Raw genomic sequence first — 72,089 nt, 5'->3', positions numbered from 1 at the left:
ATATGTAGTCACAATTGCTATAAATAAATTGCACTCTTAGTGCCATACAAAAGTATATGTAGTGTAAAACATAACATCACTATACTAATCAAATGTCATATATGATAATTCATAACATCAAAACATCATGAATTTCATAATGCACATATAGTGCCAGTAAAATGTACACAAATGTACCAATTCAGTAATCAATATTCACTCCACCTCATGGCATGCCAATTGCACCAATAACTCTCAATACACATACAATGGGCTTTTATCAATTTCATAAACCATCTCTATGTCAAAGTATCCATAGACACGAATATATCAAAATCTCATATAACAATGCATTGAGCAGTTCATACCTAAAATCATTCAAATACCATATAAAAATGCATTGGGCAAATCATGCCCAAAATCATATGAATACTATTTTGTAAAACAATTTGAAAATAAATCAAAATGCGATTTAAATATTTTTCTTTCCAAATTATTCAAGGATGGCTCATCGCAAGCCGTCCTTATATCATATATAATAATATAAGTATAGTAATTCACTCACTTGACATGTCGTACTATCAAACCTTTACTTCAATATAAGCCTCATTCTATTACTTTTTCATTAGCTTTTAGCTTGTCTTGATCTCAATTTTGATCACGATCTTCATTAGCTTAAAATTATTTAAAATCTCTTTGATATTTATTCAATACAAATTCCATTTCATACGATTAAAGTCAACTTAAGACTTCAAAATAACTCTTCAAATCCTTTACTATTCATATCCTTCACTAGTTCACATGACATTCCTAATCTCACAATTCCACCAATAAAATGAATTCTTTTAGAATTCATCTCAACAATTTCTAATTTGTTCAAAATGGTCCTTGCCATTTAACTTCAATTCAAGTTTCAAATAACATAATCAAGCATTCTGATATTTCAACTCAAGCACAGTACATCAACTTTTAAACAATTTCCACTTAAAGCCTCTATTTTCTAAAATATATGAATAGGTCCCTAAAGTTATACAATCTTCCAAATTGGTCCAAAAAATATTCTAAATCTTGTATAATCATTCATACATCATTGATATCCTTAAGGAAAATTTTCCATATTTTTCTCTAATTTTCTCACATTGTTTGAATATATAGGTTTCATATGCACGAGATTTCCAAGTTGGTTCAAGAATGAATTCAACCTCTAAACATCATTTTCAAACATTTGCAATTAATCTCATATCAGTTTCAAGTTAAATTCAAATTTCCATAAAAACCCTAAACGCCAAACCTTGATTTAACCAATTCTAATTGTTTTCAATCATGTTTCAAGCATGAAAATGATTCTACAACATCAATTTCATCATATCCAACCTTAGAACATGAAAACCTGACCTCTCCTTCATCCATCCAATTCAAGAACTTAGGTTTTCAACCATGGAAAGCATGAAAAATGGTACCAAATGATAGAGAATTTCATGTAGAACAATTTTCTCTATTTCATGCTTTCATCCAAAAACCTAGGAATTTACTTGAAAATGAAAAATAAAATATTTTCCTTACCAAAATTCAGCTCACAAAATGGTGGTTTGGAGAAGATCAAGTCTTGAAATTTCCTTAAAAATATCCTAAGACACATGATTAAAAACTAATTAAAATGAATTAAAAATTCACTTTAATGTCTAATGACCAATTTTCCCTTAAAATATCATGTTAATAACCATGCACATGTTCATTTTATCCATTTCATGTTCAAAAATAAACCAACACTTTGATATCTTCCAACTTTGCCCTTGTCCTTTTCAAAAATTATAATCTTGCCAATTTTCATCAAACGATCTCGATTTAACATTAAGAATAAAGGTTAAATCCAATTATCAATGTTAAATCCTTCCATATTAAGTCATGTAAATGAAAATATTAAACTTCCTTTATTATCCTTTCAAATATCTAAAAAATTTGGATCGATCCAATTATCCGAATTTTTAACGGACTTTATCACTTTATAGTTTTTAATACAAATTCCGGATAAAAAATCTAAAACCCACAAAAATATCATTCTTGGGGGTGAACTATTCATTTACGGGGCCAAAATACATAACTTTAGAAAAGTACACATTGGTCTCTAAACTTTTCCAAAATTTATACTTTAGCCAGTAAACTTCCAAAAATTACATTTTGGTCACTATTCAAAATTTTGGGATATTACAATTTTATTGAACTACTTTCTTAAATTTACCAGTATGTTTTATAATGAACTTATTAGAACACACTGATATTTCTAGTTCACTCCTTCAAATTCCCCTTCCAGATACTTTTAGATATGCACCTTAGACTTGGCACTTAGATGATCAACACATTAGTACCGATTTTTTGGTGTACTATTTACATCTTCTAGATTGTCTTTATTTTGGGTGACATGTTTTAATATTTTAGATGTACTTGTTTTATGTCGTATTTTATTTTACTACTAATGTATGAGTTATTTAGATACTTGATGTTACCTGTTACTTCAAGGTACCCAACGAAACTACTTCGCAACAATTAATCATTTTCATGTTCTTTTTTCATTGTTTTAATTTTTTTTTCAATTTCTTCTTGTTAGTTTGATATTTTATATCAAAAAGAAAGGAAAAAAAATAAAATCCAGAAAAAGATAAAATAAACAAAAAAATACATAAAACACAAATAAAGCAATTTTGAGCTCATGTTTTAAAAGTGCATTCTTCATCCCAATAATAATCTTCAGTAAAAAATTCAGGTCAATCAAACATCAAAATAACTCTTAAAAGTGTTGTTCAAATATGTTTGGTAGATTTAGGATTCTTCGTTGAAAAATTACTAGAAAATTCTACTGAAGAAATTTTTATTTGAAATTTTAAAGGTTTATTCATCATCACAAGATTGAATTCCATTAAAAACATTAGTTCATTAGGACACCAATAACCCACTCATACATGTTGATCAAAATAATTGATAGAAATAGGGTTCATCCATTCAAGAATTTTTTACAAGATACTACTAAAGGTATTTTGGGCTTTCTACACTTGAAGAAAAACCTCCACATAAATATTTAGGTCATTTGAACATCGAAAACCCCTTCAAAAACATTTCTCAAGTTGATCGTGTGTTTTTAGGTTTTCCGGGTTTGATTTTCCTATTTTTTTTATTCTTATTACTTTAGATTCTTTTGTTTTCCCTTTTAATTCCTTTACATCATCTAATACATTCTTGTTCTTTTTTTAGTAGGATTAAAAGAGTTTACATACTTCTTTTTCCTTTCATACTCATTCAATTAGAGTTGTAACTTGTGTTTGACTTTTAAAGCATTCTAAGTTGTTTTTTGTCTTTGTTAAAGATTGAACTCTAAAATGAACATTGTGAGACTTCTTGGTAAGAGAGTTTTAAAGAGTAAAAGAGTGGCTAAATTTCTCTCAATGTATTACTTCCTTGGAGTGAATTGTGAGGTTTCTTTTTTTCACTTTACATTGTTCTTTTGAGTGTTGTGATGGTAAAATATGATGAATTTTTTAAGGCAATGTGAGGCTTATGGCTACTATTAATCAACAAATGGATATGTTTACTGCAATTCAACAACAACAAAAGACTGAACTACCAACTCAAACAACAACCTGAAGATAGAAAGATGACAATAAGAAAATCACCATGCTGACATTCAATCAACAAAAGCTCGACAAAACCTAATGCAACCAAGATGTGGAAAAATTTTAAAGCTAGAACTCTTTGCTAAACCAAAGTTCACAATCCCATAATTCAAAGTAAACTATGATCCAAACGGTTACATCGATTGGGAAAGTAAAGATGGCCTTATGTTTTCATACCACAATTGTCCTCTAGAAGACCAAGTACATCTCATAACCATGGAATTTTCAGATTATGCACTCACATGATGGATGCACTTCGAGTAACCTTAAGAAAGTGTTTTCTTCCAACACACTACATCCGTAAAGCTAAATAAATGCTTTGAAGACTACGAAAAGGTAAAAGTTTTGTAGAAGAATGCTACAAGGAGATGCAATCCTTACTAAATAGTGCAAACATCAATGAAGAAGAAGAAGAAGAAGAAGATACAGTGAGTAGATTTATCATCGGTTTGAATCAGAACATCATTGATCTTCTTAACTTACATAAGTATGAAGACCTTGAAAACATATTAAAGAAAGAAATCACAACCGAAGCACAACTTCAAATGAATTTTTGGTTAGAGACAATTATCAAGGTACTTCAAATCTTTTCATTTCTTCGTCTACTCCACCTTTACCATGAATAATGAATCGGGCACTGATAAAGACGAATACGATGTTGAAGGTATTATCGATTTTCAACAAAACATTTTTAGTCTCTTACACCATTGGAAACAAAAGATGCACTTGAAATTCAAGTGATGTCAGTTTGTAATAAGGGTGGGAAAACAAAAAAAAAAGAAAAAAAGACAAAAAAAAAAGGTCATTAGTTACAAAAGCCAAAATAATAATGAACCACGGGTGGTGAGTGAACCTAATTGTGAGAAGAAAAGAGTGATTCAAAAAACATATGTGAGCATAAAAGAATTGAGAGAGAACATTCTTCACAAAAAGTCTTGCATCCTTGTTCGCTTTAGGAAAAAATTGTTTCGATTTCTAACAGTAACGAAGGTTTGCCTAGTGTAGTTATTTCTTTCTTACATGATTTTTGAGAAGTGTTAGGAGATCCACATGATGAATTACCACCAAAAAGAGGGACATAACAACAAACAGTATAATTCAAGGTTTTTTATACCTTATCAGACAAACGATCCCAAAGAACCAAAGATTTAGATTTGTTGTAAAAAGGCTACACCCATAAAAGCCTCAATTATTAGAGGTGAACATTCGATCAAGTTGAGTCGAGTCAAGTCAAAAACTTTCGAGTTATTTGAGTTGATGAGTTATTTTGCAACTAGAACTTAACTTGAATTTTTTTCCGACTCGAGTCGAGTTTAAAAAATTCGATTTGAGTTATTCGAGTCAAGTTATTCGAGCTTCTATACTTATTTTATTATAATTATTTATAGTATTATGGCAAGGATTTGTTCTAGTTTTTTTACTTTCTCTAACCATATAAGATATATATATATATTATTCTTTTCACATTATAATGTTATTTAATATATCAAATACAATCTAAAATTATAAAAATATATTCATAATATTATATTTTAAAGAAATTATTTTTAGGGTAAAATATTGATGAGAGTATAAAGGATTCAAGGAATTGATGAGAAGAAAGAATTTGATAATAATTGTATACAAAAGACCATATTGAGTAAAATGCAAAGTTAAGGGACTAAATAAGAGAGAGAGTACATTTTTGGTAAAAAAAATTAAGAATTAAAGTTAAATAGATATTCTTTTGTGGTATATGAGCATGTGGTTCAAATTTGGTAAAAATGGACTTAAAATAAAAGATGAATTGAAGAAATAAAGAAATTATGAAAAATTAGGGGACTAAATTGAAAAATAGAAAATTTGTAGTCAAAAAGAGGGATTGAAAGTACATATGTATTCTATGATAGTTTAGGAGCATGTGGATCAAATCTGGTAAAAATGGACTTAAAATGAAGGAATTGAAGGAATGATTAAATCAATGACTAAATAGTAAAACTATCAAATACTTAGTCAAATTTTCGATTTTTCAAGTAAATCAAATTTCAACCCGACTCGAACTCAAAAACCAAATTGCTAATTCAAGTTGACTCAAATAACTCGAAATTGAAAAAAAAAGTTGATTTTTCAAGTCAAGTTTTGCTCACCCCTATTAATCATTATACCATCTCAGTGTTGATTCACGATTTAAACCGTTTCACACGTAAGTTTGTTGTTATATATTTTGATGATATTCTTATCTACTCATTTTTTATAAGAATCAAACACTTGAAGTTTGGCAACACAACATACTTATGAAAAAGGTTATCATCCATAATAATCATTAATTTTTTAAGTGGTTAAAAGACTGAGGTAAGAAAAACATAGTAGAAGATGCATTATCCCAACGGTATACCTTTACCTCTCAATGACATACTACTATTTCGAGAATTAAACTATCAAAGATGTATATCATGATGACTCAAAAAAATATTTATACTCATTATTTTGAAAGAGCTTTTAACAAGTTCTATTTTATATATGGATTTCATTTTCAAAGAACATGTTATGTATTCCAAAATGCTCCTCACAAAATTCTTAGTTCATGAACATCACTTAGGAGACTTAATGAATTACTTTAATAAATCACTTGACATGGTTTTTAAACAATTATTTTGGTCACACACGAGTAAAATCATTGGAGAATATATAAAGCCAACAGTGGTCGACGCCATGTTGAATTTAAATATAGAGAATGGTTTACAAGACATGTGTATGAGGAATTCAAGAAAGAGAGAAATTAGTTCTGACAAAGAAGAAATCTCTACTAAAACGCATAAAGACACATCACATTGATTCGAGTAAGTGTTTCACAAGAAATCTTTTCAACACATCTAACCACTTTCTTTTGGAATTGCATATTCATGGACGAATTCTTTTGAGGAGAGGGGGAATAATACATGCTTCAGAATCCATAATAATGAAAATGCATGTTTCTTTAGTTTAATGTTTCTACTCGAACCTATTAGAACAACAAAATCTCAAAGATTCAAAGTATATATATTCGGTAAGTATGATGTGAGTGAATTATTAAAAGGTTCTAAAGTTTCTCCCTTTGATGTTTCAGATTCAAGGTTGAATATTTTTAAGAGAGGGAAGATTATACATGCACCACAATGCTCACATTAAAGGAAGATGAACTATCTCTTCAATTGATCCACACAACCAAGCCTTGAAAAACAAAACCAGAACAGTAGTAGATTTGCGACAACTTTTTGAATGAGATCTATGTGTTATTTTGTTGACATGTCTTTTGGAGATACGATTGGCTATCTCTTAGCTTTCCAGCATTACTTGAAACGTGTCAATTTGATTTCTGGAATTCAAGATACGCTCATTTTAGTGAAGAAATCACATGTAGAAATTCCAATACGTGATTAAAACGTGATTTTATAAATATTATGAATTATCAATATTTTATTGATTATTTATTAAATGATTTAATATAGGATGGTGCATTATCTTTTAGGATTAGATTTATTATTTTTTTAGGAATTAAGATAGAGTTAAAACATTAATTTTAGTTTATTATTATTTTTAGTAATTAGGATAGAATCTAAACAATTATCTTTAGTTTATTATTATTTTATTCAGTAGTTACTTAGATTCATGAAACTCCTCGCCTAATATAAAGGAGATTTCATTCACCATTGTAAATCAAATTTCTTTAATTAATAATACAACAAGAGTTTGTTTTTGTACGTGATGATTGTCTTGTAGCTTTGAAGCATTCTTTATCATTAAGTTCTTTCAATTTCTTTGTGAGGGAGATCTTCACACTCTAATTTGCCTCTCAATGAGATTAGGAGGGATGGTCAGAGCCGATTATCGAGTTTGCCTAGTTAATTGTGATTAGGAGAGATCGTAGGACAACTATCTATCAATCACCATCATCATCATCATCAAATTACCATTCTCGTCCATCATCACCAAAATCCTAAGTTTAGCTAAGTTATCATATATTTATCTTCTTTGTCTTTGTTGTCTTATTGTCTTAATCTTCATTATCTTCATATTGATCTTTTATTTTTATGTTAATTGTTTAGTAACTTTCTTTCTCATTCAAAACCCTAGATTGTGACAACAATCTAATCCATATTCCATCTCGTTCTTTGATTGAGTCTAGACTCCAAGACTTGATTCTTCAACTACGAGCAACGCTGATCTCTTAACTACCATCCCCTATCCTTTCTTAAGAAATCAAATGAGAAACCTTTGACAAGTTTGGAATCTATACGTCAAAGCTTAAAAATTAAGAGAAAATCTTATAAACAACGATAAAGTATGTGTAGACTCTAATTTTTCCATTTTAAAATTATTATTATTATTATTATAAATATTATCATTATTATATTATGATTATTATATTATTATTATTAATAAATAATTAAAAATACATAGGAGGCCCATTTACAAACCCGACCCAAATTTACAAGAACCCTGGAAGCCCTAGGGTTTCATGACCCTAGGTTATCATCTCGCGGCCGCTGCTTCTAGATTCATCCACGCTGCCGCTGCCTTAGCCAGCTACTACCGACGCTCCAGTGCCACGATGCCAGCCTGGCCAGAAGACTCCAGAAGCCAGTTGCCCCTCCACGTTGTATGCTCTAGGGTGAGTCACCACCATAGTTCGGTGACTCACCGAAAAGCACCCTTATTACCCGATCTGAAGGCATATTCGTGGTGGCCTATAAATATGGCCATCGAACCTACAAAATAGATGGGACAATCGGCGACAAAGAGCAAAATGAACCCAACAGCAAGCAAAAAAAACCGAGCGGTGAGCAGAACCAAACATCAACAAAGAGCCATTCGAAAGCAAGGAAGAAAAGAGAGAAGAAATATACCTTGTCAGAGCCTCCAAACCGCCGTGGAATTACCAAAACAACCGAAGGTAAAAACCTAGATCTACTAAGATTAAGGGGTTTTTAGGAGAAATAAAGGCCATATTCGGCTTTAGCTTGGGAAGATCTATATTTTGGGGGTAATAATATAATTTTCGACCACCATTTACAATGGTCGGCGGCGACAATCGATGCCAGAGCAAGGCGGTCGGCCAGTGTCTGGTTTCCCTCCGATGAGGAAAACCTAGAGAGAATGCAAAGTGTTCTCTCTTTAGAGAGAGAACCAAAAAAAAGAAAAATGAGAAAATGACCCTTTAGGGCCAGTTAAAAGGGTTTTTAAATCCCTCCCCAAACGACGACGTATTAGGGAGGGGTGCTTGTGTAATTTCCCTCATGGGAAATCCCCTTCCGTGGTCACTGCAAGTTTTGTATCTTTGCAATTTAGTCACTGGAATTACATTTCTGCTCGTATTAATTTTGACTTCAAGTTTTATTTTATTATATTTTAGTCATTAACATTATATATAATAATTAAGGTAAATACCCTATTTAGTCCCTTATAATTTTAATTAATTTTATTTTAATCCCAAATAATTAATTAGGTTAAATTATACTAATAACCATTATCACTCATAATATTTAGAATTAGTATCTCTAATTTCAATATTTTATATTTTAATCCTATTATTTTAATTTAATTTGTTTTATTCATTATTTAATTACAATTTAATTTTTATTATTACCATTTTAATTTCAATATGCTTAAATTATTAATTTAATTATTTTATTATTTTTTCATTTTAGTCGTATAAATATATATATTTTAAATATTTATTTATTTTTAAATATTAAGAAAGGGCTATCTTAAATTAACTAGAGGTCCTATTTCGATATTTTTAAATAAATAAATACCTTACTTATAAAAACAAAAATATATATAGTTGTTTTAGTTTCATTCAAATTATATTTCTTAAATATTTATTTTTTTTTAATATTAAAGAAAGGGGATGTCTTAAAGTAACTAGATGTCCTTTTGTAACCCCTAACCGTATCCGACCCGAATATGAGTCCGAGGTGTCACATTGACTTTTCAAACTTTGACACTTAAAGAAGACAGAGAAATTTTAAACTCCCATTAAAACCAAATACCTTAATTTACATAAAAGAAACCATAAAATACTAAATCAATCAGAGCATTCGTAACAGATACTTTTCTTACATGCCAACACTATACACAACAAAAGACATACTTTATCTGTTACTTCTGATCTGATCTTCTAGCAGTGCTGCTGTTCTTACCATCCTATTTCCTCTCTTAATGATTCTTGGTACCTACGTGTAAATCACTTACACGTTAAGTCATAGACTTAGTGAGACATGTAAATATAATAATAATGCATTCCGTATGAATATGAACATGCAATTTATCCATTCAATCATGTCATATACAATATAATATAAACAATAATAATATGGTAACATATAACTATAACAATGCAATTACCTTTGATAACCTTTTATAGGCCCATGTACATTTTTGAGAACTCAAGGTATTCGAGTACATTGAGGTTGTGCACTATGTTGTCACCACAATTCGTATGGGTCCCACTAGAGGCTATGAAATTTGTCCCGAAGGACCTATGTACTGTATTTTTCCCGAAAGACCACTCTTTAAGAACCATATACATATTCCAGTGGATCAAATCTGCCTCAAAAGACCCTCTAAATGTTCCAAATGATACATATATGTCCCGAAGGACCACGTAGAACCCTCGACTCTTGGCATGCCAACTATACCTATAGCTCTCATATCGTATACCATGGGCATTATTCTTATGTTTCATATGTTCATGTATTCATGTCATTTTTCTTGTGATCACATAACTCATATCACTTACCATGTCACATGTGCATTTGAATCTATTCACATATATCATTTATCAAATCATAATAACATATATATATTTTATGCTGTATCATAATTATCATGTATGCATGTTAATAACTATGGTGCTATGAAAATCAACATAGGAATTAGACTTATCACAAGTCTTATTCCATTGTACCATACTTATAATATGTACTCACCTTAGCCTTGCTTTGACTCGATTCTAATCCTTCAATTGTTCTGAAACGAGATTATTATAAATCTACATAGTAATACATTGATACATATCAGTATACTAATTGATATATTCTAAACTATCACTCCTTAGGCTAAAAAAAGCTATTTTTATCTTTTAATGAAGGTATGCATCGATGCACTACACCATGTATCGATGCATCCCTTGACGGGTGCATCGATGCACTATCTATGCATCGGTACATAAATCCCATTAGATGTTTTTATTTTAAGCAGGTGCATCGATGCACTCCTTATGCATCGATGCACTAATTGCATTCGATATTCATTTATTTGAGAGTGCATCGATACACACAGCCCATATATTATATTTTAAGCCCGAAAATCATCAATTCTTCTCTTTTAAACCCCTATCATGTCATTAAACCCAATCATAATTACTTAAACCAACTTATATCCATGAAAATCATATTTAACCTCAAAATCTATCCCTCATATGTAATTCAAGAATCATACTCAATTCCAATATGTTATAAATACAATTCTAACACTTCATATTCCTTAATTAGCATGATGACAAGTCAAATTTAACTTCAAATTCAACTTATCAACTCTTTTCCATAAATTCATTTAAAAACCCATTTTCTTAAATCTCTTATAACTTCTTCATCGTTTGATTAAAAGACAACTTAATCAGAAAACTCACCTTTGCTCTAGCTTGGTTCACGATGGAGAGAAAAGAGAATGATGAAGAGAACTCTGGAAACTTTGTTTTCTCTCCCCCTCATTTCTCACGTGTATATATCTCATCCTTATCATCTTTTACTTTATTTATTGGTCAAATGACCATTTTGCCCTTCAATTCACTTAATAATTACTAATAATCCTTCCAGATATATCATTAAACTATTCAATCATCCTACTTTAATCACCAAATTCTGAAGTTTTACAATTTAGTCACTAACCCGTATTTTGGGATGTTACACCTTTTCTGATATTTTTAAATAAATAAATGCTTATAAAACACCAAAAATATATATTTACTTTAGTGTTATAAAAATTATTTTAATATATTTGTCTTTATAATTATATGATTGAATATGGAATAAGATAATCATAAATTAAATATTCGAATTCTTAAATTCTATTATTAGAGACAATTTATATTCGACAGGTACCAATTTTGGGCGTTGTGGGGGTGTTAATCCTTCCCCAAACGTAACCGACCACGAATCCCTTTTTATTACTAAAAAGAACAAATTTTTGGTTATACGCATACCAGTTTATCTTTTAAATAGTTTTTTATTAAAAACTATTTTAAAAGATGATTTTTAGGTATTCGACCTACCTTACCCAAAAAGGTCGATGGCGACTCCAAAACATTTCATTAAAAACCATTTATTTATTCACATTACTTTTCTACCAAGGAAAATTCGTGCCTAGATGAAAACCGGTTACGACGGCTTGGCGACTCCACTGGGGACTCTGGTCAAACCTTAGTCGATTATACATTGTCTCTATAGTTAGAAATTAATAATTCAGTTTTATTTAATTTATGATTCTTTTGATTTCTTTCAATTTATTTTATATCTTTGTATATTTATGTTTGTATTTAATCGCTTATTAGATATTAATTTTTGTGTGAACATTTCTCCTCACACACAATACATACATTGCATAAACACAAGCTCTATATTTGAGCTCTTTACCCTTTTAAGTGGTAGTGAAAGCGACGTCTTCGTGAGAATTTATTCTCCGTGTCAGACCTAGCAAGTAACTTTCGGGATTCATATGCTCTATGTCTTCATGAGAATTTATTCTCTGTGTCAGGCATAGAGAAATGTGTCCCCTCGAATTGAACTCGATCCGCTTAAGTCTGTAATGAACCAAGATTAAGGTTTGGCAGCCCCAGGGGGCACCAAAAAGGATAATTCGAGTACCTTTACTCCTAGAACTGAAACCCTTCATATAATAAATATTAGAAATTCTCTTGATGTAAGACAATGCTAAACCCCTGTCCGTAGGTGTACACAAAGGAGAAATAAGCTCTAGCTTTAAATTTATTTAATTTATTATTTTTTCTCTGAATAAATATATGCGAACTAGAAATCATGCGGTTAGGTTAATTTTTCCCAACAAAGCATGGAACTAGAAAGCATGAGGTTAGGATTTATACCATGATAGATAACATCTTTTCTTTCCATTAATTGGTACTAACCATTTTATTTTTTCTTATTGTTATCTATTTTGTAGATACATTTTATTTGTCTCTAATTTGTTTATATTGATTTCTTTTCTTGCATACATGATCATGGAATAATCAGAAAGGTGTTGATTCGATGGAGTGTTCATGAAATTGAAAAGTTTTCATAAATGGACAAAAAGTTTTATGATCAAGGAAACTATGACGTAACCATGGAATGGATTCTGAGGGAACTCCAAGGATGGAGAAGAACTATGCACCCAAAGATAGTATGCCCATTGAAGAGAAAAAGGAGATACGAGAAATAAGAGAGAATATGTCCAAGATGATGGTTAGAATATCTGTTTTGGCCATAGGAAAAGAGATTCCTACACAAAAAGAGAGAGAGCTCAATAAATATAATTATGCAATTTCATATATGCAAGGGACTTTTGATCCTAACCAATTTGAGAAATCATGTAATCTGAAATCGTCAAGGTTTAGTCTTCTCCCGACGTTTGAAACTAAATTCAATCCAGAATAAAAGGTGGTTCTCATTTCAATATTATCCTTATATCATATGAGAAGTTGTACGAGAATCTACTTGAAACATGAGAAGCGTCTCCTCATTATGTGAAACCGTTGCAACCTCCGTATCCAAATTGGTATGACATCAACGTTTATTGTGAATATCATGTCGGAGCTCAAGGACATGCCATTGAGAATTGTCTTGTCTTCAAACATCGAGTCCAAAGTCTTTTGGATCATGGAATCTTAGAATTTGTGATAAATGATCTACCTAGTTTGGTACTTGAAGGTCCTGCTAGATTAATACCAAAAGTGGTCAAAGGTAAGAATATCAGTAGGGGCGTCCAAAAGAAAGAAGATTTACTGATATATGAGGCTCAAATAAGTCATTTAAAGATTGAAAACGATAAATTGAGCACAGAAATAGAAACCATGCATGAGGATTTCCAAAAGGTCAGTCAAGCCTTTAAAAATGTTGGTATAGGAAACACCCCAGAAGAGTGGATAACAGGGGTCACCAAATTGAAAAAGAACTGAAACATACATGAAAGGCGAGCCAAGAAGTTTTCTCAATATTTACGAGTTGCAGAAGAAAGACACAATACAACTGTCATTGAATTTGGAAAATGTCAAGCCAAAAATCAAATGTTGAATAGTTTTATGACTAACATGGAAGCATCATATCAGATCCATCAGCATGGGATCAATACTGAATTAAAAGCCACTAGAGCCAAGAACAATACATTGAAGAAATGTTTAGATGATTATGGAGATCTTGTACGAGAACTTCTCGAACACAAAGATTCTCTCACAAGAAAAAGTGAACAACATTGTTTACAACTCCGAGAATTAACATAGAAAATAAAGGAAAAAGACAACATCATGAAGGAAGTTGCTGCTCAAGCAAACAATATGGCTCATAAGCTGGTAGACTTAGTTGGCTTCACAAGAGAATTAAAGCAGATTGACAACTCCACACCTGAGCATGAGTAGAAGTTAATTTGGATTTTAAGGGAAATAGAGAAGTTAGGAGTGAAAGTTATCCCCTACATGTAAAAGTTTTGTTTGATGTATCGAAACTTTTGTGTTCAATGAAATCTGTTTTAAGATGATCACTCTTGAGTAACACCTTTTTCATACATGCATTTGCATTTTGCATCTTTGCATTTTCATTTTGCATTCGTACTTTTATGTTTGTTGTTGTATTACACAATTTGCATTCCCATTTTTACATTTTCGCATTTACATTACATTATTTTTAAGCATTATTATATGCATTGGTTATAAAACATGTAAATAATTCATGAAAGGTTTTATAACAGTAAAATCAAGATCATTCATTCATATTATTATACCATCATCATGAAAACAATGGAGCAATCTTATAAAGGACTACAAGATCAGTGGCCAGAACAATTGACAGTGTTACATCAAGATACAAGGAAAGAATCATCAAATTCTCCACAAAGTGGATCGAATCAAATTATTCAAGGAATGACATCTGATAAAACAGAGATAACTGCTAAAGAGCAACAGTGCTATCATATTAATGAGTCAAGAAAGATAACATACCCTGGGGTATCCCAATCGAACCCAAAGAATAACCTCATTAATTATTCACAATATAAGGAGAGACTCAAGAGGGTGGATGAAGTAATCAGAAATATGAAAGGTTTTAATGCCTCTCACTATGAATTAGAAGCATGAGAGCTCAGCTTGGTTCCAGATTTGGTTATTCCTCATGAATTCAAAAAGCCTGATTTTGAGAAATATGATGGCACCAGTTGTCCCTTAATCCAGTTGTCCCTTAATCCAAGAGCTCGATGGTTCAAAAAGTGAAAGCTGATGATGTGAATGAATGTCGCATCCAGAATCCTTGCCACTGCAAAAGAAAAAGAGCAAGTAGTTGTTTGGATCGACCAAACAAAGTCATGCGATCAAGAAATACTTTGGAGGTATTCCAAACTTCCATTTCAAACTTGTACCCTCATTTGATTAAAGTTCAAAACATTACTCCAAGACCAATAAAATGCCACCAAACCCTTATGCTCATAGCTATGATCAATGTAGTGTTTGTGATTTCCACTTGGGGGTATTTGGGCATTCTACGTGCAATTATAGGCTACTGTTAAAAGAAATATAAATGCTCGTTGACAATAGAGTCTTGACACAAGAAATGATCAAGAAATGGGGGGCAAATAAGGATGAAAATCCTAGGCCAAGTACACTCCCAACATTCAAGGAATGATAGAGCAAGCTAAATAAACAAGTGGAAGTTGTTATCTATCACTGTAGTACTTTCTATTTTTAGCATATTGTTTGAACATATTTTTGTTCCTTTCTCCTCCTTTTGTGCAATAAATAAATTTGTGTTGCTTGTAAGGTTATGAGCATTGAATCAATTTTGCAATCTTGCAGTTCTTTGAATATCAACTGGATTAAAAAACTTTTTAAATGATTAGAGTTATAATCTTTGACAAAATATCAGGATTGAAAACCAGAAAAAAAAAGGACCCTTGACCTTACCTCAGATGAAATATACCCAAACAATATCCTATTACAAATATGAGATAGCGTTCTCCTATTGAAAGGAATTACAAAAAGGCGTGGTATTTATATATAGGAGCGTACAACATGGGGCATTGTTGGAGTATTACATTACAAAACCGACTAGAGTGTTTTTCTATTGATGACGTTCGATGATGAACATATTTTTTACAAATAGGTAAATCTAGTTTAAGTTAGTTGCTTGGGAATTGAACTCTAACGAAGAGATTTTTTCTGATTTCCACCAAAACACCTAGACTATAACAGGTTCTCCTTAACAAGCTGGTGCCTTATACTCATATTATATTATATATACAATAAAGCTTGAGTTATCCCCCTAAAGTAATTGGTTTATAGCCCCGGCTTTATGGATAATATTCAGCTAACCTGTTATTCTTGATTTGTCCCCCTAAAGCAATTGGTTAATCGCCCCAGCTTTATGGATAATATTCAGCCATCCTGTTATACTATTATATGCAATAAAATTGTCCCTCTAGAGCAATTGGTTAATCACCCCGGCTTTATGGATAAGTTTCAACTAGCCTGATAAAGGTGATTATATTATTATATACAATAAAGTTGAATTCAGCTAGCCAAAATGGCAAAAGGTTACTATATAAGGATGGACAAAGGGGGTTAAGGAACACCTGTTATAGTTAACCTCACACGAGCACTCAGAAACTTCACTTTTTAGATTGATATTTTCACACTGCTTCTACTAAAGTTTACAAAGCTTACACAAATGGAAAATTTCATACAATTGAAATAGAAGTATTCTAGTAATTGGTTATACAAGTTGCGCATCTGGTTAAAATACCAAGTCCTTAAAGTGAGGCGTGTGGCAAAGTTCACAAAGAGAGAGAGAAGTGACATCTTAAATAGATGTAACCATAGAAAATATGAAAGCCATCCTGAAACCAAACAAAATCTTGATACTTGTCAAAGAACTATACTTCTCAAGCATTAAAGAGCTATTAATGTATTTGATATTCTTTGAACTCATGCTTATGATTTGATTCTATTGTGAACCTTTAATGGGAAATACTTTACAAAATTCTTTCATTCTTCGATAAAGAAAAGAAGAAAAACATTTTCAAACAGGACAGTCTCAAATGAGGAAGGTCCTTGAAGCAAATTGTTACCTATTCTACCTCTATTGTAGAAAAAGAATAAGCAAGGCCAGAATGATGAAGTATTCTTGAAAGAAGGTGGTCCAAGAAGCTAGAAAGTCTAGAGAATTGAACATGTAATGATCTCTTGTGACATTATTAGCAACTCATCAAGAAAGATTATCCTATTTAACAGGGACACTTATCTCATACTGATGGCGATAAGCATCACCAGACAAATTACTTTCCTAGCCACCAATCCATGTCCCCTAAAAGATCCTCCAATCACAGAGCTATAAGTCTCATTAGATGTATTATAGGAATGAACAAGTCCATCACATGCACTATGGTTATACTGTGATACTAGCTCAAGTCTTGGTACATCATTGTTGCCTCTTCCATGCCGATCATTTTCTTTGTCAGGATTATGTCCGTTATGTCCTTCAGAAGATTGCTGAACTTGAGAACTTATAGGCACATCATAAGATATTAGAACAGATTCTACACTTATATACCTTTCATATTGGGTAACATTGGTTACATGATTCCAAAAGTAAAGATAACCAGTTTTATCATCAACTAAACATTTCCATGGTTCGGGAAGAGTGGGATATGGCAGTGTGTATTTGGAGAAACAAAAAAGGTAGTCGTTGTAGCAGCCATTGCAAGAAAAGGCACCAACAAAAATCTTCGAGTTTATCCCGATAATGTTTATTTCTTCCGGTAACGTTGTTACATGGGATGACACCGACAACAATGTCGAATCCACCAAATCTACTCATCAATTACTCCAATTGATCATCATTCATTTCTTGTACATCTACTTTCAAAGGTATGTCGAGCCGGTAGAGGGAAACCTCTGCACTACCGATCCCAGAGAAAAGAGACAGGACATTGATACCCTTGGGGACCATGTCTCTTAAGACCGAAAGATGATAAGTCATTGTGTTGATCTGGAATATATTACCAAGCGATTTATACCACTCTTTCCGACTAGATCCCTCCAGATCCAAAAAATGGGCACTCATTCAGAAGAGGCAAATATCTCAGACATTTCTGTCAGAATGATTAATCACTTCTTAAGTTTGTGACAACATGAAGAGAATTCCTCAAATTACTTGACAACACTGCTATTTAGTGACACCAGAATGAGAGTATTCAAGATTAACAGATTTGTTCAAGAATAGAGCCACAAGTACCCTCAATAGGGCATTAGCAAAATTGGACCTCGTGGGGATCATGAGATTCAAATCAAACAAACATTGAGAGTAAGCCTTACAGTTTATAATGTTGGGGCATTTTGAATGCCTAATTCAGACATATCCATGTGGGATATCTCGAAGGCCCATCTAAACCATAAACAAAATATTGGGGCATTTTAAAAGCCACTTCAGACAGATCCATGTGGGGCATTTTGAAGGCTCACATCAGTATGAAAAAATGTTGGGGCATTTTGAAAGCTCACATCAACAAGAAGCAAATGATGGGGCATGCTGAAAGCCCATTTCAATCAGAAATACGAATGTTGACGCATTTTGAATGTTTGTATAAGCAAATATTAGGGCATGCTGAAAGCCCATTTCAATCAGAATCAAGAATGTTGATGTGTTTTGAACGTTTGTATCAGCAAATGTTGGGGCATGCTGAAAGACCATTTCAATCAGAAATAGGAATGTTGATGTGTTTTGAACGTCTGTATCAGCAAATGATGGGGCATGTTGAAAGCCCATTTCAATCAGAATCAGGAATGTTGACGCATTTTGAACGTGCGTATCAGCAATTGTTGGGGCATGCTGAGGGCCCATATCATCTTATAGAAAGATCATTGAATTGAGCAAATATTTCCAAAGAGATAGAAAGATATGAAGAATGAAAATGATAAAACAGTGACAGTCGATATGATTATACATAACTACTTTGTTCATCATACAGTTACATTATTCTGGTGATCCGATGCTAGCAAGTCAAAGTATCAAACTTATGGTCTCACTGAGCTTTGTTCTTAAGTGACGTCCTACAAAAGTTCCAAACACTATTCAAAGAACTTCACTGATGAACATTGGGGCAGAAGCCACAGGAAATGAGGAATGTGTTGTCAAATCTTTTACGAACCAGTAATTATGGTGTTGAACCAATGTTGCAATCATATGTCATTTTCATTTATGATTCAAGATAAAGTTTGTCTTCTTCAACACCAAGATTAGAAGTGAGATATGATAAAGATTTCTTTCCACAAAAGGGAAGCTGAAATTTTAACAACAAAAAACTAGTGAAGCGAACTAAGATTGAACAATAGGTTGTTGTTAAACATCTCAACATGATATGGTTCAAGTTACCTTGTTCGAGATCTGATTAGATGTGGAGACATGAAAGGAATTAGGATAAATCTTCCTTGTGATGTGTTTTAAGAGTCAAATTAGAACAGGCGTTGCTCTCCTAATTAATCTCTGCTGAGTTTAGCATATCTACATCTACATTCTTCAAAGATGATAGATTCTCTTTTCAAATATGAAAGCTTTATTGGATTTCTACACAATTCCAGGTGAATAAAGCTGGTTTTATACAAGACAAAATGGGCCATCAAGGTCATAATTCTGATTACGGCAAGAGTTCCATAAATAAAACATTTTCTTCTGAGACTTAAATGAAAATGAAGCAAAGAAGACACAAAGATTGCTCTCCCAAAAAAAGAGAATGCCAGCTTGGAATGATATTTTGATTAAGTGAAGGAAGACCGAGTTCGCCACTTTGAAGTCAAATGAAGGGCTCAACATTCATGCATTCATAAGAACATCATTTGTATAATAGAAAATGCATTACATTGCTACATTTAATTGCATTCAAACATAAGGTTTTTACAGATCTTCGTATGAAAAAGAAGATTCATGATGCAAAATATTTTACAAGAAGAATGTAGAATTCAAAACCTCAAATGCAAGAATCACGTAAACATCTGAAGAATAAATGGTCGCAATCCACAGAAGAAACATTATTTTGAAATTGGGCATGTTACTCAATCAACAAGTTATTTTGAAAAATGAGAAAATGATTTCCAAAGTTTCTCATTTAATCTTTTCTGAAAATGAAATTGTTGAATAGTAAGAAAACGATTTCCAAAGTTTCTTACTTAGTAAACTATTTCCCACATCTGTAAGACCTACAGTGCAGGATGTTTCCAAAAAGCCTTCGGGAGCTTTTTTATATTTAAAGCCTCCGGGTCATATGTAAGGCCTACAGTGCATGATGATAAGACCTCAGGGCTATCCATAAGACCTACAGTGCATGATGTTTTCAAAAAGCCTTCGGGAGATTTTTTATATTTAAAGCCTCCGGGTCATCTATAAGACCTACACTGCAAGATGATAAGACCTCAGAGCCATTCATAAGACCTACAGTGCAGGATGTTTTCAAAAAGCCTTCGGGAGCTTTTTGATATTTAAAGCCTTCGGGTCATCTGTAAGACCTACAGTGCAAAATGATAAGACCTCAAGGTCATCCATAAGACCTACAGTGCAGGATGTTTTCAAAAAGCCTTCGGGAGCTTTTTGATATTTAAAAGCCTCTGGGTCGTCTGTAAGACCTACAGTGCAAGATGATAAGACCTCAGGGACATCCATAATACCTACAGTGCAGGATGTTTTCAAAAAGCCTTCGGGAGCTTTTTGATATTTAAAGCCTTCGGGTCATCTGTAAGACCTACAGTGCAAGATGATAAGACCTCAGGGCCATCCATAAGACCTACATTGCATGATATTTTCAAAAAAAGCCTTTAAAATCTTTTTGATATTTAAGACCTTCGGGTCATCTGTAAGACCTCTAATGCAGGATGTTTCCAAATAAGATTTTAAGAAACTGATTTTCAAAGATTTCTTGATCTTAAATCCTTCGGGTCATCTGTAAGACCTACAGTGCAAGATGATAAGATCTCAGGGTCATCCATAAGACCTCCAGTGCAAGATGTTTTCAAATGAGATTTTAAGAAATTGATTTTTTCGTCTTTGCTCTATTCTTGTTAACACAAGAATGAGCAAAGAGGGGCAGTTGTAGACACTAATTTTTCCATTTTAAAATTATTATTATTATTATAAATATTATCATTATTATATTATTATATTATTATTAATAAATAATTACAAATACATCAGGCCCAGATCCCTGAGGCCCATTTATAAACCCGGCCCAAATTTACAAGAACCCTGGAAGCCCTAGGGTTTCATGTTATCATCTCGTCGCTGCCACTTTTAGATTCATCCACGCTGCCGCCGGCCTCAGCCAGCTATTACCGACGCTCCAGTGCCACGACGCCAGTCTCGCCAGAAGACTCCAGAAGCCAGCTGCCCCTCCACGTTGTATGTTCTAGGGTGAGTCGCCACCATAGTTCGGTGACTCACCGAAAAGCACCCTTATTACCCGTTCCGAAGGCAGGTTCATGGTGGCCTATAAATATGACCATCGAACCTGCAAAATAGAAGGAACAATTGGTGATAGAGAGCAGAACGAACCCAACAGCAAGCAAAAAAACTGAGCGGTGAGCAGAACCAAACATCAACAAAGAGGCATTTGAAAGCAAGGAAGAAAAGAGAAAAGAAATATACCTTGTCGGAGCCTCCAAACCACCGTGAGAATCACCAAAAACACCGAAGGTAAAAACCTATAAGGGGTTTTTAGGAGAAATAAAGGCCATATTCGGCTTTAGCTTGGAAAGATCTACATTTTGGGGTTAATATTGTAATTTTTGCAATTTAGTCATTGGAATTACATTTCTGTGCATATTAATTTTGTCTTTAAGTTTTATTTTATTATATTTTAGTCATTAACATTATATATAATAATTAAGGTAAATACCCTATTTAGTCCCTTATAATTTTAATTAATTTTATTTTAATCCCGAATAATTAATTAGGGTAAATTATATTAATAACCATTATCACTCATAATATTTAGAATTAGTATCTCTAATTTCAATATTTTATATTTTAATCCTATTATTTTAATTTTATTTGTTTTATTCATTATTTAATTGCAATTTTATTATTACCATTTTAGTTTCAATATGCTTAAATTATTAATTTAATTTTTTTACTATTATTTTCATTTTAGTCATATAAATATATATATATTAAATATTTATTTATTTTAAAATATTAAGAAGGGTTGTCTTAAATTAACTAGAGGTCATATTCCAATATTTTTAAATAAATAAATACCTTACTTATAAAAACAAAAATATATATATAGTTGTTTTAGTGTTACTCAAATTATTTTTCTTAAATATTTATTTATTTTTTTTAATATTAAAGAAAGAGACTGTCTTAAAGTAACTAGATGTCCTTTTCTGATATTTTTAAATAAATAAATGCTTATAAAACTCCAAAAATATATATATTTACTTTAGTGTTATAAAAATTATTTTAATATATTTGTCTTTATAATTATATGATTGAATCTGGAATAAGATAATCATAAATTAAATATTCGAATTCTTAAATTCTATTATTAGAGACAATTTATAATCGACAGGTACCAATTTTGGGCGTTGTGGGGGTGTTAATCCTTCCCCAAACGTAACCGACCATGAATCCCTTTTTATTACTAAAAAGAACAAATTTTTGGTTATACGCAGACAGTTTATCTTTTAAATAGTTTTTTCTTAAAAACTCTTTTAAAAGATGATTTTTAGGTATCCGACCTACCTTACACAAAAATGTCGATGGCGACTCCAAAACATTTAATTAAAAACCATTTATTTATTCACATTACTTTTCTGCCAAGGAAAATTCGTGCCCGGACGAAAACCGGTTACGACTGTGTTATTTGTTTCGTTAACCACTTAACGTACGAATAACCCATTAAATGAATCTTTTTAACTATATGCATTCATGTTTTATCTTATAAAAATCATTAGTTTTTATAGTTAAGAAATAAAATATTAAATTAATAAATGATATAAATAATGGAATTTAAAATTAAAATATGAACATTAACTATATAAAAATTATTTATAATAATTTTATCATGATAAATTTATAAAAAAAAAAAGTTATTTTAGTTATTAATATTAAATTATATATTAAAATTTAAATATAAACATTTAGTTAATATCATTAATTAAACAAAGTTAAAATTAAATTGAACACATTAAGACCCAGTAGCACATTGCCCACGACCACGATGCAGCAAGCTGAATGGCCAATGCTGTGCATGGATTGAAAATTCCGAATTGAAATTTCAATTATATGGGCAGCCCGCTTTGAATTACTTGAAGCCCAATTTTTTAAGATTATTTAGAATTTCTAGCGATATTAATTTATATTAAAAAATTCATAAAAAAAAATGCTTGCGATAAGTCTCGCATGCCCCCTTCTGCTGCTTCTTTTCTCCCTGTCGTTAGTTTTTGGATAAGTCTCTCGTTTCTTTCATCTGTTATCCTCTACCTTTCCATTTGTTCATGCATGAATTTCTGTTGCTGCTCCATCTGCTTTTGCGACACTAGCATATAATGTTCAATCGCCTTTAATTTCTCACTACAGCAAAATAGGTATATAGTTGTGTTTGTCGCGGCGTTTTCAAAGAAAATGTCACTAAATTTGTACATATCGTGGTGTTCATATTCAAAACGCCACTAAATTGTAACATTAACGGCGATTCTCAACAAACGCCGCTAAAACTCGTACTTTCGTGGCGTTTATTTGACAAACGCCTCTAAAGATTAGTACTTTAGTGGCGTTTGTAAGCAAACGTCGCCATATAATCGTTCTTTAGTGGCGTTTTTAAACAAACGCCACAATATGGTACATATATCGTGACGTTTTTAGACAAATGCTGCTAAAACCTATAACTTTAGTGGCGTTTTTCAAGAACGCCGCTAAAACTAATACTTTAGTGGCATTTTTCAACAAACACCGCTAAAACATAATACATTAATGGCTTTTTAAGTAAAAAATGCCGCTAAATACTCGTACTTTAGTGGCGTTTTCCAACAAATGCCGCTAAAACATAGTACTTTAGTGGTGTTTTAATTAAAAAATGCCTCTAAAGACTCATACTTTAGTGGCGTTTTTTGAATAAACACCGCAATTTATCAGTACATTAGTGGCATTTCTATTTACAAACGCTACAAATTTTAAGTTTCTAAGTCCCACCCCTTTAACCCTTTTTCATTTTTCCCCTTCATCTATTTTTTCATTCTCTTCGTTTACCCAAACCCATCTGCTGCTAGTTGCCGAAGAGTGCTTCATCTCAGTTTCTCCCATGTTCCCATAGTCAACGCTCTCTCGCGAAACCAAATCTCTTTTCTCATTTGACGATCGAAAGTTTCTGAATTATTTTGTGTTTTCTCTCCTCTGTTTTCTCTATCTGAATATATATATAAAGGAATCCATCGTTTTGATCCATTTCCATTATAACAAATTATCTTCATATTTCGCTCTTCTTCCTCTTACCGCTCCTAATCGTAAAGTGCGCACCAATGGCGCATGATATGGAAGCTCCGTCGTTTGTCTCCAGAGCAAGAATCGCTCTCCACTCCGCAGCTGCCAAAGCCGAGAGAGTTCTTACTGATTTGAAATCCGATCTAGGTAAATTTGAACTCTATATTTTTTGTTAAATATCTATTACAAAATTTTATTGTTATTATTTTTCTGCTTTGCTATTTTTAGATTCCTTTTATAATTTTCCGCTCTTTATGATATTGTTATTAGATATTAGTGACGAGTTTTTTTATCTTGTTTGGTTGCTGTTCGTTTGGTGAAGATTGTGAATTATCATATCCGAATGAATTGAAAAATAAATCTCCGACTAGAAAAGAAGATTCTAAGGTAAATTCTTGTTGAACTTTGGAACTGAAATGTGGCTTTCTTTTTAAGCTAAAATGTAGGATTATACTGTTTTCGTTATTTTATTTCTATCTTTAGATGATTCTTGGAACCGTTTTTGGTTGCTGAGAAAATGAAGTAAAGTTTAGAAGTATGTTTGACTTATTTGAGTAAAAAAGTCGTAGAGTTTAGTTTAGTTTGCTTGGACTTGAATTGGAGGATTTGTAATTTGTATGCTATTTAGCTTCCCTTCACTTTTCCAGCTACCAAACTAGGCTTCAACATTCTGCCGAGTACTTAGTATGGTAAAGCATTCAAAGTGGATGCCTGTAAATTTTGGGACCAAGCAAGAATGGCAGGAAAGATTCAAGAATATATGGTTAGGGAGAAAAGGAGTTGAAGATTCAGAGAAAGTTGAAAATTCAACCACGGCTATTGCATTCTATGATGAAAATTTATACTTTCTAAAAGTAAAGAACGATACAGAATCAAAGGTACATTTATGATTCTATTTATTTTTGCTCACCTGCAAGTGAGAGTTTTTGTAATGAGAATTAAATGTCTATTTTCTGTTCTAATAAAATTCAAATGAAGGGATTTCTTAATGAGATTGTTGTCCTGCAGGCTTTAGAAGCAATTCCCTCTGTAGACATTTTAAATACATGGACACCAATAACTTTCCTCCAACATCAGTTATCAAGCAATTAGTTTTAGCCATTGAGTAAGTCTTTCGATTCTTGACTTTAGTTGTTTGTTTTCTGCTATTGTTGACATTGAAATTCATTTGATGCCTCATGAAATATGTTAATTTGTAAATTGCTACCTTTATTGGAATTTACTTTCTGGACCATTTACACTGCTTTGCCATACTGTTTAATCTTTTGAAACAAAGTATTTCTTGCTTCTGAGATCAATTTAAGTGGTCAAATGTGTGATCTATTTAATTGTCATATTCAGCTTGTGTATGGTGTTCTTATCTTTTTGTGCTTGCCTTTTGGTTACAGGGCTGAAAGTAATTTTAAATCTATGAAAGATCTTTTGGCATATTCTATATTCTTCACCCGTGAAGGAAAGGACGGGCCTGACCTTCTCTGTAGTCAATTCATTAGTTCCTCGAGATAAAGAGTATAAACTTGCATCTGGCTTTGGTGATGATGCGAGAGTGCTTGCTTTGATTCATCATCTGTTTGATACAGGCAGGTTTTGTTCCAAAAACGCCGCTATAGATCTTGACCTATTACGGCGTTTTTTGTTCTCAAATGCCGCTACCTTTGCAGCGCTGGTATGGCCAGCGCTTCTTGCAGCGTTTTTCCTATCGCCGTAAGTACTTTTAGCGACGCTTAAAAACGCCACTATAGGACTAAAAAACACCGCTAAAACTCAGTTTTGCTATAGTGTCTCATGCATGTTTACGAACAGCTAATTACTAACCTTCGATGGGGAGACGCCACTAGTTTAATGAATATTTTCCCTTGACTAGAAAACCATGGGGGTTGAGCTCAAAATTACTCAATGCTGCCACTTGTTGCATGTTTGGGGTTATATCTAGTTTCGTCGGGTTAAAACTCAAGTCTATATTTACGTTTTCGTCATATGTTTCTTTTTTGTTTGTCTCGTCCGGTTGGTGATTATCTTGTTGTAAAATTAAGGTTTGAAAATCTGAAGGCTTCGTTCCCAGTCTCCACTTTCACCAAACCAATTATTGACTAGTAAAGTAGACAACAATAATAGATGGTAGTAGAATGGTGGTTTCCATCGAATTTGATCTTGTTTTTAGGTAGAAAAATGTGTATGTGCCCTTACTCTCTCCTGCACAACTATTTATAATATTTGGACAAATGTCGAGTGAGAATTATCGGGACATTTGTACTAATTAAACTATTGATTGAATGTCAAAGGCAGAGTTGCGATTTGAGACTCAAAGAAATCAACCGAAATTATTGCCAAAACGAAGTGAATTGACTTTTTGAAAAATTTAGGAATTAAGGAGAAAGATAGGAAAATTGCACAATGAATTTATAGTGGTTCAACTTCCTTAATGAAGTTTACATCCACTGCCTTAGCTCCTCACTAAGGATTTCTAACAAATTCACTAATTGGTTTTTTATTTTTCTAGGCTCAAAAGTAACTGTAATAACGTCTCCTCGGGGGATTGTTAGACTTAAAAAATTGGATTTTGGGGATGTGATAAAATGTGATTTGGAAAACAGTTTGATTTTAGAGTCGCCACCAACCATTAAGTTAGGTAGGTTGAAAACCATAAACTTCAAAAATGGTATGTGTTTTACCAAAGATTCATTTTTAAGAGTTTGGGAGTCGATTACGTGTGGAGAAGCCCACAACGCCCAAATTTTGGTACCTAAACGATTATATACAGTTTAAATATTGAGAATTATAAACTCAAAGATATATATAAATTAAGATCCTTTTATTCATTTAACTTTATTTAAAAATGTCAATTTTCAGATAAGTAATGCCCTTTTGTGCGAACAATCTTCTGGAAAGCACTTCATTTACAGTTAGGAGACTTTCCCCTAGATTCCCCTCACAAAAGACATTATTTCGCAATTTTAGTAAAGATAAAATAACATAAAATAAAATAAAATAAAAGGAAAAAACATTAAAAAAATAATCAAAATAAATAAACGTAAAGGTAACGCAAAGACAAATATTAAATAAAAATAAACAAATTTGTGCGAAAAATCCTCGAAAATATACCTTCCCTTGTAGTTGGGAGATATCTTCGTAGATTTCCCATAAAATAACATTTTCCCATTTACATATTTTAGAAAACAAAAAGGACTATAGCAATAAAGTGGAAGCAATAATACAAATGTACACATAACTAAGGGACTGAAATAAAAACAAATGAATATTACAAACCAAAGTAAAATGGACAAAAATAAAGCATTTGATAATTCCAAGGACCAGCATAATATTTAACTAAACTTGAAGGGCTAAGATAGCTAAAACAGAAACTTGAAGGACTTAACTAGTAAATACAACAAACCAGAGCCAAGATTAAAAATATTAAATAATGTAGATACTGGAAATGTAAATAACCCATTAACTAAAAATAAAGACTAAAATGAAATAAACAGAAACATTAAGGGATTAAACAGTAAATAAAACAACAGAACCAAAATCAAAATATTAAACATTTACATGCACAAGAAATAAAAAACCCCATTAATAAAACTTAGGATTAAAATAAAATGACCAGAAACATCGAGGACCAGACAATAATTAAACCATACCAAGCAGTGACTAAAATAAAATATTTACAAATGACATGGTCAAATTCAAATATTAACAAAAATAACAAAATAAGTAAGAACATGACTAAAATATAAAATTTGAAACTTAAAAGCTCGAAATCAAATAAAGTGAAGTTTCATTAAATGACTTTAATATGATATTACAAAGAAAGGGGGACTTAAAGTGTAGTTATCCCTGAACTCAAAAACACGGAAAATAGGATGCCAAAGCGGCACCATTTCGTGATGTGTATAAATGGCAAACCAAAGCTTTGAACCCATTCCCCTCATTTCTCCTCTTTTCCAGAAAACAAAGGGAGAGAGAGAGCCAAAACACTCTCTCAACCTTTCCTCATCGGGGAGAGAAAGGAGCGCTCATGGCGGCTTACGGTAGCACTCACGGCAGCCGGAGGGAGCAAACGGTAAAAAAAATATCCCCTCGTCACCCTCAACCCATATCTTGAACCACTTTGGCCTAAAAGTAACTCTAAACCCCTAGATATAGATTGTTACCTTCAAAAGATTTCGAAATCCAATGACCTTTCGGCTTCCACGACTTCGAACTAAGGTATGTGTCTCCCTTTTTGTTCTTGTTTGGTTCATTTTCCCTATCTTTTTTTCTCTAAACCAACCGAATCTTTATCCCTATTTTTCTCTGGAAAACACCCCAGATTCCTTTATATATTTTTTATTTCCCCCGAATACCCTTCTACGATTTCTCTCCTATACCCCCGAATCGTCCCTCTTTTTCTCTCTGGCCAAAAACCATTTATGTTGCCTCTCCTTTTTTCCTAGAATGTTGATATCATCCCCCTAAATCCCCTCAGGATTTTGGTTAGATATGTCATCATCTCGTATTAGATTTTGATTTGATTTTTCTATCACTGTTTGATGAAAAAATATCCCCTCGTCACCCTCAACCCATATCTTGAACCACTTTGGCCTAAAAGTAACTCTAAACCCCTAGATATAGATTGTTACCTTCAAAAGATTTCGAAATCCAATGACCTCTCGGCTTCCACGACTTTGAACTAAGGTATGTGTCTCCCTTTTTGTTCTTGTTTGGTTCATTTTCCCTATCTTTTTTTCTCTAAACCAACCGAATCTTTATCCCTATTTTTCTCTGGAAAACACCCCAGATTCCTTTATATATTTTTTATTTCCCCCGAATACCCTTCTATGATTTCTCTCCTATACCCCCAAATCGTCCCCCCTTTTTCTCTCTGGCCAAAAACCATTTATGTTGCCTCTCCCTTTTTTCTAGCATGTTTGATATCATCCCCCTAAATCCCCTCAGGATTTTGGTTAGATATGTCATCATCTCGTATTAGATTTTGATTTGATTTTTCTATCACTGTTTGATGGATGTGTTGATTGAAGCAGGTGGTTGTGATTGGAGACTCAGCTTTGGAAGTGGAGAAGCGGCGGCGGCAGTAGACCTCTAGGCTTTCAGAAACCCTAGGGTGTTGACACTGGGCTGGGACGGATCCTGGGATACAGATATGGGCTCGAACCGGGTCATCCGGGTCTAAACTGGGTAGGTTCCAATTGAGTTGTTGAGTGGGCTTCAGTTGTAATCTAGTTTGGGCTTGAATTGATTATAGTTAGGTTTTCTTGTAATTTGAGGTCTTTATTTGTAATTGGGCTTGAGTGGGTGGCTTGATATTGTAGTTGGATTGGGCTTCAAGGCTTGCACAAAATGTAATAGGTGTAATATTAATAAAAGTAAAAATAATAATAATATAATTTAATAATATTTTTGTAGACCGGAAAAAAAATGGGTGTCTACAGCTGCCCCTCTTTGCACATTCTTGTGTTAACAAGAATAGGGCAAATACAAAAAAGACAACCAGTTTTTGTCCGGTTCTCTTTTTTTGGTTTTGAAATTTGATGTGTTTGTTGATGGGGGACGACATGGCTCATACGTGATGAAGAGGTCTGGTCATCTAAGGGTGACACGGCTCCTACGTGATGAGGAGATCTGGTCAGTGGATGACACGGCTCATACGTGATGAAGAGTTCTAGTCATCTTTAGGAAGGATGATAACGCGGTTCTTACGCGATGAGGACGACTGGTTATCTAGGGTGACACGGCTCCTACGTGATGAGGAGGTCTGGTTAGGAGATGACACAATTTCTACGTGATGAGGATGGCATGTCATTTTTAGGGATGATAACACGGTTCCTACATGATAAGGACGGCTGGTTATCTAGGGTTGACGCGGCTCCTATATGATAAGGAGGTCTGGTCGAGGGATGACACGGTTCCTACGCGATGAGGATGGCATACCATCTTTAGGGATAATGTCTCAATGGAGATAGACTTAAAGATGATGCTTCAAGAGAAGCTGTCTCAAGGAGACAAAAATCGTTTCAAGAGAAACGATCTCAAAGATGGTTTTGTTTCAAGAGAAATAGACTCAAAGATTTTATGTTTCAAAAGAAATTACCTCAAGGAGACAAAATTTGTTTCAATGGAAACGATCTCAAAGGTTGGTTTTAATAGAAACTGTCTCAAAAGACAAAACTTTTTTTAAGAGAAATAATTTCCAAGATTTTTGTCTCAATATAAACTACTCAAAGATGATTTTTTTTCTCAAAAGAAATTGTCTCAAGAGAGACAAAACTTTGTTTCCAAAGTAACAGACTCAAATATTTTTTTCTCAAAAGAAATTGTCTCAAGAGAGACAAAATTTTGTTTCCAAAGAAACAGACTCAAAGATTTTTTTCTCAAAAGAAATTGTCCCAAGAGACAAAATCTTGTTTCCAAAGAAACATACTCAAATATTTTTTCTCAAAAGAAATTGTTTCAAGAGAGACAAAATTTGTTTCCAAAGAAACAGACTCAAAGATTATAAATTTTGTTTCCATTGAAACAACTTTAGAATTTGTGTTTTAAGGGGAAATTGTCTCAAGCGAGACAAAACGATTTTGAAAATCTCAAGTGAGATTAACTTTTTTTCGAGTGAAACACACTCGAAATTTGTATCTCAAAGGAAAAAATGTCTCAAGCGAGATGAAATTTTGTGTTTTAGAAAACCGTCTCAAGCAATACCAAATTTGTTTTTAAAAGAAATTGTCTTAAAGGCGATCGATAGCCTGCTTGTTCCTACAAGTGGAAGAAAGGCCTTTAGAATATATGAGCATTTATTTTAGGATGTTTAATCCCCAAAGATGCCCTAACATTCGATGTTGAATCTCCAAAGATGCCCCATCATTCATCGTATCTTGCTTCAGCACTGATTCTAAGCGTGAGCTTTGTGTCTGAGAGCCTCATGTCAACTACCAAGATCCACTCCAGAGGGATTGACTTATTTGAAAAATGTTTTTTGTTCTTCATGTATTCTCAAAAAGTCTGAAAATATCAATTAAAATAGTTTTTAAAAATGTTTAATCAAAAGTTTGAAAATATTACCCCTTTCGAGGTTTCACAATTGAAAAATCATAAAACAAAATTTCATTAGATATAAAAGAATTAATTACACTGTTAATCCTTCAATAAATTATAGTTGTTTGATAAATGTCAAGATTAATGATATCTTTATGAAATGGTTAAGTAAGCAAAGGATAAAAAAGTCTCAAGTTATTGTGTTTGGTCAAATTATGGTGTTCTCATTTATTTGTTGTTCATTGATATGATGAAGTGGCTTATATACTCATTTATTGGAAGTGTTATCTGACTCCCAGCTCTCATGGTCACACTCAGGTTGTGTGATGCCTTATCAAGGGATTTGTGCGATCGCCTCTTATGCAATATTTGTACAGTCTTCATATTCAAGTCGCCTTTTCAGGTTTTCAACTCGAATCCTTCTTTGGTTTCAAGACATTATTCATAATTTACATCTTAAACCCCCATTTGTTGTTTTTTCTCTATCATGCATTAAAGATTTTAGAAAACCTTTTATAAATAAAAGATTAATCATGTTGGGCGAGATGAAATCTGAAGATAGTCTCTTCTGTTTAAAAATCCATGTATGATTAAAAGGGACTTTTAAGGTACGTAATGTAGGTCATGGTTCACGGTTATGAAAGAAAATGAATAAATATGCCCAAATAAGTGTTTAAGGGTTATTAAACCAAGGATCAATTCATTCTGATGCCTTCAATTTTATCTTTCTCAATTTGGGTCTGCTCGTAGGTGTTCATTTTTTTGGATGTTTGATGATCTTTGAGTAAAGTGATTCTGAATGATTGTGCTTGATCAATCTCATGGTTTGAAGCTTGATACGTCATTTGACTCGAATGAATATTTGCATGTACTTCTCATCTTTTTTTTCTTTCTTTTATTCTTTTTCTTTGATTTTTTCTTTGATTTTTTTCTTTGTTCATTTTCTCTTTGTTTTGATTGGATCTTCGCACTTGGCATTTGGTCTTCACTCATGCGAGCATATCTCCTCCACCTTGCCCCCCAGTGTGAAAGGTGGTCCTTGGTTAAGGTTAAATCAGAAGAAAATATCATTCAGGCTCAAATGGGGACACAAGGGATATATTTTCTCCTTTGTAAAAGGATAATGAAATAATGTCATTCATCATTTCATACACAGAAGTCCTTGCAGAAGAGGTATCCCCAGGGGGATAGATTTTCAAGATTAATTAATTTTATTCTCATGAAAACAATGTAATTAATGCATGATAGAATTATTTTGAATTAATTCTCCTTTTTCTTCTTCTTGCTCTCAGCATGTCGCAATTGCTCAGGCTCATCCTCAGAAGATTGCTTCGAGATGCCCCCACATTGTTTTATTGTAGGAAGTTTTACGTTCAAGTGAACATTTTTTACTCAATGCTCTAGGTTTTATTAGTAGAAGAGGATGTTGGATTTGCGCCTAAGAAGACGATTATGTGACTTTATTGGCTCAAGGAAAAGTAATGTCAAAATTTGGTCTTTTGTAGTGACCATGAATTTATTTGGGTCAAAAAATCAAGAGATTTTATATTTGGTTTTGTATGGTATAGGAAAGGTTTAATCTTTCCATATGTCAAAAATCCATAATTCTTGAAGAATTAAGAGAATCTGTAATTCATTTGATATTCGAAGAACTACAATATTAAAATTCGTTCAATTATTCAACCTTAGAAGGTACCATAAATTCAATCATTAAAAAGATTAAGCAAATATGAAAGGCAAAACAAAAACGAGTTCAAACAAAACAATGATCTCAATGCAAATGGTATATGCAATGCCCCTATCCTTCTTCGATTGTCTATGCCCCTGAATCCATCAGGTTCTAGTTCTTGCGTTTCAGCGCCTTACAGTTCTCAGCAGAATGTCTGGAGCTTCCTATATGGTAACTATACACGAGATCACATCGTAGCCCTCGGAATATGGGGACTCTTTTCTCAGATCATCCTGGAAGACTTAGTGTTACAACCAACAAAATAGCTCCCACTGTTCTAATTTCATATTATTTCTTTAATTTGTTCGCATCTTTCTTTTATTATCAATATGATGTCACTTGAACATGACCACTTCATCAAATCATCCATAGATTAATTTCATGTTTTTATGAATGATGTATGTGAAAATGCTTAAATGAATACAGTGTAGAATGTAAATGCAAAAGGTATCGATTTCCAAAAGTAACTATTTTTAGAAAGAGTTCCATTCATCCAAAAAAGTTTTCATCTTTACAATAAATATCAATCTACGAATGTGGTTTATCCCTTTTATTTAGCTTTATGATTTCAGTCATGATCCCAATAACTTTCTCTTCATTCCAAAAATGACTCTGAATCAAGAAGGTGGGTAGTTAAGCGCAGCCTCTGAATCGACTTCACTCCAATCTATGACAATGATTAAGGGAAGGATTTATACCTCTCTCCAATATGGCAAAGAAATCTGCAATAGCAACCTCCATGTGGAACAAAGTCTTTGGGAATATCACTGACCATATATAGCCATAGCAAAGGTGTCTAATCTTTTATCTGTTAAAAGTGAAGCAATTGTATGTGGGATTCCATAATTGAATTAGAGCTTTAGTCAATAGTTCATCTATCTTTACATAGAGGAGATGGGTCATGTCACCATATTCCTTGTGAAACTTTTCCTTGGTAGCTACTTCCCAAGCTCTCCCAAATCTCTATCAGCTCTTGTAAAATTCTTCTTTAAAATGACATTGACATAAGTAGACATCATTGATACGTAATCCTTAGCCACACTATCTCCTCTTGCCCTTTGTTTCTTCAAAAAAAGGCTTGGACTGCTGAATTGGGTTCTTTCTTGTTATGAAAACCCTTTTCCATCTCAATGATCGCTCTTCTACTCTGATGATTACTCGATTAATCAACACCTTTCTTTTATTTATGATGATCATGTCGAATGTGAAGATGCAAATGCATATGCAAAAGTGTTGATCCTCTGAAATGCAATGCCAAGAAGGATGAAAAATGAAACAAACAAAAGAAAAAAAATAAGTTAATAACACAAACAAAAGAGAAAAACGAATTAGTACCAGCAAGTTAATCAATAGAGTTAAAAGTGCTATCTACAGATAAATATAACACCTACCCAATCATGATATCTACTCGAGCATGCTTTTATTAGATAGCGATCCTACCCAAACATGCTTTCTACCCAAAATAATTATTTTCAATGAAATGATCCTAACCGCATGGTATCTAGTTTGCATGTTTTTATTCAACAAAATTTAAAGCAAAAGGAAAGGTTCAGAAATAATACTCCTTTATGTACACTTAATTTGGGTACCTACTGACGGATAGAGGTTCGACATGAATTTTTATCGGGGTGGATTATTAGGGTTCACAATATACATATTTTTTGCACTATGAGGAAAAAGGGTAGTCGAATTGTCCTTGTTGGTGCCTCCTTAGGCTGCCAAACCCTCAATCATGGCCCATTACAGGCTCGTGCAGATCGATTTCAATTCGAGATGATACATTCCCTTCTGTTCATGCGGAGAAACAATTTATCTCACGTAGACATAAGGTATATGAACACCAAAAGTTACTAGCTAAAACTTATACGAAGAAACAAATTATCTCACATAGGCTAAGCTTTCACCTGAACTTAAAAGGGACAAAGCTCGTAAGTGAGCTTATGATAGATAAAAGTACGTGTTGTGTGTGAGGAGAAACTCATCAACCTTTAAAACATGACAAAAAACAAAATTTTCACAAACTCAAAACATGTCCAATTCTAAAGACCAAAAAAATCAAAAACCCATTAGTTTAAAAAATATGCATGGTATGTTGAAACTCAAAAATAAATAAAAGGATTGTAAATTAAATACAATTTAAATTTGTAATTTCCAAATACAAAACAACGTATAATAGTTCATGGTCTGACTCTCGAAATCCCCATCAGAGTCGCCAAGCTATCATAACGTCTCCCCGAGGGATCCGTTAAGCTTAAAAAATTGGTTTTCGAGGATGTGATTAAATGTGATTTGGAAAATAGTTTGATTTTAGAGTCTCCACCAACCATTAAGTTAGGTAGGTTGAAAACCTTAAACGTCAAAAATATGGTCTGTGTTTTACCAAAGATTGAGTTTGGGAGTCGATTACGTGTGGGGAAGGGTGAACACCCCACAACGGCCAATTTTTGGTACCTAAACGATTATATATTGTTTAAATATTTGGAATTATAAACTCGAATATATATTTAAATTAAGATCCTTTTATTCATTTAACTTTATTCAAAAATGTCAATTTTCGAATAAGTAATGCTTTTTGTGCAAACAATATTCTAGAAAGCACTTGCTTTACTGTTAAGAGACTTTCCCCTAGATTTTCCTCACAAAAGATATTATTTCGTAATTTTAGTAAAGATAAAATAACATAAAATAAAACAAAATAAAAGGGAAAAGCATTGAAAAATAATCAAAATAAATAAATGTAAAGGTAACACAAAGATAAATATTAAATAAAAATAAACAAATTTGTGCGAAAAAACCTCAAAAAGATAACTTCCCTTGTAGTTGGGAGATATCTTCGTAGATTTCTCATACAATAACATTTTCCCATTTACACATTTTAGAAAACAAAAGGGACTATAACAATAAGGTGGAAGCAATAATACAAATGTACATATAAATAAGGGACTGAAATAAAAACAAATGAATATTACAAACCAAAGTATTATAAGACCCTTTAAATTTTAAAAAAATTATTTATCTCTTTTAGAATATTTAAAAAATAATTTGTTTTCTTAAATTTGTTAATATTAATATGCATATATATATATATACATGTATAAACGAAATTAAATTATTGTTTTCAAAATATAAAATTTATATATATATATAAATTGTCATAAATAAAAAAAACATAAATATATGAATTTAAACTTATTTATTAAAATATTAATTTTTACAACTAAAAGATATTGATAATATATAATTAGTATATTTATAAATTTAATATTTTTAAGCTTCTTTAGATATTATTTCTTTATTTCTCAAATCATGACTTTCTTATTTTCTCCTATCTTTACAGTATTTTGAAATGAAATGAAATAACTACATCAAAGGATATCAAAATTTGATTTTTCTTTAAAATTTTAAAGGGTGAAAATTATATATTTTTTTAACAATCTTACATAATATTTTAAGCACTTTTAGTTCTTACCTTAATCTATAAAAAAGGGTAAATTCTTAATAATTTTCTCAATATTTTAGATGTTCCATTTATAATTTGAGTATCAAAACTTGCTACTATTCATTTCTTTTTCAAGTTCTTAGTGGAGAATTTATATTAAAAAATCTAATAAATCTACATTTATTTAATGAAATCACATAAAAAAATATGGCATTTAATAGATAAAGCTATTATTATAATTATTTTCAATATTTGACTCTTTCAAAATAAAATATCTAATTCCACCATTACTAATAATCATATGCAAGATGTGTTCTTGGTATCATAGGTGCACATGATCACTGGTGATCGTTTGTGAGATACACTACACATATGAAGGTTCACATAAGTCGTAGGCTCACATGTCTAGAGGTTCATATAACTGAGGTTCTAAGTAGTAACAAATCAGTAAAATATTTGTGCTAATTTTTGAAATGAAATCATAATTTAAAATTTTACATTAAGATTTAATATTTGTAGTTTAACTAATAAATTTATATATACTTTCACATTTAATTATTGTTTTTGATAATTTAACATACTAAATATTAAGTTATTAATTTTTATATCAAATTTATTTAAATTGTGTCAAAATGTTGTTATTAAAGGCTTGATTACCATTTATTGAGCTTATATTCCCTCTACTTATGTGTCACTTTAGGAATCCATCACAATTCTCAAATCAAACGTTGGACAACTTTTAATTAGGGTTATAAATTTAATCAATTAATTGAGAGAAAGTAAATATATATATATATATAATGTTGAGAGAGAGGAAAGCACATGAAGTCACGTGAGGAAGAGGGGGGTGGCGTGCCGGCGTGCCTTACTTTTTGTCCTACAGAAAAAGGTTGAAAAATGAAAGGGGATCACGTGAGCAGCTGTGTTTTTGTCTTTGCGTTTTCTGACATTTTGTGTCAGTGACGTATTAATCTGCTTCAGACATGTGACCTATTGTTTTCTTTTTAATTATTTATTCCTCTTTAATTTTCCTAATTAATTAATTTGTTTTTGTTTAAATAATTTTCTCACTGTTTTAATTAATTAATGATTTAAGTTGGTAGAGTAAAGACGAAATAAGTGACGTGGATTTTGGTCGTAGTTGTAGGATTCCCCTCGAGATCCGTACACAGCGAGAGCAGTTGATCCAAGATTTTATATAAATAAATAACAAATTTTATGTAAATATTTATTCAATATTCAGATGCACCAATTGTTAATATCTGAATCTTTCACTTTAAACACAAACAATTCCTTTCTTACATTTTACGCATGGCAGAGTCCCTTTACGGTCTGTTTATTTAGTTGTAATTGATTTTTTGAAAAAATAAATTACTGAAATTTAAATTACTAGAATTGAAAAATGAATTACTGGAATTTAAATTCTGAAAAATAAATTATATTTTTAGAAAACGTTTTTCGAAAAATGTTTTCCGTAAAATGAATTACATTTTTCTAAAAAACATCTGAAAACGTTTTATAATGTTTGGAATATATTGTTTAAATATTTTCTCCACTAGTTGAAGAGTTTTTTAAAAATTATTTATTACAAATATTAAATATAATAAATAATATTATTTATCATAAAACTTAATATTATTATTTTAAAATATTAAAATAATTTATTTATTATTAAATATTATTTTTATAATTTTATTAATAAAATAATAATTTGTATTTTAGTGAAATAAAATATTATAAATTATATTAATTATTTATTAAAGTAATAGTGTTATATTATATTTTAAAAATTAATTAGTATTTTAAATATCTTTATTAAAATATTATTTAAATATAAATAATATTATTCATTATTAAATATATAATTTTTTATATATTATTAAAATAAAAATATAATATCTTATTTTTATATAATTGATTATTTTATATAATATTAAATATTATATTATTTATATTATTATAAATATTAATAAATAAATAAATAATATTTTGATGAAAATGATATTAAAATATTTTATTAATATTAAATTTATAAAATAAAATTATTTTGAGTATTTATTTTTGAAGTGAAAAGTTCGGAAAATGAATATGTAATTCAGTTTACAGAAACACAAAGGAAATTCTGTTACTAGGAAAATGAATTACATTCTTGAAAATCAATTACGTGAAACAAACACGAGAAAATATTTTCCGAAAAACGAATTACGTGAAACAAACACGGGAATTCGGGGAAAACCAATTTCGTAATTCCAATTACGGCAAACAAACACACCCTTACATAAAATACGTTTTCAGTCGGAAGAAAAATGTTTTAAGGGTAAATTATATCATTTATCATTAAACTATCTTCTCACTCCTATTTTGATCACCAAAGTTTTAAAATATTTTAATTTGATCATCCAAACTTTTAACTTGTTCCTCTTTTAGTCATTCTCATTTATTTTGTTAGTAATTTTGTATGATGTGTCGTATTATATTAATATATTTTACCACATAGGATTATAATTAAAACCTAAAATTAAAACTCCTAAACCATCTCCATAAAATTCAACTCAAACTCTAAACCCTAAAATCAAACATTAAAACTCTAAACTCAAATCCTAAATCCTAAATTACAACACCCTTCCCATACTCACCCTCGACGGAAGCACATCCCCTATGATGCAACGATAACCTCACCTTCATACAAATAAACATGGGCTCATCGATAGTCTCACCTCCAAGTAACAACTCCCACCCTACCCTCAGCATTGGCGACCTCACCCACAAACCATTTCTTCTTCCCTCAATCCTTGATCTTTATATTCGAAATGTAAAAAATCATAATTTGATCTTCCATATTCAGTCTCTCTACGAAATTATACGATTTGAGAAACGGGTTGTTATTAGAATGCATCAGGGTCATGTTGTAGACACCGGTTTTTTTCCGAATCTACAAAAAAATATAAATATTATATTATTATTATTATTATTATTTAATTTATATTATAATTATTTTGTAGGTCCTATGTTGATCCCACGTAAATAAACTGTTTCCCTGTGTGGGAAACGGGTTGTTCACCCATTATCTCCTCAACGCACGTTTTTGTTGGGAAAGGGGGACCTGCACAAACGGTGCCAATAAAAAGGGGAGAGGAGCTGAGGCAAGGGGAAAGAGAGAAGCATTGTAATTCGTAACCAAAACAAGCTAAACCTCAAAAAAGCGATGGTCCCCCTCTCTCTATCTCTCTTGATACTGTCAAAATGGATCTGAATTTGGACTTGAATGCCCCTCACTCAATGGGCACAACCATCATCGGAGTTACCTATAACGACGGTGTCGTCCTCGGCGTCGACTCTCGTACCAGCACTGGGATGTATGTTGCTAAACGAGCATCTGACAAAATTACACAGCTCACTGATAACGTCTACGTTTTCCGCTCCAGATTCGCTGCTGATTCTCAGGTTGTTTCTGACTATGTCCGATACTTCCTTCATCAACATACGATTCAGCTTGGGCAACCTGCAACTGTCAAAGTTGCTGCAAACCTTATCAGGCTACTATCCTACAATAACAAGAACACGCTTGAGACTGGCCTTATTGTTGGCGGATGGGATAAGTATGAGGGGTAAAATATATGGAATTCCTCTTGGTGGAACACTGATCGAGCAACCTTTTGTTATCGAAGGATCTGGCTCAAGTTACTTGTATGGGTTTTTTGATTAGGCATGGAAGGAAGGAATGACAAAGGATGAAGCAGAGCAATTAGTGGTTGATGCAGGGGATCCGAGACAGATGATGCTGAGCTGTCAGATTGCACGTTGATGGCGCTGAGATACCATGAGTTGGCAGATCAGCGCAAAGGCGGGAATTGATTGTGACATGTTCCTCATTGGGGTCGTTTTGAGTATGTTTCAGTCTTTTGGCCATAACTTTGGCTACAGGTGTCAGAATCGCGCATAAGACCCTAATCCGGAAAGTTCTTTTCGACGCACACGCTCTTCACATTGAGCTACGCTCCATGTGGCCTTTTTTTCAACCTCAAATTCTGCCGTTTTCCCCTCCGAATCACTAGATCTAGTTATTTTTTACTATTTATGGTAATATTTCGATTGTTAATTAGGAAGTCAATTTAAATCCGATTTAGGCCGGATTTTTGGGAGATTGCTTATTTTATTTCGAATTTCAATTTAGAGTGATTTTCGGGATTTTGCTATTTTTGGCAAAATTCGAATAAAGAAGATTTTTTTTGCTATAACAGTCCGGCTTGTGGACTGCTTTTTGCATTGTTGGATTTTATAATATTTTATTAAACCCTAGAGACTTTTTTTCTCTGATTTTTTTTGGCGAATTTTCTCTTGTGAATCGTCTGTCGGAACTAGCCTACAGGATAATCACTATTCTGTCTGGCGTCAGTGGTTAAGGCAGTTTCCCTTGCCATTGCTCGTGATGGTGCTAGTGGGGGTGTTGTTTGCACTGCGATGATGCAATCAGAAGAAACACCATAGGGTGTAAATCTTCATAATTATTTTGTTTTTTATTTTTTTTTATTTTTATTTTTAATCAATTTTATTTATCCTTATTTATCTATCTTATTTATTTTATTATTATATTAATTTTTTCTTCTATTATTCTTTTTTCATATATATATTTTTATTTTATAATCTAATGATATTCTTGACTTTTTAGGGGAATTTTTAATCAATCGAAGGTAAGTAATTAGAATTAAATGTTTAAGTTTTAATTTTAATTTTTAAAATTAATACAACCAACAAATTAATTGGTACCGAAAGGGCAGTACAAGGGTATTAATCCTTCCTTGGCTGTAACCGACTCCCGAACCCGACATATTTCTGGTAAAACAAAGACCAAGTAAGATGGTGTCTGATCAGCCTAAATATTTTTAAAATGATCAGTTGCGACTCTAACCCAATTATTCAAGTCGAAGCCCAATTTCGAGCCCACCCGAAAGGCGGCCGCGACAGCTTGGCGCCTCGGCTGAGGACAAGTAAGTGAGACATGCCGAAATTAACTTCTGGTTGTCTTTTTTAGCGAAAATTACAAGTTTAAATTTTAATTTATTTATTCGATTCCAATTATTTATTTTGGATTATTTTTTCAAGTAAATAGTTGTACTGACGTTTTTTCAATGATTTCAGATTTTTGAAAAAGTTTATATCTAAAGGCTCTATACCCGAGCTCCAAACCGTATTTAAGTGGGGGTGAAAGCGATGTCTTCGTGAAAATTTATTCTCCGTGCGGGCCTAGCAAGTAGCTTTCGGGATTCATATACCTTATGTCTTCGTGTGAATTCATTCACCGTGCAGGCATAAGAGAATGTATCCTCTCGAGTTTAACTTAGTCCACATAAGCCTGTAATGGGCTTAGGGCTAAAGGTCTGGCAAGTTCAATGGGGTACCAGCAAGGAGAACTCGGGTACCTTTTTTAGAACCTAAAGCGGGAGACTACAAAGAATTAGAACCCACCCCAAAACCTCATTTCAAACCCTAGATTGCTTTGATATTATTTCATGTTCAAAGCATGTGAACTAGAAATTTATGCGGTTAGGACTTGTTCAAAATTAACATGCGAGATATAAATCATGGCCGGGTAGGAATAATAAGCATGTGGGGTAGATATCATGTGGGGTATGACTTTTATTTTCATGATTGTTTTGATATTTATTTCACTAACTCTTTTCATTTTTGCTCTCTTTTATTTTATTTCCATCATCTGCATCATTCGAAAGAGGTGTTGATCCACCAAAATAGTATTCGTTAAACGTAAATAATCTGCATTAATGGACAAAGGGGTTATAATACAAGAGATGAAAAACACAAAAGTCCGGCTATGGTTAGAGAAAACTCATAATGGATCGGGATTTATACTGTACACACCAAAAGTCAACTTTTGAGCTGACAAGGGTTTCAGGGGCAAGACGAGAAAAAAGGTTATTGATCTTGAGAGTCCTTTCAAAGACAGCAGGCCATTGTTGACAAATCCAAGAAGCAAAAAAATGAGTTTAAAATTGTTTCCTTCAATGGAGGCTTCCAAAGGCGCTTTTATTGAGGGCAGACTCAACAGAGAGAGAAAGCCGGAGATACAGTCATTCGAGACTTTTTGAAGCAAGAAGCTCGTCACTTGCACAGTTTAACCAGAGAAGCCAGAACGGTTCGATATGGTATGCAACCAGTGACAGAAAAAATACAGAAGACGAATCAATATGTTAGAAGTTGTTCGGGGTCTATACCTTTCAAATGTTTTTTGTCTCCTAAGATGTAACACTTTTGTCCCCAATAAGGATTATTTATAATAACAAACACATTTTTGGATTAATGCCTCGAACATTTCATGCATCATGCATTTAAATAGATTTTGCATTTTGTTATTTTCATTTCTTTACATTCGCATTAAATACCTCCACATGTCTCATAAAAAATGGGAACATTTTGACCCTATTCCCATAACCTACAAAGAGTTATACCAACAAATTTTTGACACCCACGTAGTGTCACCATATCCGGTGGAATCCATGAAGCCCCCATACCCCAAGTGGTATGATGAGAGTGCCCATTACGAATATCACGGCGGTGTCCCAGGGCACACTATTAAGAACTGCTACGCATTCAAGAGAGTCATGCAGAAAATGCGTAACTAGAATTTGATCAACTTCAATAACTCGGGGCATCCAAATAAGGAGGAAGATCATTTCATTTCATCATTTGCAGCATCATGTTTGAATTTGTTTTTAAACTTTCTCATATTTTGGTGTAACTTGTTTTTGAACTTTTCTTTTTATATGAACATTTAAATAAATTTATGCCACTTTAAAGATTGTGAGCAATGAATCAAATTTGCAGACTTGAAATTCTTTGAATATCAAATTAATTAAAAAAATCTGTAAGTGATCGGAGTTATAGATCTTTGATCAAATAATGACCCTTGATTTGACCTCAAAAGATATACTCAAACACCGTACCATTCTCTTGCAAATAACCAATATAGCCTTCTCCCTTAATAAGGCTTGGTATTTAGATGTGCATAGATGTGGACAACATGGGGCATCTTTTGCATATGATATTACTATACTTTTTATTTAAGACATTCAGTGATGATAATGATCTTCACATATGGAATAGTCGAGTAAGCAAATCTAGTTTAGGTCAGTTGCTTGGAAATTGAATTCTAAGGATGAGATTTCTTGACTTTCAACAACACCTAGACTATAACAGGTTCTCTTTGAAAAACTTAAGAAATTGGATCCAAAAATCATATTATAATATTATGTATATACAATAAATCTTGAGTTGTCCCTCTAAAACAATTGGTTAAACGCCACGACTTTATGGATAAGATTCAACTAGCCTGATAAAGGTGATTATAATATACAATAAAACTTGAGTTGTGTTTTTAGAGCAATTGGTTAAATGCCTCGGCTTTATGGATAATATTCAGCTAGCCTGATAAAGGTGATTATAATATCTATACAATGATATTAAGCTGTCCCTCTAGAGCAATTGGTTAAATGCCCCGGCTTTATGGATACAGCTAGCCAGACAATGGCAATTTAAATAAGGATTTAAGGAACACCTGTTATAGTCAAATTCAAACGAGCACTCAAGAATTTCATTTTTAGACTGATATTTCTTCACTACCTTTGTTAGTGGAGCTTACAAAACTTGAACAAATGGAAGATTTCAGAGAACCGAAATAGAATATCTAGTAATTGATAATGCTAGTTGCGTCATTTTGTCCGCATGCAATTAAAATGCCAAGCCAAAGAAAAAGCATGTTGCAATAACCGAAAAATGACATTTTTTATAGTTGAAACCTTAGGTCAACCTAAAGTCAACTCATCCACTTGAATATTTCTCAAAGAGCTATAACTCTGAAAGTATTAAAAGAGTTATTGATTCATTTGATATTCTTTGAACTCATGTTTATGATTTGATTTGATTGCGAGCCTGAATTAAGGGGCAATGTTTTACATAATTCTTTTATTTTCATAACCTTTTTTCCCTCCTAAATAAGAGAAAGGAAAAAATATTTCAAACAGGACAGTCTCAAATGTGAAAGGATGCAACCCGAGAAGAAAATGGGGCATGATCGATTCCAAGGATCAAGATCGACAGACAAAGCACGAGACTCCGTCCAAGGATATTTCATATTGCATGCATCTTAGACATACTTAAGAGCATTACATTTATCATTTTTCACAATCATAATTTTTTGCAGCTTTCAGAGTCAAGTTTCGACTTCAGGAAGAAATATACTCAATTCAAAAGCACATTCAAAAGTTGATGGTGGTTGTTCAACCTCACAATGAAGGGGCGACTGTCTGACGACAAAACAACTTTTCGAGTTTCATTCAGAGCCAATTTCAACTTCACAGCGAAGGATATTGGACTCGAAACAATACAAGCTTGGATTTTTAACTTCATGAAGAAGGATATTCAAGTCAGGGCTTAACTTCACAACGAAGGGGCCATCCACGATTTCAACTTCACGACGAAGGATATCGTGCCAACTCTAGATTGGATTTCAACTTCACGACGAATGATATCCAATTCAAAGCTCAACTTCACGGTGAAGAGGCTTCCCAGTTTCATTCAGAGCCAATTTCAACTTCACGACGAAGGATATTGGACTTGAAACAATACAAGCTTGGATTTCAACTTCAATATGAAGGATATTCAAGTCAGGGCTTAACTTCACAATGAAAGGGCCATCCACGATTTTAACTTCACGACGAAGGATATCATGTCAACTCTAGATTGGATTTTAACTTTACGATGAAATATATCCAATTCAAAGCTCAACTTCACGGCGAAGGGGCTTCCCAGTTTTATTCAAAGCTAATTTTAACTTCACGGCGAAGGATATTGGACTCGAAACAATACAAGCTTGTATTTCAACTTCACGACGAAGGATATTCAAGTCAGGGCTTAACTTCACAACGAAGGGGCCATCCACGATTTCAACTTCACGACGAAGGATATCGTGCCAACTCTAGATTGGATTTCAACTTCAAGAAGAAGGATATCCAATTCAAAGCTCAACTTCACAGTGAAGGGGCTTCCCAGTTTCATTTAGAGCCAATTTAAACTTCACAGCGAAGGATATTGGACTCGAAACAATACAAGCATGGATTTCAAGTTCACGACGAATGATATTCAAGTCAGGGCTTAACTTTACAATGAAGGGGCTATCCACAATTTCAACTTCACGACGAAGGATATCGTGCCAACTCTAGATTGGATTTCAACTTCTCGACGAAGGATATCTAATTCAAAGCTCAACTTTACGGTGAAGGGGCTTCCAAGTTTCATTCAGAGCCAATTTCAACTTCACGACGAAGGATATTGGACTTGAAGCAACATTCATCTTTAGATTGGATTTCAACTTCACGACGAAAGATATCCAATTCAAGGCTCAACTTCATAACGAAGGGGACATCCACGATTTCAACTTCACGACGAAGGCTATCGTGCCAACTCTAGATTGGATTTCAACTTCACAACGAAGGATATCCAATTCAAAGCTCAACTTCACGGCGAATGGGCTTCCCAGTTTCATTCAGAGCCAATTTCAACTTCACTGCGAAGGATATTAGACTCGAAGCAACATTCATCTTTAGATTGGATTTCAACTTCACGACGAATGATATCAAATTCGAGACTCAACTTCACAACGAATGGGCTATCTACGATTTCAACTTCACGACGAAGGATATCGTGTCCACCAACAATATTCTTCTTTAGATTGGATTTCAATTTCACGACAAAAGATATCCAATTCAAGGTTTAACTTCACAACGAATGAGTCATCCATGATTTCAATTTCACAACGAAAGATATTGTGCTCCACAGATCGACTTTGTGTCACAACAAACACTATCAAGTCTAGACACCCGTTTTTGTCCGGATCTACAAAAAAAAAATATAATTATTATTATATTATTATTAATAATTTATATTATAATTATTTTGTAGGTCCCATGTTGAGCCCCCACATAAATCAATTGTTTCCCTTTGTGGGAAACGGGTTGTTTACCCATTATCTCCTCAATGCACGTTTTTGTTGGAAAGTGGGGACCTGCACAAACGGTGCCAATAAAAAGGGGAGAGGAGCTGAGGCAAGGGGAAAGAGAGAAGCATTTTAATTTGTAACTAAAACAAGCTAAACCTCAAAAAGTGATGGTCCCCTCTCTCTCTCTTTGTCTCTCGATACTGCCAAAATGGATCTGAATTTGGACTTGAACGCCCCTCACTCAATGGGCACAACCATCATCGGAGTTACCTATAACGACGGTGTCGTTCTCGGTGCCGACTCTCGTACCAGCACTGGGATGTATGTTGCTAATCGAGCATCTGACAAAATTACACAGCTCATTGATAACGTCTACATTTTCCGCTCCGGATCCGCTGCTGATTCTCAGGTTGTTTCCGACTATGTCCGCTACTTCCTTCATCAAAATACGATTCAACTTGGGCAACCTGCAACTGTCAAAGTTGCTGCAAACCTTATCAGGCTACTATCATACAATAACAAGAACACGCTTGAGACTGGCCTTATTGTTGGCGGATGGGATAAGTATGAGGGGGTAAAATATATGGAATTCCTCTTGGTGGAACACTGATCGAGCAACCTTTTGCTATCGGAGGATCTGGCTCCAGTTACTTGTATGGGTTTTTTTTGATCAGGCATGGAAGGAAAGAATGACAAATGATGAAGCCGAGCAATTAGTGGTTAAGGCAGTTTCCCTTTTCATTGCTCGTGATGTTGCACTGCGATGATGCAATCAAAAGAAGCAACCAGAATGTAGGCTAAATCCATAGGTGTAAATCTTCATAATTATTTTTTTCTTTTTTTATTATTTTTCTTTTTACTCATTTTTATTTATCCTTATTTATCTATATTATTTATTTTATTATTATTATTATATTATTTTTTCTTCTATTATTCTTTTTATATATATATATTTTATTTTATAATCTAACTATATTCTTGACTGTTTAGGAGAATTTTTAATTAATTGAAGGTAAGTAATTCAAATTAAATTTTTAAATTTTAAGTTAAATTTCAATTTTCGTAATTAAGACGACCGACAAATTAATTGGTGCTGAAAGGGCAGTACAAGGGTGCTAATCATTCTTTGGCCATAACCAACTATCGAATCCAACACATTTCTGGTAAAACTCAGACCAAGTAAGATGGTGTCCGATTAGCCTAAATATTTTTAAAATGATCATTGGCGACTCTAACCCAATTATTCAAGTCGAAGTCTAATTTCGAACTCACCCGAAAGACGAACGCGACACTTGTCTAGACCAAGAAGATGGTTATTTTCGTCTCCATGATCAACAACAAAACAATTGAATTGGTTGTAATTCCACGGCCTCATTTGGGGATTTTGAACCTCTAAAGGCACCATTTGGTGTCAAAGGAGTTGCTATGTATACTAACTTTAAGAAAAGCCTCACGAGGTAACGATAACATGTATTGAGGGATTTGTTGAGGGTATGACGCAATATAGAGGACATACGCTAAAGAAGTGCAACCGTCAAGGTGAGAGTGAAGTATCTGTTATAATTTGGGGTTTAGGGTTTGGATTTAAATGGTTGAGGTTTGATTGGAATTTAGGATATAGTTTTATAGTTTAGGGATACGATTTAATTCTAATTTTAGGTGGAAAATATTAATATAATATGCTATAACTTAAAAAATTATTAATAAAATAAATTAAAGTAACTAAAATAGGAGTAATTCAAAAGTGAAATGATTTATTTAAAAATTTTAAACTTTAATAACCATAATAAAAATGAGAAGATAATTGAATGAAATAATTTACCCTTTTTATTTAACCGCATTTTCTTTATTTTTCTTCGGAAAAGGCATGGAAATTTTGGGTTGTTTTCCCACTTCATTGTTGGTTGGGGGATGGGGTTTAAAAGCGGGCCAATGTTGATGTTAAGTTAAAGCGTATCTGCAGAATAAAGACATGTGACTGGAAAGACAAACTACAAAAGTTGAGCTGGGGGTGTGTCGGCTCCATCAAAATCATTTAATCATCCCCGTTTAAGAATGTAATTACACTAAATGCAAAAGTTAACAACAATAATTAATACGCGATTAACCTCTATCTCAGCAGGTGGTTGCTTTTAATCTCTAATGTGATTGTGTGCGTTGAAACGAGTACCACAACACTATCTTATATACAGAAGCATATAGAGTGCGGTGGAACTTCCCCACTGATCTCTCAAAGAGGAGGTTAAAGATGAAAGTGGTATTTCCAAGGCAAATATGGCAGAGACAGAAAAACAGCAAGCTTAATAATAAGCTTCTATCCTTTATCTCTCATCAAGATTTTTATTACTACTACTTTCTTTTAATAATTGATTTGGGGTTTCTTACTTTCTTTTGCTTTTTTGTGCTCCCTCTCAACTGTCTTGTCCGAGACTTTCTTTTTCAAGTGGCCCAAGGGTTGTCCACTGGCCATAAGCAAGCTTTGCAGATTTGATGTCAGAGTATAGCTTTTTTTTTTTTTTTCTATTCTCTATCTGCCAAAACGTTCTCTTCACATATACCCAACAAAGTTGTCGATTAAAGACCCAAACCAAAACCAAAAGCAACTAAACTACAACCATCTATTTGCTCTCCATGGACTTGCATCTGAAGCAATGGAGAAACCAGCATGAGTCAGAACAACCTTCTGCAAAGATACCAAAACTTCTACTTGACCATCACCACCAACACCCATCGTCTGCTCTCCCCTTGTTTGTATCTGATTCCAACACCAAAATCAGCGGCGACCTGTCAGCAACACCTCTTCCAGATTCCAACACCAGTAAGATTTTTTATTGCCTTTTTCACTTTCCCAACCCTTTTCTCGACACAAAATTTTCCAAGCCCTCCCTCGTTTTGGAAAGTTTTTCCCTTTGATCTTTTCTTTCTATTGCGTTTCTAACTTTTATTATCTCCACCCTTTGTTTTGCTAGGAATGGGAAGCTATTTCAGCTTGGCTCAGTGGCAGGAACTGGAGTTGCAAGCTTTGATCTATAGATATATGTTGGCCGGTGCTGCTGTTCCACCTGAACTCCTTCAACCAATCAAAAAAAGCCTTCTTTATTCTTCTACGTATTTCCTTCATCACCATTACTCCCATTACCAGCCAGCTTGTAAGTCTCTTTCATCTTTTTTGGTACAGTTCAATCTTAACATCACCTACTTGCACTTTTCTTTAAATGCATATTAACTCCATGGATTCTCATCATTAATGTTTAGATTTTCTCCACCGTTAGGGTTTTGTTTCATCTTAAGTTCTAAAGACCATTTTCGTTAAGATCCGATCTCTCATGTTTTTGGTTTGTTCTTGAATCTTGCTTTATATTAATGGAATCTGTACTTGAATACTTCATGGCGTTCAGACCTAAGAAAACTACTATAAGCTTAAGATAAATTGGTAGTTAAATAAATAATTTTGTCCATCTACTTAAGAGAATACAATTAATAGTTTGAACATTTGTGATCAGTGTTGGCATCAGGGTACTGGGGAAGAGAAGCAATGGATCCGGAGCCTGGCCGGTGCCGGAGAACTGACGGTAAGAAGTGGAGGTGCTCTAGGGACGTGGTGACCGGACAAAAATATTGCGAGCGCCATATGCACCGTGACCGCAACCGTTCAAGAAAGCCTGTGGAAATGTCCACATCCAGCAGAACGGCTAATAATAATGCAACTGCTCGTTTTAGCGGTGGTGCTTCCGGTGCAGGTTCTATTGGATGTGGCGCCGTCAAAGCCACTTCTCCGATAACCACATCACCCTTCGTGGCGGGGGCAAACAGTCCCAACAATTTTGGCTTTTCAAGGCCTTCTCCCATTGATCTTCTCCAGCTAAGTCATAGGTAAATAATTTTTTTCTTCATATTTTTTGAATTTTATATATAATGAGGTCTTCCAACTTTGGATTCGAGAGAATCATTTTTGTATGGCTGTGTTGATTGGCCCATGGTAGGACCCTAATCAAAGATAAGCTGTGACCCCAACCACATCTTTCAGTTTTCAGAGTCTTTTTCTTTATATTTGCTTGTTCTTTATGCTTGATTTTTACCCTACAACGTTCTTTTATGCCTGTCAGTTCTTTGGAGTCCAAAAATGAACACAAGGGTCTTTTCGAAGCCCAAACCGAAGCAGATAACAGATCTGGTAGTCACATTTTGAGGCGTTTTTTTGATGATTGGCCAAGAACACTACAGGACCCTAGCAACAGTGGAACAAATGCAAGCCGGATGAACACCGCAAGCCTGCCAGGGAGTTCGTCATCGGATGTGTCATTGAAGCTGTCTACAGGGAATGGTGACCAACTAGGTACCCTGGCTGGCGGCAGGGATCATCAGCTGCAGCCACCATTGAACTGGAACATGGATGGATGGGCAACAGCATCGAACCGGGTGGCTTCCATGGGAGGACCACTCTCGGAGGCTTTACGGTCCTCGTCGATGTCTAATACATCTCCCACTAGTGTTCTGCATCAGTTAACGAGGGGTTCTACATCTGAAATTAGCTAATATCAGCACTTGAATTTAGTATCTGGTAATGTTATTGCTTGCTGCTTTTGGTATTACCAAACATGTGCTACAACTTTCTTTGTTTCTCGATTCTGTATTCCTATAAATAAAACATGTGTTGAGCTAACCTGGTTTGTTAGGATAGCCGTGTTAATAAGATCTAGAAGTTATAATCCATCAAGGCATAGCCCCAACATAAATGGCATTTTTACCCAAAAATTCATTCTGACAGGAATTAATTATCTATTAGGCATTGTTTCAAATTTTTTTATCGATCTAACCTTTTTTTTAAAAGGCATAGATCATCGTCATTGTACATCAATCGTGTTTTTTTGGGATAGGTGTTAGATTTGTAAAAATATTTGAAACGGTACATGACAGATAATTAATTCATGTTAGGGTATTTTTATTGGTATTTTTGGATAAAAATACCACAAAATATTAAAGAAGTAATATATTTTGTTTGTTGAAAAAAAGATAAATTTTAATTAATCAATCATTTTTATTTCTCGTCTTCTGAAAAATTGTCTGAAAAATTAAGTTCTATAATAATAATAAATCATGTCTTTAATATTTATTATTTTTAAATTATTTTTTTCATTAATTCTTGAAAATCAGATAATTAAATATTTTTTTCTTCAATAATAATGATAATGAAAATTAGTGTCAATAAATTTTATATTGTCTTGATTTTGTCATTATTTAATCAATTTTTTTGTGTTGAATATGTTTTTAAATTTAATTGAGTTTCAAAGTTATTTTTGGATACTTTGAGATAATATATATATATATATATATATATATAAATTTTTTATAAATCTATATTTTAATATGTTTTTGATACATTGATTAAATGGATAATTAGTGATTGAATGGATAATTAGTGATTTAATTGAATAATTAGGGGATATTAATAATGAAAAATATTGTGGAATCGAAGATAATGAGGAATTATTTAGTAAAATGAGATATAAAGATCAACAAAGTAATGAGTAAATGAGGATGATTTCGTTTCATATATATTTTTATTTTAAAATTAAAATATAAAAAATGGAGGAACTAAAATAAGTATTTTAAGAAATCAGTTTTAAATGAATTTAATTTTCAAAAAAATTATTTTGAACGTCTTCTTGATAATTTTATTATAATTATTATACTTTTAATATTTTTTAGTCTGATCCTAAAAGTATAAAAAATTTAAAATGAAGTTACTAGCAACTACAAATAATTTTGTTAAAGATCGATTTCAACTACTAATCATTATAAAATTAACTTCATTTTACTAAATTGATATCGATATTTCTTAAAGGAATTTCAACTACAATATTTTATTATTAATCGAATTAATTGATGTAAACAAGCCATTATACAAAGAATAAATTAAAAAAGTAAATCGAAATAGATGTCGGTAGAGTCATTTTCTTACCGACAAATATTGACATTATTGAGAAGGTTTCAAAGAGTTGTTTTCTTTTAACAGCTGTTTGATACTCATTTTCATTGGCTTTGAATTTTGTGCACCACAAAAACCAGATGCTTTTCCCAAAAATCACATTGACAGAAATTAATTACCTGTCAGACACCGTTTCAAAATATTTTACGGATTTAGCACCCACCCCAAATCGATGGCCACAAGGGCCTATAAAACCCAAAACATGACCCCCGATTTCTTTGACCCCCTAAATCAAAACCTTTAAGCCTTAAAACTCTCCCAAACTGAAGCCTAAAGCAAACAAAGGGGTCACATTTTATTGCTCAACAAGTTCTCTCATCGTTGGTGGGTTGAAGACCGAGGTAAGATTTCCCTTTTCTTTCTTCTTCGTTTCTTTTTTCTCTCGATTTTTATCTTTTCCTCTCTTTTTAGCTCCGAATCCCTTTTCTCTTTTTTTCTTTTTCACTCATTTTTTCCTTTTTTATCTCCAAACCCGAATTGATCCCCCCTTAAATATATGTTGCATGACTGATTTTATTGTTGTTTATGGGTAGAAAATCATAAATCTATCAGTAGGGCATGGTTTCTTTGATTTTTGGTAGGCAAAATCCCGAAAAATCGGGATATTGCCCATTTTTAATGGGTTTACGGTTTAGGTTGGATTTGGTGTATTTTTTTTACTGATTGAGCTATTTATGGTTACTGTTTAGGGTCTATTACTGACGATAGCAACATGGGGAGTGATTGGCGACAACTCGCGTGGCTTCGGTTGATGGTGGTGGCACATCATTCCTTTACCTTGGCAGTGGAGGCGTCAGCAGAAGACTAGGGTTAGAAACCTAATTGGTTAGGGTTTGAAATGGGCTCGGTTTGGATCAATTTGGACACATGTCTGATTTTTTGTTTGGGCCTGGAAGTTGGGCTTTGATATGGGCCTGCTGGTCACTTAGGGCAGGTTGTATTTGGGCCCAATTCGGGTTATTGTTGGATTTGTTAAAAAATGATAATAAAATTAATAATAATAATAAAAATGGGAGTCAACAACTGTCCCTCTTTGCCTATTCTTGTACAAGAATAGGGCAAAGACGAAGAGACAATGAGTTTTCTTCTGGTTAAATATGTGCTCTGAAATCTGATGAGAGATCTACTCCGCTGTTTCTCCAGGGTAGATTAGATCAAGAAACGTTGATTCATTCCACTGTTCACCAGAAAAGATTGAATCGTTAGATTTGTTCCACTTTCACTCAGGGAATATCAAATATGGAAGAAGAATAATCTGCTCCATTAATCTTTAGGGGAGATCAAACTTGAGAAAACTTTGATCCACTTCACTGTTCTTCAGGGAAGATTGAATCATAATTGATTTGCTTCACTGCTCTTTAGGAAGACCAAATATCAAAGAAGAAGAATCTGCTCCACTACTCTTTAGGGTAGACTAGACTCGAGAAAACTTTGATCTACTTCACTGCTCTTCAGGGAAGATTAAATCAGAATCGATTTGCTTCACTGCTCTTCAGGAAGACCAAATCTGAAAGAATAAGAATATGCTCCACTACTCTTTAGGGGAGATTAGACTCGAGAAACTTTGATCCACTTCACTATTCTTCATGGAAGATTGAATCATAATCGATTTGCTTTACTGTTCTTCAGGAAGACCAAATCTGAAAGAAGAAGAAGAATCTATTCCAGTACTCTTTAGGGGAGATCAGAATCGAGAAATCTTTGATCCACTTCACTGCTCTTCAGGGAAGATTGACTCAGAATTGATTTGCTTCACTGCTTTTTAGGATAATTGATTCGAACATGGTTTGCTTCGCTGCTCTTCAAGAAGACCAAATCTGAAAATTAAACATTGCTAATCATTAGCGTATTGTTTGAGAATTTGAAACTAGCACACCCAAAGATTTAGATTCTGAGAGAATCTTTGAAAATTAATTTCTCTTGTGAAAATTTATCTTGCAGCCACCAGATATATGAATCTGCCTTGACTCGAATGCCATTTGAATCTCTCCCTTCTTGGTACTTTGAATTGGTTGATGACTTCTACTTGTCATAAATCTGTAGTTTTCTTGAATAACCTATAAAATATTCATCTTGAAAGTGCAAAGTATCTGAATAATAAATGCAGTGATACAATTCATTTATCATTAATCTTTTGGGAAAGTGAAAAGGTCTTTGAGAAAGACAAAATTAGAGCTTTCACCGAAACGACCCAAAATAGATAGGTTAATTTTCAGAGTCTTATGGAAGATGATGTTGATGTTTCTAGGGAAACAATCTCAAGAAAGACTAAAGTAAACTTTCTAGGACACAAATCATAAGGGAGTCAAGATTGAAGACAACATTACAAAACGATTGACTCATCTATACGAGAAAGTCAAGTTGAGGAAAGATAATATTAAAAGGTTGACTCTTCTTCGTGAGAAAGTAAAAAAGGAAAACACTAAAAGACCGACTTGTCTTTGTGATAAAGTCAAGAAGAACAATAATAAAAGATTGACTCATCTTCACGAGAAAGTTAAGAAGGACAACACTGAAATATTGACTCATCTTCATGAGAAAGTCAAGGAGGATAACACTGAAAGATTGTATCTTCTTCGCGAGAAAGTCAAGAAGGACAACACTAAAAGATTTGACTCCTCTTCGCGAAAAAGTTAATAAGAACAACACTAAAAATTGACTCCTTTTCACGAGAAAGTCAAGGAAGAACACACTGAAAGATTGGCTCCTCTTCGCGTGAAAGTCAAGAAGGACAACACTAAAATATTGACTCTTCTTCACGAGAAAATCAAGGAAGACAATACTGAAAAATTGACTTCTTTTCACGAGAAAGTCAGGAATTCCAATACTGAGAGGTTGACTTCTCTTCATGAGAAAGTCAAGAATGAAAATACTGAGAGATTGACTTCTCTTCACGAGAAAGTCAAGAATGGCCATACTGAGAGATTGATTTCTCTTCATAAGAAAGTCAAGAATGGAAATACTGAAATATTGACTTCTCTTCACGAGGAAGTCAAGAATAATACTGAAAAATTGATTCCTCTTCACGAGGAGTCAAGAATAACAAAGATTGACTCCTTTTCACGAGGGAGTCAAGAATAACAAAGATTGACTTTTCTTCACGAGGGAGTCAAGAATAACAAAGATTGACCTCTTCACAAGGGAGTCAAGAATAACAAGATTGATTTCTTTTCACGAGAAAGTTAAGAATAACATTGAAAGATTGACTCTTCTTCACGAGGGAGTCAAGAATAAACAAAGATTAACTCCTCTTCACGAGGGAGTCAAGAATAACAAAGATTGACTTCTCTTCATGAGGAAGTCAAGAATAACATTGAAAGATTAACTTTTCTTCACGAGAAAGTCAAGAATAACAAAGATTGACTTCTCTTCACGAGGGAGTCAAGAATAGAAAAGATTGACTTCTCTTCGCGAGGAAGTTAATAATAACATTAAAAGATTGATTTCTCTTCACGAGGAAGTCAAGAATAACAAAGATTGATCGACTCCTCTTCGCGAGAGAGTTTAGTTGAAGCTTCAAGGGAAAATGATTTTTAGTAAGACAAGATTGAGTTTCATAGGAGACATGTTCTAAGAAGGCCACGATTGAAGTTTCTAGGGAAACCATCTTAAGAGAGACAAAAAAATTCTCAAAACAAATTTTAAAGACATGCTCATGAGAGAGATCAAAATTATCACGTTTTTATGAAATGATGTATGATGCAATGATACAAATTCATGTATCATGTATAAATGCATATTTTCTTGATCTGTGGCGGGAACGACTGCTAGAGTGATCTTCATTCTCTTCCTGATTAAGTTATCTTTTGTTTGCACCAGTGTGCACTCTTGCAATTCTTGAGTTGTGTCAATTTCTTCTTACCCCCAGTAAATTTTTGCCCTGATAAGATTGGCTTTCTCTGCCTGAACTTGTGTAGAAATCCAATAGAGCTTTCATCTTTGAAAAGAGGATCTACCATTTCAAGCTTTGGAGAATGTATATGTGTTGCTTTTCCTATAGCAGGAAATCAAATGTCATTGCTTGGAGTTGACCATCACATCAATTGATGGAATATCAGACTGCCTAGGAGAGCCATGAGACACATCCATACCAAGGATGAAGATTGGAACCTTAGAAACAATTGGAATTGAAGGTGTTTTCTCAATTTCTAACCTTGAACTTAGCCCTATAAGTTTTGCATTTATTTTTAGAAGTAAATTCATTGTTTCACCATTTTCATTCTTCACACCTTTATGTTTCATTGAAAATAATTTTTTGTTCAATTCAATGATCTTGTATTCCTGGATGATATGAGCCTTAAAAGATGCCCCACATTTTTCATTTCTTTGCTCTAGTACTGATTCTAAGCATGAACTCTGTGTCTGAAAACATGTGTCAACTACCAAGACCTACTCCAGAGAGATTGCCTTGCTTGAAAATGTTTTTCTTCTTCTTTTTATTTCCAAAAAATTGAAAATATCAATTAAAAGAATTTTGAAAAATGTTTAATAATTTTTTTTTGAAAAATATTACCTTTTTCTAGGTTTCACAATTGAGACAAATCATAAAACAAGAGGTTAATGAATATCAAACAAGTCAACTACTCTTTTAATCTTTCAAAAAAAAAAAAATCATAGCCCATTGGCAAGTGTCAAAATCTAAAAAATTTAGGGTGTAGGTTGATTCTGAAAAGGTAAGGTCTCTCAGGTTAGCCTTTTTATTACATCATATATGTCTCTTTGGGTGTCCACTGACTTTAAGAAGTGGTTGTTATGCTCATCTTCTAGAGATACTTATTGGTTCCAAACTCTCAAGAACACCTTTGGGATGTGCAGTATTTCATTAAGAGCTTTGTAAGACTGCCTCTTATGTCGTCGTTATACAATTTAATATTCGAGCCGCCCTTTCAGGTTCTTAACTCAGATCCTCTTTTGGCTTCAAGATGTTATTCAAAATTTTATGTCTTGAATCCCCTTTATTTTTCCCTATCATGCATTAAAGATTTTAGAAAACTAATTTTTGAAAATAAAAATTAATCCTGAGAAGCGGAATAAAATCTGAAGATAGTCTCTTTCAATTAGAAATCCATGTATGATTAGAATGGACTTTTCAGGAACGTAACATAGGTCAGGGCTCATGGTAACAAAATAAAGGGATAAATAGGCCTAAACAAGTGTTTAAGGGTAATTGAACCAATGATCAATTCATTCTAATTTCTTCAATCTTGTCTTACTTGGCTTGGATTTGCTTGCCACATGTCTTTTATTTTCTTTTGCTTTTTTGGATCCCTCTAGACTGCCCATTTTTTGGGTTTTCACCCTAGAGTTCATGCCCATTTTCTTATATCTTCAGTATTTCTCACTCTTCTTGTTGAATCTGAATCTTTGAAACGATTGCACTTGATCAACCTTGTGACTTAAGGCTCAATGAGTCACTCATCTTGAAATACTTGATTTATTTTCTTTTTCCTTATTTTCCCTCTTTTTATTTTTTTCTTATTTTTTTTCTCTTTTCTTTTTTCCTTGTTCTTGTTCTTTTTCTCTTTTTTTTTCTATCTTTTATATTTTCTTTTTTTTTCTTCTTCTTTTTCTTATATTTTCCTTTTTATTTATGTATATTTTTATGAATTTATTGGATGAGTATAAGACTCCCATTGCTTTGAGCACCTTCTTGTTCTTTTTGTTTCTTGTATTTGGAACTTCTTTTTTTGTTCTTAACTAGATTTAATCTTCGAACACTTTGCATTTGATATGCCTTGCAGTTCCTTGTTATTCCTATTTATCTCAAGAGGACTTGTCCCTGTAATAAAACATGGATTGACGGTCATTACTCCAGCGAGTAGGTATCATTCACCTTGCCCCCCAATATGGAGGGTGATCCTTGATTAGGGTTGAATCATAAGAAAAATAATTCAGTCTCAAATGGGGACAACAAGGGATATATTTTCTCTTTTTGTGAAGGGATAAATGAAAGAAGTCCATTCATCATTTTATATACAAAAGTCCTTGTAAAAAGAGGTATCACCAGGGGGAGAAATATTCAGGATTAACTTTTATTTACACGAAAATAATGCAATTAATGCATGATAGAATTATTTAAATCATTCCCTTTATTTCTTCTTCTTCTTCTTGCTTCGAGCAAGCCTCAATTATTCGAGCTTCTCTTCAAAACGTTGATCCATGATGCCCCATCTCGTCTCTTATTGCTGAAAGATTCACAGACTAATGAAAATTTTACACTTGAGGCCTTCTGATTTTACTGGTATAAAGAAAAATGATAGTTTTGTATCTGAAAAGACAAATGTGTGACTTTGAAGTTGTGTAAATGGAGAAAGGTAGTGCTATAAACAGATCGGCTTTACTTGATAAGATAAAATTATGGATTTGGTGTCTCGAAAAAAAAGGTAAAGGTATGACTTCGATGTCTCGGATAAATGTAGTGTTAAAATTTGGTTTTGGTAATGACCATAAATTATGTAAGGTAAAAAAGATTGAGTAATTGTGTTTTTGGCTTTGGAAGGGATATGAAAGTTCTAATTTTGCCACTTGCCAAAGATCTATAGTTCTTGAAAAATTAAAAGAATCTTTAATTAATTTGATACTCAAAGAACTAACGGATTAAAAATTTGATTCATTGTTCATAGCCTTAAAGTAGCATAAGTTCAATCATCAATAGTTTTACAAAATATTTAGTAAATAAAGAAAGGAATAACAAAAAAAAAAACTCAAACAAGACCCTATAAGTGAAATAGAGCTTCCTAATGAATGCAATGATCTTTTCCTAATTAGGATGCCCCATTACTTATCAGAAATATGGGTGCTTGGCTGGATATTCAGGGATATTATAATCTAATGCCCCACTTGCTCATTAAAAAAACCAAGCTCCCAAATCAATCAGATTTTGTAACTTGCTCCTCGGTATCCCACATTTCTTAGCGGCATGCCCCAAGCTTCATATCCCTGGCTCTCCAATCTTCTCTAGGCACGAATGTGGTGGCCTCAATTTACCTTCAATATTTCTTGAACAAGATTCTCCGCAAGGTACTACCAAGATCCGTGATTAATGCATGTTAAGATACAATGTATATTATGTAATGTATGACATATATATGTGAATGTAAAGATGCAAAAATGCACATACAAATGTGAAAATACAAAAATGGAAATGCAAGAGGTGCGATGCAAATACAAGAGGTGTGATACAAATACAAGAGGTGTTATTCCAGAGTGGCCATCTTAAAACAACTTTCATTGAACACAAGGGTTTTGGTATGTCAAACAAAATTTACATACAAGGGATAGCCTTAACTCTTAACTTTTCTATTTCTCTCAAAAGCCACGTTAACTTCCACTCATGCTCGGGTGTTGAATTATCCATCTGTTTCAATTCTCTTGCAAAGCCAACTAAATCAACTAATTTGTGAGCCAAATTGCTTGCTTGGGTGACAACTTCTTTCATGACATTGTCTTTTTTCATTCATCTTACGTGTCAGTTCTCGGAGCTGTTGACACCGTTGTTCATTTTTCCTCGTAAGAAAGTCTTCATTATTATGAACTCATTGGGCAATATTTTCAAAATTTTCTACAATCCTCATTAATCTCTTGTTCCTGGCTCTAGTGACTTCTTGCTCAACATCAATCTCTTGCTTGTGGCATTGATATGAAGCTTCCATATTGGCTATGGACATATCCAACATCTGATTCTCGACTTGGCATCTTTCCAAATCATCCATGGTTGTATTGCGTCTTTTTTTTGCAACCTGTAAAATAATGAAGGACTTATTAGCTCAACCTTCATGCATCTTTATATTCTTTCTCCATTGTTCAACATCATTTTTTAGTTCAGTGACCCCTATTGTATACTCCTCAAGGGACACACTTGAGCTTCGTACTTAGCAAACCTTCTTCCTTCTAGATGCCCCCATTTATATCCTTACCTTTGAACGCTTTTGGCTCCAACCTAACAGGACAATCAATTACCAAACTAGGTCGACCTTTCATCTCAAACTCCATGATCTAAAAGGTGTTGGACTCGATGCTTGAAGGCGGTGCAATTCTCAATGGCGTGTCCTTGAGCTCCTTTAGACTTGGATTACACTGGAGTCTTCAGGTTTATTTCTCCTGACGTTGGGAGCAGACTCTCAAATGACCACGAGTTTTTATTGCAGGGCTTCTTTTCATCTTTCTGACCTTCTACAGTTGGCACCATTTCCTTAGGTCTCTAGACAACTTGTTGATACAAATGGTGATCGTACGTGACTTCTCAGATTGGCTAGGATTTGCTTGTTCTAAAGTAGTACCCTGTATATTTAACGTCACATGATCATTTTCATCGAGTTATTTCCTTTATCTTAAAGAAGTCTCTTTTCCCTTGGCCAGAACAACTAATATATCCATCCTCTTGGACATTTGCTCTTTTATCTCTCTTATCACCTTTTGCTCTTTGTTGGACATACGATCTTTGGGTGCATAGCTCTCCAATATTCTCAAGGCTCCCTCAAGATGACATTCCCTAGTTATGTTATAGTTTACTTGATCATGAACCCTTTGTCCATCATGAAAACCTTTCACTCTGATTACCACTCTCAAATCAACTCCTACGAAAAATGTTATGATCATGCAATGCGAGCAAAAAGAAAAGCAACTTGAAAAAAGTTAGTACAAATAAGATAACAAAGTGACAAAAATTATTATGAAAGCAATAGTAACAAAATAAATAAATTAATGAAATAATACAAAACAAGAATGCAAATGCACAAGGTGTTAATTTCAAAAGTGACCATCATAGAACAATCTTTATCAGACCATAAGATTTCCTTACACCAGATAGACGAGCTTCATTTTCTTCATTTTCTGCGATTATTGGGTTGTTAGATCTCCATTTCCGTGGGATTCTCTGTGAGGGAGGCGTTCTTGATATCTCATGAAGGATTTTCTCATTCTTGACTCAACTAGCATCTGACTATTTGGTACCATCTTGATCTTTGTTCATTTAATAGGAGTCTTCGATCGACTTTGAGATCTTCTTTCGTCGATCAACTTTGTTTGTAAGTCGTCACCCTTATGGATTTGACTACCTAATTATGGAATTCTTATGTCGATATGAAAACCTTCTGATTTGATCAATCACTTGTGAATTAACACCTTGTTTGGTTATGACGTGAAAATGCAAATGAAAACATAAAGCAGAAAAAATAAGATAAAACGAAAGAAATTGTTAGTACTACTTAACCAAAAAGCAGAAGAAATATTTACGAAAGCAAAATATCATACCCAACATGGTATCTACCCTGACATGTGTTTCTAACACTCCTACCCAGACATGTTTTCTACCCCGTGCTTCGTTTAACATATAAATTTCCATTTAGTTCGCATGCTTGTTTGAAAAAAATGAACCTAACCACATACTCTTCTAATTCTCATGCTTCTTACAAAATAAATAAATAAATTCGAGGAAAATGATAGAGCGAGTTTCCCCTTTTACGACTTTTTAAGAACCACAAACAAAATTTTGGAATAAAACAGGCAGAGTTTTGGTACTACTAAAAGGGTCCTCGAATTGTCCTTTATTGGTGCTCTCTTGGGCCTGCCAGACCCTCGATCCTCACCCATTATAAGCTTAAACGGATCTAGTTCAATTTGAGAGGTTGCATTTCCCCATGTCCATGCGAGAAAACTCAATGTTTCAATCGTAAACATGAGGCATATGTACCCCAAAGGTTACTTGCTAAAGCCCATGTGGAGAAAAATAATTTTTCTCATGTAAGCGTAGCGTTCACCCCTACCTAACGGAACAAAGCACAGTTAGAAGGCTCTAAATATCAAACAGTTATAGCGTGTGTGAGGGGAAACTCACAATCCTTTGTCTTGATTCCAAAAACCAATAGACTAAAACAAAAGTCATGAATCTGAAACATGCCAATAACACGTTAGTACCACTAATAAATAAAATAGGCACGATACAACGCAAACAAAACATGAGGACCAAAATTTAAATATCATTCAAATTTACCCTTTTCAACTAAAAAGATGGTATAATCGATTACGACCTGACTCTCTAATGTCCCAAGTGGAGTTGCCAAGTTATCGGAACGATCCTTGAGCTTTTTGGGGCTATAGAGGGGAGCGATCCAACTTAATCTTGGAAAATATTGGGTTTTAAAATAAAAAAACAAATAAATAGTTTTGGAGTATCCATCTACCTTTGAATTAGGTAGGTCGAATACCTAAAAATACCTTTTAAAATAATTTTAAGAAAAATAATTTCAAAAGATAAAAATATTATTCTGTATTTAACTAGAAATCCGTTTTGAAAATGGTTCGGGAGTCGATTACTCGTGGGGAAGGATTAGTACCCCCTCACAACGCCCGAAATCGGTACCTAAGTGATTATATGTCATCTAAATATTGAAATTGGTAAATTCGAATATACATTTAAATTGTGATCCTTTTTGAGAAAAAATAAAAGGGGTATTATTTTGTACGAACAATTCTCGAAAATACTTTTATTGTTAGTTAAGGGGTATTTCCATGGATTCTCCTTATAAAATAATATTGCCTAAATTTTTAGATAAAATACATATATTAAATATATTAAAAAATTCATTCGAATATAAAATATATTATTTTGTTCGAACAATTATTAGAAACACATTCCTTGTTAGTTAAGACACATTTCTATAAATTCCTTGAGTTAAATAATATTTGAAAATATTTCAACTAACAAGAAATTAACAAATATGTAAATGATGGATCAAAATAATAAATATTATAACTTTAGGGATTAAACTATAAAACTAATAGGAGATTAAGGCAACTATTACAAATTAACTAAATAATAAAGCATATAATACAATAATCAAATATTACAAGTACTAACAGTGTAATAAACCCATACGTTAGGGACCAAAATGAAATAATTCAATATTACATGCCAAAAATTAAAACAATCAAAAGTACATAGCTTATGGTGAGCAAACTGTAACGCGCACTGAACATAGGGTCAAAATCAGAAACTTTCATAACATATTACAATGGATTAAAATTACAACTTCACAGATTCGAAGAATCATTCGAATAATTTACCCAAATAACATCAACTATACATACAATAACTAAAACATAAATCTGTTAAAATAAAGAGCTTAAAACATAAAATTGAAAACTCTTGTTCAGTGACTAAATTGAACTTTTTAAAACCTGAAATGACTCCCCACGTGGTTTACCCATGCGTGAAATCGATAAAACCCTAAACCCTAAAACTATATCATTTTAAGGGCCTTATAAATAACCTATTATAGGGTTTTAGCTAACCCAACTCCCTCATTTTTCTTCTCTAGCCGTTCGGCCTACCCTCATATTTCTCTCATTTTTCTTTTCCTTTCCTTAACCCTAACATGAAAACTCTCATTTTCTTTTCCCTACCCGTCGCCTAAGAAGCCACCCATAGACTGACCACCCCAAATCGGTGGCCACAAGGAACTATAACACCCAAAACAATACCCCCTGATTTCCTTGACCCCTAAATCGAAGCCCTTACACCTTAAAACTCTCCCAAAATGAAGCCTAAAAAATAAAAGGGTCACCTTTTGTTGCTCAGCAAGTTCTCTTGTCGTCGGTGAGCTGACGACCGAGGTAAGATTTCCATTTTCTTTCTTCGTTTATTTTCTCTCTCGATTTTTATCTTTCCCTCTCTTTTTTTAGCTCCGAAACCGTTCTTCTCTTTTTTTCTTTTTCTCACTCATTTTTATCCTTTTTTCATCTCCAAACCCGAATTGATCTCCCCCTAAATATATGTTGCATGGTCGATTTTATTGTTGTTTCTAGGTAGGAAATCATGAATCTATAAGTAAGGCATTGTTCCTCTGATTTTCGGTAGGTAAAATCCCGAAAAATCGGGATATTGCCCATTTTTAATGGGTTTATAGTTTAGGTTGGATTTGGTGCATTTTTTTACTTATTGAGCTGTTTGTGCTCACTGTTTAGGGTCTGTTACTGATGATGCCGGCATGGGGAGTGATCGGTTGTGGCTCGCGTGGCTTCAGTCGATGGTGGCAGCGCATCCTTCCTTTCCTTTGGCAGTGGAGGTGTTTTTAGAAGACTAGGGTTAGAAACCCTAACTGGTTAAGGTTTTAAAATGGGCTCGGGTCTGGATCAATTTGGACCCGGGTCTTGGTTTCTGTTTGAGCCTGAGAGTTGGGCTTTGATCTAGGCTCGCTAGGTCACTTGGGGCAGATTGTATTTGGGCCCAATTCGTTACTGTTGGGTCTGTAAAAATAATAAAATTAATAATAATATTAATAAAAACATAATAATAAAAACGGGATGAAAACGGGTGTCAACATACCCTTTTATAAAAAAACCCACATTTAGTTTTAAATTAATATTTAAATTTCACAAGTATTAATATTACATAACCTTAATATTAATATTTAATATATATATATATATATATAATCTTAGTATTAATAGTTAAATTTCACAAATATTATTTTCATTAAACAAATTTCTCTTTGGTTGGTTGTTTGTTTTAGGATGTTGATGATTTAAGTAGTGATCAAGACTAGCACTCAAAGGAGGAAGAATTGCGGTATTTGGCTTGAGACAATATAATGTTTCATGATCTATATTTTTTAATGTTTGTGTTATTCAAAAGACGTTTTGTGTAATTGTGTTGGAGTTTTTTTAGACTTTAGTTTATCGTTTTTTATTTTGCTACTAGTTGTATTGAAATTAATCTTTCTTCCATTGGAAATGTGATGACAAATTAGTCAATGACAGTTTTGTTACGTTAAAAAAATAGGTCAAATGGTCGTTTCTTTAACAGACCTGTTTTAGACCCATTTTGGACCTGGAACCGTGAGATCCGTTGGATCTGGATTTGGGTTCCAATTTTCTAGACCCGTGGATCTAAGGCGGGTCTGGATCCAAGATGTGAAAATGGGTCTAGATCCGGGTCTAACTAGATCTGTTCCATATGTGGCCCATTACCATTCCTAATTCCAGAACAAAAAATTGAAGTTTTCGACTTTTTTAACCACATTTTCCAGAAGTTATTGACCATCACAAAAAGCATATAAAAAACATACAATTTAGTAGTAAACATGAACAATCAAAGAACATTTAAGCACAAAATGTAACACAAAATAAACACTAGTAAGTGTCTCTCTTGCCCTGACCCATATACGACCCTGGGTATCATACCCTCCGTACAAGTAATCTTGTTCCATTTTCTAAAAAAAAAATCATTACTAAAATAAATGCAGTCCTTTTTGCCGTTCAGAAAACATTTAGTTGACACCGAGACAACTTAAACAAAAACCTAGGAGATCCTTTTTCAATGTTGAAACAATTAAGCTTGAATTCACCATCAATGTTTCTTACCATCATTTTTCAATCCTAGCATACGATAAACAGAATGGAGTCCGATCTTCACTTCTTTGAAAGGGTTAAACAGAAACAAGACTGCCTTGTCTTGCGAGAAAACCAACTATCCATGTGACGAAGATGTGTGGCAACATTCACTGAACCCTTTTGGCACCATTTTCAAGCTATAAAGAATATCTTCCCTAAGATTCAAAAACCCACGGTAGCCATTGTTGTTAACGACAATTCTATCTCCTTCTTCGACATGTTTCTTGGAAGGAGCATGAGATATGGCATCTTAATTTGAAATCAGCTCGTCTCTACGTAAGTTCCATGAAAGACAAACAGATTTGGCTTGAAGAAGATCATTGAAACTTAACCTATTGAAGATTTAACTCGAGATATCCATAGGAAATTCATCAACCTTTGGGGTGCGTTTGGTTCACGGAATGTAAGATTACCTCCGGGAATAGGATTACCGGAATGTAACATTACCTAACACATTACTGGGAATATTACATTACTGTATTTGATTTGTTTGGCAGGAATGTAACATTACAGTGTTTGGTTGAAGAAATAAAAGATTACTGGAATGTATATTTTATGAAATTGTCCTTGTTCTATATTTATTAACAAGTGAAATTCTAAATATTTAAATGAATATATTATATAAAAATTCATCGAGAATATATTACTTTATTATTTTTAATATATATACTTTTAAATAAAATTTATATATAATTTTTTATAAAATTTAAAAGATAAATGGATAGAATAAAAGAGTAGATATATCATGTATTATTTTAATTTTAATTAGTAATAAATTTTACATAATTTATCTAAAAATATATTAAAATTTTACATCAACATTTAACTAAATAAGCATATGAACATTTTAATAGATGAACCATTTTACTCATACCAAAATGTAAAAAGATGACTTTATTATAAATGAATGCATTTACTTTTTAAATGTGTATACTTAAATTAAAATTTTATATATACAATTAAACAAAAATCAAAATTATATGTATTATATAAAATTATAAATTAATATTTATGTATTTTTTTGGTACATAATTAATATTTATGTATTACTTACGCATTTAACAAAATTAATGTGTACTTTTAATAATTATCCAAAAAAAATCAAAACTTAATTCAAGTGATTCTTAGATATCTTATCATCTTAATTTTCTCCTTCCGCCGCAATCAAGCCATCAATATGGAAAAAATTAAGACCCCTATTTCTGGTAGCTTATGCATTGCTTTTCTAGCCTTATTATGAGGATTGCCATCTAATTACTTAAAGATGTCAAAAGTACATAAAATTTGATTAACTCTACATACTACAAGTTAAAAACAACTCGTCCTACAATTTTCCATTAAATTCAGTTTTCTTTGTTTGGAGTCCAAAATGGCCATTGCTTGCTACCCAAAGTCAAATCAAGGACTAACATCTCAACCTTGATATAACTCAAAACCAACACCCCAAGCACCAAGTAAACCTCCTTTTGAGTTGAAGCGGTTCTAGAATTTGAACTAAAGGTTCAACTTTATAGGCTTATGGTCACAAAACAAAGACCTTCCACTTTTCTCTCTTACCAAAATTTGTATTACCGGAAGTGCTTAATGCATAAGTGATCTCGGAGGCACCTGTGTCTATTTCAGCAAAGTTTCACAGCATAGAATCGTGACATGAGCAGTTATAAATTATTGTATCCTCTAAAATTCAAAAGATTTGGTTGAGCATCCATTCTTACAAGCTGTACTGCCCGTTCAATGATCTCTTTTCTCTTCTTTGTCGAAACATCATGGACAATTTCAGCACAATATGTCCTGAAAAGCAACAAAAAGTGAAATAAGAACACAAACATAAATTGTATATACATTAAACGGTTGCATAAAACGCAATATGCATTAGATTACCTGTTGTGCATCATCAAAAGTTCAAGTTCTCCAACATTGTGCACAATAAACTTCTTAAAGCCATTTGGGAGATAATGTCGTGTCTTCTTGTCTGAACCATAGCCAATGTTGGGCATCAAAGTGCATCCCTTAAATTTTCTTACACAAGAATCAATACCCTTTGGTCTATGCCAGTTTGTCTATAACAACACATTCACAATAAGTCAAACAAGTTTCTCACTTAGAATATTTACTTTCGTATTGGTCACAATAATCTCAACCATAATAAATGGATCAAATAGACGAATGATACTGACTCCACATCTTACAACTCAGTGTCAAATATTTACTTCTCTGTGCACGTTGACTAAAATTCAAATCAGACTACACAAAAGGATGGTTTAGATCGAACTTTTGAAATGAAGTAAAAGATGAATGGAAATAGAAGATTTTGAAGTTACCGTAAATGAGATTTTGCGGTCACTCTGGGGTCTCTTGAACTTCTTGACCCTCTTCTTCACGATTTTCTTACTTAGAAGCGGCACCGCCATCTCTCCTTTCCTTCTTCTTACCTTTACAATTACGAAAGACCAAAACAAATGTTTAAATTGCACAACAAACGTACGGAAAATCTTAAGAACTCCATATAGTAAGAATGAAGGCGCCTATACTTATTGGGATATTAGGGTTTGGCTCGACCGTCTCACTCTAGAGTTGCTGCAGTTTATATATGTGTGTAATCTGTGAGCTTTTCTCGCCAAATCGAAGAAGATGATTTTTTCCTTCGCAGAAGCAAGCAAACGGGGAGAAGAGTATTTTAGCCCATTAAGTACGTGAATAAAGCAATACCTAGGTGAGATGTGGGAATCATGTTCCCAGTTATTTAGACCCAAAAAACATTGTTGGTATTGACCTTTTACCCTCACTTGGGAATGTGATCCATCCAAACATGGATATCTTTAACCTGGAAAAAAATATTACTGCCAGGAATTCAAAAATCCATGAACCAAACACCCCCTTGATGTTAATGCTGATTCCTTTCTTCTTTTCATGGTAGCTTGCACTATCAATGAAGCGGGAAACAAAATTCGTGGAAAAAATGTTCACACTGTGAACCAACTTTGTAGGTAAACCAATTTGTGATCCAATAAACCCGACAATAGTAGAATTTAGAAATTTTTCCTAAATGAAGTGAAATATATACAAAATGTTTGAATGCTCATATTTTTACAAAAATTTTAACCATCATACAATTTGAATCGCTAAATCAATTTTAATTAACATTTTAACCAGTTATTTTATTTTAATAAATTATTATATAAAATAAAAGAAATATATTGTTACAGAATTTAAAAAAAAATCCCCATTCACTCTTTTTCATTCTTCCTTGTCCATCTCAACTTAAAAAAAATACATCATATTATTTTATTAGCCTTTGTATGGTGTGACAATTGTGAACTTAATCATTGTATTTGGTTATTTTAGTCCCACTTAAGAGTTGGGAGATAAATTTGGAGGCTAAAACGTCAAAAACACCCTTGAAATATAATAGATTTTCAATTGTTGGGGATTCTGATAGAAGAATCTATATAAATGCTTCGACAAAGAAGACTTTTTTTTTTCACTCTTTAATAAACATAAGATTATTAATTATAAGGAAAAGAACATTTCCTGTCTAACATAAAATTATCGTGTCAAAAGTAAAGTGAGGTATAAATACATTAAATCCACATCATTGTAACATGGACGACAAGAAGTGTTAGGCTCAAAACTAAAATTGAGTAATCCAAAAAATATAAGAACTAAATACAAAGAAATCGAGAAGTATAGGTAGAATTCCAGAATTCCACCCAAAAATGTCCAATCAATATCATGAAAGAATATTTTCTAATGTATTCTCAATCATGAGACTAAAAACTCAGAAGGAAATGAAACGGTGGGCGTGCTGTGGTGGTTATCGGGCTCGACTAGAAACCATTAATTGTCTTTGGATTAAAACTTCTCATATAAATAAACTAGGGCGTTCAGTCCGTTAATTGTATCGTTTAGTCCTTAATTTATTTTTAAAAAATAAATAATTAATTATATTATAAATTTAAGTACATATTAATTGATAATAGTCCAAAATACCATCAAAGTTTCAAAGATAAATCTTTACTAAACATAAAATAAGCACGATAATTCATAATCTCTAATAACTCAAATATAAAGTAAATGAAACTTCTATAACAAAAAATTAACTCTAATATCAAATCACCAATACCGAAGGTCTTCATTGGCTTCCTTCAAAATGGAATTTCTCTCATCAATCTTGAAGTTGGATTTTTTAAATATATTTTTATTATTTTTCTTGTCAACCAAAATATAAAATATATATTTCTAAAGTTAAATAAATAATTAAAAATAAAGCATTGATAATAATAAAGTAGTTTAAAATATTGATCTTCCCTTTTCGTAGTAGTCGTAACTCGATTTGCAACACTTGTAATCAATTTGCAACAGTCGTGACTCAGTTTATAATAGTTATAACTCGATTTGCAGCACCCTTAATTCAATTTACAACTCTCAATTTACAAGTTGAATTTATCGGTATAAATAATTAGGATGATAGGTTGTTATATATATATATATATATGAAACAAATAAACTAAGAAAGAAAAATTAAAGAACGAGTCTCCTAAATTAATTAATATTGAAATAGAATTGTTTTAAAGAAAATATAATTAATTATAAAATCAATTTCAATTTTTATTAGGATTTGTAGATAGATCTTTAAAATTTAAATATTTATAATTTAATAATGATTAACCATTTATTAAAATCTGTAACTATAACCGTAACCATTAATCTTTATTTTTAATGGTTTGGTTAACCATAACCAATTAATCTTAATATGTCAATTAATTAACCTGTAAAATGTGACAGTTACACTAGTTAACGATTACGGTTAATAATTACAAATTAATTTGCACAGCCCTATAAATAATGTCATTCTATCTTTTGTAAAAATGCATTTTCGATTTCAAAAGATTGCAGACCAATCTAATTGTATGGTTATTCTGCGATACATTACAGAGTCTCTAAATTTAGGGGTTTTATGTATGAATATCATCCAATTTCATTTATGTTAATAGGGATGGATTGAAGCGAGTGGGGGGGGACAGTTACCCTCTAGAATTTTAAAATTATCATATATTTGAGTTTTTTTATATATTTTTATTGAAGATTTTATTTTCGTCCTCTAAAATTTTATAAATGCCTCTTCTAAAATTTAGAGATTCACCCTGAGTATAAAATTATGCGTCTGTTCCTACATGTACAAATTTTGTGTCATAATGATATTTTTGTTCAAAAAAAATAAACTTTTTGTTTGATTCTTAGAAAAATGGCAACTAAAATACAAATGAAGATTTTGACATTATCTTTATCATTTTCTATTTCTTTCTTCTTTATTGACTTTTAACTTTAAAAAATATTCATTATTTTATTAGCCTTATATAATGTGAAATTTGTGAATTTAATTATTGTACTTTTATTGTATTATTTTAATTTCTCTTACGAGTTGAGAGGTAAAATCCGGACGCTAAAATGACATACAAATACCCTTGAAATATAATATATTTTTAATTGTTTGATATTCTGACATAATAATCTATAAAGATTTTTTAGTAGAGAAAGTTAGGACCTTCTAGAAAATATTTCTATTTTGTTTTCAGAAAATATTTTTCATTTTTAATTTTTTAAAAATTAGAAAATATGTTTTATTAATATAAATGAAAACTTGAATTCAAAACTAAAATAGTACAAAGTTATGTGGTATTGAATTTTTTAAAATAGAAATAAACAAATAGTTATTAAATAATTAAATTAAACTATAATTATTAAAAATTATTACATAAAATTAACATGTGATTTATGTAAATATAAAAAAATAAAATTGATAAGAAATTTAATAACACAAAATTTATTTTAGTTTATAATAAGAATATAATGTTAATGCATATTGGACATCAATTAAATTTTAAAAATACACAAAGATATTGTTATAAGCAACATCACACAAAAATGTCATTAACATAAAAAATATGTTTAGTAGTAAATGAGACCCTCAAAATTTGAGAAAAAATAATTATTGCAGTCTCTGAACATTGTTTTTGTACCAAATATGATCGTTAAACTTAGAAAAAAAAAATCTAACCCTTTAAATAGCGGAATTAAACGTTGATCATCACAAAACTTATATGACAGTTCTCAAAC

At 32.7% G+C, this 72,089-nt stretch overlaps 3 protein-coding genes and 1 pseudogene across 3 annotated transcripts; 3 read left to right on the top strand and 1 right to left on the bottom strand.

Moving 5' to 3' along the window:
• Positions 1-39,825: 39,825 nt before the first annotated feature.
• LOC120171246 (proteasome subunit beta type-6-like) lies at positions 39,826-40,333 on the top strand. The gene has a single exon (XM_039178981.1). It carries the CDS (start codon positions 39,826-39,828, stop codon positions 40,192-40,194), a length of 369 nt encoding a protein of 122 aa, XP_039034912.1. The 3' UTR covers positions 40,195-40,333.
• Positions 40,334-46,790: 6,457 nt separating this feature from the next.
• LOC120171245 lies at positions 46,791-47,358 on the top strand (annotated as a pseudogene).
• A 1,826-nt stretch (positions 47,359-49,184) lies between these two features.
• LOC120171224 (growth-regulating factor 3-like) lies at positions 49,185-51,210 on the top strand. Its single transcript, XM_039178964.1, has 4 exons — positions 49,185-49,409; positions 49,561-49,740; positions 50,095-50,464; positions 50,698-51,210. The coding sequence occupies exons 1-4, from the start codon at positions 49,223-49,225 to the stop codon at positions 51,125-51,127; spliced, it is 1,167 nt and encodes a 388-aa protein (XP_039034895.1). The 5' UTR covers positions 49,185-49,222; the 3' UTR covers positions 51,128-51,210.
• A 16,420-nt stretch (positions 51,211-67,630) lies between these two features.
• On the bottom strand, positions 67,631-68,547 carry LOC120171244 (60S ribosomal protein L32-1-like). Its single transcript, XM_039178980.1, has 4 exons — positions 68,506-68,547; positions 68,294-68,404; positions 67,854-68,032; positions 67,631-67,763 (listed from the first exon to the last, which is right to left on the bottom strand). The coding sequence occupies exons 2-4, from the start codon at positions 68,381-68,383 to the stop codon at positions 67,631-67,633; spliced, it is 402 nt and encodes a 133-aa protein (XP_039034911.1). The 5' UTR covers positions 68,384-68,404; positions 68,506-68,547.
• Between the last annotated feature and the right edge of the window lie 3,542 nt (positions 68,548-72,089).

The sequence above is a fragment of the Hibiscus syriacus genome, unplaced genomic scaffold (assembly GCF_006381635.1).
Source record: "Hibiscus syriacus cultivar Baekdansim isolate YM2019G1 unplaced genomic scaffold, ASM638163v2 tig00111817_pilon, whole genome shotgun sequence".
Classification (NCBI taxonomy): Eukaryota; Viridiplantae; Streptophyta; class Magnoliopsida; order Malvales; family Malvaceae; genus Hibiscus; species Hibiscus syriacus.
This window is presented reverse-complemented; position numbering and strand designations above follow the sequence as displayed.

What these genes read in the sequence shown, in the direction of transcription:
- LOC120171246 (XM_039178981.1), top strand. Translation starts at nt 39,826, where the DNA reads ATGGATCTGAATTTGGACTTGAATGCCCCTCACTCAATGGGCACAACC.
- LOC120171224 (XM_039178964.1), top strand. Translation starts at nt 49,223, where the DNA reads ATGGACTTGCATCTGAAGCAATGGAGAAACCAGCATGAGTCAGAACAA. An exon ending in TCTTCCAGATTCCAACACCA is followed by an intron (nt 49,410 to 49,560) that starts GTAAGATTTTTT and finishes TTGTTTTGCTAG; the next exon opens with GAATGGGAAGCTATTTCAGC. An exon ending in CTTCTCCAGCTAAGTCATAG is followed by an intron (nt 50,465 to 50,697) that starts GTAAATAATTTT and finishes TATGCCTGTCAG; the next exon opens with TTCTTTGGAGTCCAAAAATG.
- LOC120171244 (XM_039178980.1), bottom strand. Translation starts at nt 68,383, where the DNA reads ATGGCGGTGCCGCTTCTAAGTAAGAAAATCGTGAAGAAGAGGGTCAAG. An exon ending in ACCGCAAAATCTCATTTACG is followed by an intron (nt 68,033 to 68,293) that starts GTAACTTCAAAA and finishes GTGTTGTTATAG; the next exon opens with ACAAACTGGCATAGACCAAA. An exon ending in CTTTTGATGATGCACAACAG is followed by an intron (nt 67,764 to 67,853) that starts GTAATCTAATGC and finishes GTTGCTTTTCAG; the next exon opens with GACATATTGTGCTGAAATTG.